Here is a 72,089-nt window from a genome sequence, read left to right on the forward strand (position 1 = left end):
GACATCTTCTGTGCTAGAACTTTCAGAAGTTTTTATGCATAAAGCAAGTCCCCTTAAGGAGAAGAGGAGCTACCTTTGCTGGTAAAGGAATTCCAGGGTAATTTAAAGTTCACAAGATAATTTGTCTATTCAAATGCCCTGTCTCATATCTCAGAGTCATATTTCTTTCAAATCAATGGCCTTATTTAGTATAAGATATCTGCAGTGTTTATAATCAAGACTTGGACTTACATCTCAAGTCATAACTATCCTGAGAAACCGGCTAATATACCGGTGTTCTAATTTTTACCCACCTATATAATGAGTTGGTATTTAAGACCTTTAATTTTTCATTTTCTTTGTATGTGCTTTTGTCATCACAGCAATGAAGGGCCATAGGGTTTCACTCTGTGTTACATAACATTTAACCACCAATGTTAAGCTGGGTAATTGTGAATCTTTTGCATATACCCTTTTACTAGGGCAAGAAAGTAATTCATGTTCTCCTTAAACAAATGAGTAAGGCAATACTGGAGTCCCATTTCCTAGTAGCACATTGGTACAAATTACAACTCAATTGAAATAAGAAAGCAGTGGCTTCATCAATATTTGAGTCTAATAAAAATATTTTTTTAAGATTTTATTTATTTATTTGACAGAGAGAGACACAGAGAGAGGGAACACAAGCAGGGGGAGCAGGAGAGGGAGAAGCAGGCTTCCTGCTGAGCAGAGAGCCCAATGTGGGCCTTGATCCCAGGACCCTGGGATCATGACCTGAGCCAAAGGCAGCTGCCTAACAACTGAGCCACCCAGGTGCCCTTAATAAAAATATTTTTAAATAATTAAACAGGATTAAGGGAAGCCAGTAGTCATAAACAAGTATCCCTTTTATGCCTAAAGGAGTAAAAGAAGTGAGATGGAGAAATTAGGTACTGTAACCCAGAGGGAAAATCTCTAGTTGTATGAGAGAGTCACTCAGCAGAAGCTATGGCCTTCATTAGAAGAATGAAGCAGGGCAAGTCAGCAGGGAGGTAGTTGGCTGAATGAGTAATCTGTTCGCTCTTTGATCTCCTGCCAGTATCTCTCATTGGCTGATCTCTACCTGAATCCAGATTTTGCTGAGTGAATCCCGAATTCAAGGAATCCCATTGATGTAATCTATAAATTCAGTCTTCCAGGATTGGTAGAAGAATTAAGATTGAGTCTGGAGAGAAAAATGGAAAACATCTAAGATATACTCCCACTTATTTAAATTTACTCTTTTGCCTTTAAATACTTAAATATCCTACAGAAAGGTCTTATACATCCTTTGTTTACTCTGTCTTCCAGGGTAACACTGATCCATTCTTCAGCCTCCTCTAAGCTGCTATTTATTTTCTGTAGTGTAGTTTCTTTTAATTTCAGTTACTGAATTATTCATTTCTGGTGTTTACATTTTCTGTCTCTTTGTTGAAAGTATCACTGAAATCCTCCACTCTTCAGTAAGTATGATCATTACTTTGAATTATTTTTTAAGAATGTTGCTTATCTCCTTTTATCTGTTGATTTTGTCCCATTCTTTCATTTGGGACATATTCCTCTGTTTCCCCAATTTTTCTAGTTGTTTCTGTATATTAAGAATACAGCTATGTAATAGCTGGAGTGCTATAGCTCTAGTTCACCCGAGCCAAGTGATTCAGGGGTGTCTCCTATGTGAGGTGCATATGGTTTTCTGTTAAGTTTGAGCTGCATTTGCCTTCAGTTCAGTCAGTTGTGATTGCACACTTTGCCTATTGTGGGCACACTAGATAAGGTTTTGCCCCTGTGCTGTTATAGGGCCAGTAAGGGACAGGACAGGCTTATAGTTGGATAGTGTCAGCAGTGAGACCAGAGGCCTACCCTCAGCCCATCTGCCAGGGCTGCAGGAGCACCAACTAGCAGTGCCTTCTCCCTGCCTTGTCCCTTGAGAGGCTCTCATTGGTAGGTGGAGCTTACAGCCAGAACACATGCCTGCTTCCACTCCAGGACTGATTGGCAGGGGATTCTTTCTGCCCTGTTAGCTATAAAGTTCAGCTGCTGGGACTGCAGGTGCACTGGTGTGTGTGTGGTTATTTTCCCCTCTCCCCATAGCAGGACACATTTTGGAGTGGTGCCAGTCTCTCCTGGGGCTGCTTGCAGGATGTGTTGGGCAGGAGCCACTTTGGAGTGATGTTTTTCCAGGGGGCAAGTTGGATGGGACAGATCCTCGGGGGTGGGGCAACAGGGCAAACAAGATAGGTGGAGAGTGTTTGCACTGGTTCCTTCAAGTGTCCTACTATCTGGGATATAGGGGGTGGGGGCAGAGAAGTGGTGCCCACTAGCGCTTATGTTCTTAGAGAAGTCTCCTAATAATCTCCACCCCTCCAGAGCATGTTTTGAAATTAGTAAATCAATCTGCTTCAACCCCGAGCATTTTTCAAACAGCTGCTTTGATGCTATATCTCAGCAGGGTTATTTATTAGCCTGTCTCTTTAGGGATAGGAATTCAGTTTCCTATTTTCTTCAGGCTCTCCCAGAGCTAAGCCTGCTGAGTTTTTAAGTACCAGGAGTTAACCCCCACTGATTGTAAAAACTTCTGAAGTTAAGACCCATTGATTTTCAAAGCTAAATGTTATGGGGACTGTCCTCTCAGTGCAGGGCCCCCATGCCTGGAGTGCCTGGTATGGGGTCTAATTCTCTCACTTCTCATGCTTATGGAGTCCCTTCTATTTGTGGTTCGTCTCCTTCAGGGTCTGATATCCAACCATGTGTGTGGCACTCATACCCTTTTTGATATGGCCACCTCTTTAGAATTAACTCTGGGAAATCTATTCTGCCAGTCTTCAAGTCATTTTCAAGGTACTTGCTCTGATGTGGCAGTCATCTCAGTGTGTCCATGGAACAAAGTGAGTTCAGGATTCTCCCATTTTACCATCTTCCCAGAACTCCCCATGACTTTTTTTTATAACTGGAAGTTGGTTCTTTTGGAACCCCAAATCATATATCTTATGGGGCTAATATCTAAGATATATAAAGTATTCACGTAACTCAATAGCAAAAGAGAGACCAAAAGCATAAAGCAATCCCGCTGAAAAATGAACATAAGATCTGAAAAGATGTTTTTTGAAGAAGACATAAAGATAGCCAACAAAGGTTGGCTAATCATCAGGGAAATTCAAACCAGTATCACAGTGAGACGTCACCTCAGACCTGTTGAATAGCTATTATCAAAAAGACAAAAAAACAAATATTGGCGAGGATGTGGAGAGAAGGAAATCCTTGTGCGCTGTTAGTGAGAATGTAAATTTGAGCAGCTGCTATGGGAAACAGCATGGAGATTTCTCAAAAAATTGAAAATAAAATTACCATCCAATCCAGGAATTCCACTTCTGGGTATTTATTCAAAGGAAATGAAAACCCTAAATTCAAGTGATATATGCATCTTCCCATGTTTACTGTAGCATTATTTACACTAACCAGATATGGAAACTACCTAAGTGCCAAATGAACAGAAAAATGGACATATGTGTACAATGGCGTGTTAGTCAACCATAAAAATAATGGAATCTTGCCAATTGCAGCAATGTGGATGGGCCTAAAGGACATTATGCTAAGTGAAATAAGTCAGAGAAAGAAAAACACCTTATATCTCAGTTATATGTGAAATATTAATTTGAAAAATCTCATAAATACAGAGATGAGATTAGTAGTTGCCAGAAGCAAGGTTTGGGTGGTAGGTACATGAGTGAAAAATACTTCTCCTGTTCAGGAGGTTGCCTTTTCATTTCGTTGATGGTTTCCTTTGCCATGCAGGTTTTTACTGTGATATAGTCTCACTTCTTTATTTTTGCTATTGTTTTGGAGTCAAATCTATAAAGTCTATCATAAGACTAGTGTCAAGGAGCCGACTGTGCTTTCTTCTAGGAATGAAATGGTCTCAGAGCTTAAATTCAAGTGCCTTAATTAATTTCAAGTTAATTTTTGTGTATTGTATAATGTAGTGGTTTCAGTTTCATCCCTTTGCATAGGGCTTTTCAGTTTATAAAAGCCATTTATTGCCAAGATGGTGCTTTCCCCATCGTATATTCTTGGCTCCTTTATCATAAATTAATTGACCATATATGTGTTGGTTTATTTCTGGGCTTTTGTTTCATTGATCTATGTGTCTGTTTTATGATGATGCCATATTTTTTACTACTATAGCTTTGTAATGTAGTTCAAAATCATAGTGTGATGCTTCCACCTTTGTCTTTCTTAAGATTTCTTGGCTATTTGGGGTCCTTTTTGGTTCCATAAAAATTTTAGAACTGTTTATTCTACTTTGTGATGATTGCTATTGGAATTTTTATAGGGATTGCCTTAAATCTTAGATTGCCTTGGGTAATATGGACACTTTAGCAATATTCTTCCACTCCATGAGCACAGATTATTCCATTTATTTGCACCTTTAATTTTTATTTATTTATTTATTTATTTTTAGTGTATGCCTAAAGCTTTCAGTGTATAGATTTTTTTACTCCTTGATTGAATTTCTTCCTAGGTACGTTATTCTTGATAAAATTGTTCATGGGATCATTTCCTTAGTTTCTCTTTCTTATAGTTTAACATAAAAATGCAACTGAATTTTGCATATTCATTTTAGTATCCTGCAAGCTCAAATAATTTATTAATTCTAGCAGTCTTCAGAGTTTTCTTTCTATGCCATTAGTAAATAGTTACAGTTTTACTCCTTCATTTCTATTTTGGATGCCTTTTTTTTTTTTTTAATTGCCTAACATCTCTCACTAGGACTCCAATACAATGTTGAATAAAAATAAGCCTGGGCGTCCTATCTTGTTCCTGATTATAGAGTATGTCTTGTTCCTGACCATAGAGTAGACTCCTGTTGAGTATGATAGGAGCAGTGGGCTTGTCATATTTAACCTTTATTATGTTGGGTTATATTCCCTCCATGCCCACTTTGTTGAGAGTTTTTATCATGATGTTGAATTTCATCACATGCTTTGTATGCATTGAGAGGACCATGGTATTTTTATCCTTCACTCACTTAATGTGTTATATTAATCTGTGAATTTTAAACCATGCTTACATTCATGTAAAAAATCCTACTAGATTATAATGGACGTTTTTATGGATTGTTGAATTAGGGTTGCTAATATTTTATCAAATATTTTTACACCTATGTTCATTAGGTGTATTGGTCTATAATTTTCTTTTCTTGTGGCATTCTTACTTGGTTTACCAAAACCAAATGGGTAATGCTGGCCTCATTGGGTTTGGAAGTATTCCCTTCATTTCTATTTCTGAAGAATTTGAGAAGGATTAGTATTAATTTTTCTTGAATGTTTGGCAGAATTTACTAGTGAGTTGTGGCATATGATGATCATTAGGGGGTTTTTGATTACTGATTTAATCTCCTTGCTAGTAGTCAGTCTGTTCAGATTTTCTATTTCTTCATTACTAAGTCTTGGTAGAGTGTGTTTTCAGAAATCCGTTTGTTCTAGGTTGTCCAGTTTGGTGGCATGTTAGTCTCATGTGATCTTCTACATATAGATTACTCGGGTATAATGTTTTCTCTTTCATTTCCAATATTGAGTCCTCTTTTTTTTTCTTGTTGAATCTACCTAAGTTTTATCAATTTTATTTATCCTTACCAATGACCAGCTCTTAGTTTTATTAATATTTTCTACTATATTTTCTTTATTTTATTTTTGCTCTATCTTTATTATTTCTTTTTTTCTACTGCTTTTGGCTTTATTTTTTTCTACTTCTGCAAGGTATAAAGTCAGCTATTTAAGGTGTTTCTTATTTCTTGAGGTAGGCATTTATCTCCATGAACGTCCCTCTTAAAACTGCTTTTGTTTATTCCATAAGTTGTGCTATGTTGTTTTCTATTATCATTTTTTGTATCACAATATTTTTTGTATCTCATTTGATGTCTTCTTTGACCCATTGGTTGTTCAATAGCATGTTGTTTAATCTCCACATAATTATGAGTTTTCCAGTTTTTTTCGTATAATTTGATGTCTGGTTTCATATCATTGTGGTTGGAAAAAATGCTTGATATGATTTCAGTTTTCTTAAGCTTATCAAGACTTATTTTGTGACCTAAAATATGATCTCTCTTGTAGAAGGTTTCATGTGCAATTGACAAGAATATGCATTTTGTTACTTATGGATGGAATGATCTGTATATGTTCAGTTCAGATGCGTTATTTAAGACTAATGATTTCTTAATGATCTTCTGTCTGGATGATCTATTTATTGATCCAAGTGGAGTATTGAAATCACCTATTATAGCATTGTTACTCTCTTTAGATCTATTGATATTTACTTTATATATTTTGGCGTTATATCATAAGTGCATAAGCATTTACCAATGTTATATTCCTGTTGGATGGCCCCTTTGTTATTATGAAATGACATTCTTTGTCTCTGATTACAGTCTATTTAAATTTATTTTGTCTGAGATCACTCTAGATACATAAGCTATTTGTTAACATTTTAACGGAATATCATCCCTTTTTAGTTTGTCCTTACATCTAAAGTGTATCTCTTATAGGCTCTATACAATTAGTCCTGTTTTTCCATCCATTCAGCCACTCTTTTTTTTTTTTTTTTTTTTTTTTTTTAAGATCTTATTTGTTTGGGGGAGAAAAGATGGTGGGGAAGTAGGAGGAGGCACCGTTTCAACCTGTACCCTAAAGTGAGCTGATTACCTACCAAAGAACTCCGATCACCCATGAAATCAGCCTGAGATCAGAATTATACACGTCTGGATCTCTACAGGGGCAGAAGATGCCAGTGGGCAGGTAAAGCAGAGTGGGAACATCAGACTGATATCAGACGATAAACAAAAGGGGGAGGGAGCCACCAGAGGCGACCAATTGAAAAGTAATACCCCTAATACGAGAGTGCCCTGCCTCTGGGGACCAGCATTAACTTGGAGAATGGTTGAAAGCACTCAAAAAGAGCAAAGGATCTTGGCGGGGGGCTGGAAATTGTGGGAATCGGGGTGGCTAGGGACAGGGGCTTAAGTCCCCAAACCCAGGACAGCCTCCTCTGGCGCTGAGCCAGAGAGAGTGTGGCGGAGAAACCATGTCTTGGTCCCTGAGCCGCCAGCGTGCCCGAGATTGCATGGGGTCCAGCTCCTGTGAGGGGCTGGGAGCCTCGCCAGACAGCAGAACGCCAAGCCCTGCTGCGGAGCCTGAGACTTGCGCACCACCCACCCTCCCCTGAGAGAGGTGCGGGAAGGCCCACCCTTTGCTCTTAGATGCGCGCCATTGGATCACAGCCTGAGATGAGCGCGTGCCCCAAACTCTCCCCTGAGAGAGGTGCGTGAAGGCCCAGCCTGGTGCTCTTGGACTCGTGCCCTGCTGTCAGAGCCTGAGACACGCACGTGACCCACAGCCTTCCCTGAGAGAGGTGCATGCAAGTTGGGCACTCTTAGACCCAGAAAGACCAGGCACTCCAGCACGGGCCAGCGGGAAAATCTCAGTGTGCGATCACTGCTTGGAACCTCTCTGGCGGTCTGGAGCTGCCCAGACAGCCACCACTGCCATGATTTGGGGTACAAACAGAAGATACTGCATCCCCAGGGACCACACTCGGAACCTGCTCTGCCAGCAGCCAAGGGGGAATTTATATGGGCTCTGCAGCACCCACAGGGGACCAGGCTGAGGCTTCTCTCTGAGAGGGAGTTCAGGGTGCAGTTTGCTTTCCTCTAAACCTATAAAAACCATCAAAAGCGGTCAAGGCGAGAAAAAAAGTGAACAAACATAAAAACCTCCAGAGAACAAAAGCCTGAAAAAACCGGTTTCCTCAGAGCCCACCCCCTTGAGGGGGGTGGGAGGACTTAACTCAGGGAACATCATTGACTGAAAACCCACGTGGCAGGCCCCTCCCCCAGAAAACCAACCAGGAAAGGAAAAAAAAAAAAAAAAAAACTACAAGAGAACAACCACCATTACTTCATAGGACAACTTTTACTTTTAACTCGTTCCCACTATTCTGGTTCATTTTTTTTTTTAATATAGATAATTTTTTAAACTATTTACCATCACAGTGAGATGTCCAGTACATCAAATTCCATAATAACCTTCTAACCTGATACATACACCTGTGTTTTTCTTTTGCATTTCTATTTTTAAAATTTTTTTTCTAAATTTTAGTTTAGTCTAGTTTATTCCTTTTTTTATTTTTATTTTCTAATATTCATATAGAGTTAAACTTCAAGGTAATCCCCTTTCCCCAATCAATGCTACCCCTATAGGTAAACCAATTTTTAATCCCCCTTTATCTTAGGAAAGTTGAGTCCTTTAAAAAAGATATCAAGATACATCCAGGAAGAATCAAAACAACCTTCCTCGCCCACACTGAGCATTTATAACCACTCTCCCATCTTTTTCTTCCGCCTGTGTTTCTGCGTTTTTGTGTTTGTCCTGATAGTATATAAATCTTATACTTGGGGTTCTTTTTGAGGAGGTTCTTCCTTTATTTGCATATTTTTTTTTCCTCTGTCATATACTTTTATTAGTCTTTTTGTTTGTCTGTTTTTGTTTGTATATTTCATCAATCTTACCTTGGGGCCTATTTAGGCTGAACCTTCTCTTTTATCTTCCCTTCTTTTCCTGTCTCTCTCTCTCTCTCTCCCCTTTTTTTTTTTTTTCTTTTCTTTTTTCTCTCATTTGGGTGGGGAACCCTGATTGCTCAGAAGCGTTCCAGGGTGCACCTTGACTGCACCACAGTCAATACATCCAGCTACATCCATTCAGCCATCTCTTACCAAAATGACTAGGAGGAGGAATGCCCAGCAGAAGAAAAATACAGAGGATGGGCCTTCTGCAACAGAGCTAACGGCTATCAACATAGACAATATGTCGGAAAGAGAATTCAGGCTAACAATTATCCAGGCAATAGCTAGGTTGGAGAAAGCCATGGATGACCAAATGGAATTGATTAGGGCAGAACTGAAAACGACCAGGGATGATGTTCACAAAGTTAGGGCAGAGCTGAAAGCTACCAGGGATGAGGTTCACAATGCTCTCAATGAGTTCCAATCTAATCTAAATTCTCTAAAAGCTAGGGTAACTGGAACAGAAGAGAGAATTAGTGATCTGGAGGACAAACAGAGAGGAAGGATCAGGAGGAAGCCTGGAACAAACAGCTTAGAAGCCATGAAAACAGAATCAGGGAAATAAATGATGCCATGAAACGTTCCAACGTCAGAATTATTGGAATCCCTGAAGGGGAGGAGAATGAAAGAAGTCTAGAAGATATAGTGGAATGAGTTCTTTATGAAAATTTTCCCAATCTCGTGAATGGAACCAGCGTTCATGTACTAGAGGCCGAACGGTCTCCACCCAAGATTATAGATCCCCCAAAAAATCAAGGCACCTGAAAGTCAAATTGAGGAATCATAATTGTAGATACAATCTCTTGAAAGCCACTAGGACAAAGAGGCTCCTTACTTACAGAGGAAAGCCCATCAGAATAACGCCAGAGACCTTGCAAGCCAGAAAGGGCTGGCAAGATACGTTCAGGGCACTAAATGAGAAGAACATGCAGCCAGGAATTCTTTATCCAGCAAGACTGACATTCAAAATGGATGGAGCGATAAAGAGTTTCCAAGACCGGCAAGGCTTAAAAGACTATGCAACCACCAAGCCAACACTGCAGGAAATATTAAGGGAGGGTTCTATAAAAGAGGAAAAATCCTAAGAATAGCATTGAACAGAAATATAGAGACAATCTACAGAAAGAAAGACTTCAAAGGTAACACGATGTCAATAAAAACATATCTCTCAATAATCACTCAGTGTGAATGGCCTAAATGCGCCCATAAAACAACACAGGATTGCAGAGTAGATAAAACGACAGGACCCATCCATATGTTGTCTACAAGAGACCCATTTTGAACCTAAAGATACACCCAGGTTGAAAGTGAAGGGATGGAGAAGCATCTTTCATACCAATGGGCCTCAAAAGAAGGCCGGGGTAGCGATTCTCATATCAGATAAATTAGATTTTAAACTAAAGACTGTAGCCAGAGACACAGAAGGACGCTACATCATTCTCAAAGGGACTATCCACCAAGATGATCTAACAATTGTAAATATCTATGCCCCCAATATGGGAGCAGCCAATTACATAAGAAAACTGTTAATCAAGATAAAGAGTCATATTGATATGAATACATTAATGGTAGGAGATCTTAACACGCCTCTCTCAGAAATAGATCATCGAAGCAGAAAATCGATAAAGAAACAGCATTGAATAACACATTGGACCAGAGGGACCTCATAGATATATACAGAACATTCCACCCTAAAACAACAGAATACTCATTCTTCCCAAGTGCACATGGAACCTTCTCCCGAATAGACCACATACTGGGTCACAAATCAGGACTCAACCGATACCAAAAGACTGAGATTATTCCCTGCATATTCTCAGATCACAATGCTTTGAAACTGGAGCTCAATCACAAGGAAAAGTTCGGAAGGAACTCAAACACATGGAAGCTAAAGACCACCATGCTTAAGAATGCTTGGATCAACCAGGAGATCAAAGAAGAACTTAAACAATTCATGGAAACCAATGAGAATGAAGACACTTTGGTCCAAAACCTATGGGATACAGCAAAGGCAGTCCTAAGGGGGAAATACATAGCCATCCAAGCCTCCCTCAAAAAAACTGAAATATCCAGAATACACCAGCTGTCTCTACACCTTAAAGAACTGGAGAATCAACAACAAATCAAACCAACTCCACACATAAGAAGGGAAATAATCAAGATTAGAGCAGAGATCAATGAGGTAGAAACCAGAGATACAGTAGAACATATCAATGAAACTAAAAGCTGGTTTTTGAAAGAGTCAGTAACATCGATAAACCATTGGCCGCACTAATCCAAAAGAAAAGAGAGAAAGCCCAAATTAATAAAATTATGAATGAAAAGGGAGAGATCACAACTAACACCAAGGAAGTAGAAACAATCATCAGAAGTTATTATCAACAGTTATATGCCAAAAAGCTAAGCAACCTGGATGAAATGGATGCATTCCTGGAAAACTATAAACTCCCAAAATTGAACCAGGAAGAAATTGACAACCTGAACAGACCGATATCTAGTAACAAGTTTGAAGCAGTGATCAAAAAACCTCCCAAAAAACAAGAGCCCCGGACCTGATGGATTCCCTGGGGAATTCTACCAAACTTTCAAAGAAGAAATAACACCTATTCTCCTGAAGCTGTTTCAAAAAATTGAGGCAGAAGGAAAACTTCCAGAGTCTTTCTATGAAGCCAGCATTACCCTGATCCCCAAACCAGGCAAAGACCCTACCAAAAAGGAGAATTTCCGACCAATATGACTGATGAATATGGATGCTAAGATTCTCAACAAGATCCTAGCAAACAGGATCCAACAGCACATTAAAAAGATTATCCACCATGACCAGGGGGATTCATCCCTGGGCTACAAGGATGGTTCAACATTCGCAAATCAATCAATCAATGTGATAAAACAAATTAATAAGAGAAGAGAGAAGAACCACATGGTCCTCTCAATTGATGCAGAAAAAGCATTTGACAAAATCCAGCATCCGTTCCTGATTAAAATGCTTCAAAGTATGGGGATAGAGGGAACATTCCTGAACTTCATAAAATCTATCTATGAAAGACCCACAGCAAATATCATCCTCAATGGGAAAAAGCTTGCAGCCTTCCTGTTGAGATCAGGAACACGACAAGGATGCCCACTCTCACCACTCTTGTTCAACATAGTATTAGAAGTCCTAGCAACAGCAATCAGACAGCAAAGAGAAATAAAAGGTATCCAAATTGGCAATGAATAAGTCAAACTCTCTCTCTTCACAGACGACATGATTCTTTATATGGAAAACCCAAAAGACTCCACCCCCAAACTACTAGAACTCATACGGCAATTCAGCAACGTGGCAGGATACAAAGTCAATGTACAGAAATCAGTGGCTTTCTTATACACTAACAATGAAAATACAGAAAGGGAAATTAGAGAATCGATTCCATTTACTAGAGCACCAAGAAACATAAGATACCTGGGAATAAACCTAACCAAAGAGGTAAAGGAACTGTACTCGAGGAACTACAGAACACTCATGAAAGAAATTGAAGACGACACAAAAAGATGGAAGACCATTCCACGCTCTTGGATTGGAAGAATAAGCATTGTTAAAATGTCTATACTGCCTAAAGCAATCTATACTTTTAATGCCATTCCGATCAAAATTCCATTGGTATTTTTCAAAGAACTGGAGCAAATAATACTAAAATTTGTATGGAATCAGAATTGACCCCAAAACGCTAAGGAAATGTTGAAAAACAAAAATAAAACTGAGGGCATCACGTTACCTGATTTCAAGCTTTACTACAAAGCTGTGATCACCAAGACAGCATGGTACTGGCATAAAAACAGACACATAGGCCAGTGGAACAGAGTAGAGAGCCCAGATATGGACCCTCAGCTCTATGGTCAGTTAATCTTCGGCAAAACAGGAAAAAATATACAGTGGAAAAAAGACAGTCTCTTCAATAAATGGTGCTGGGAAAACTGGACAGCTATATGTAGAAGAATGAAACTCGACCATTCTCTTACACCGTACGCAAAGATAAACTCAAAATGGATAAAAGACCTCAACGTGAGACAGGAATCCATCAGAATCCTAGAGGAGAACATAGGCAGCAACCTCTTTGATATCAGCCACAGCAACTTCTTTCACGATATGTCTCCAAAGGCAAAGGAAACAAAAGCGAAGATGAATTTTTGGGACTTCATCAAGATCTAAAGCTTCTGCACAGCAAAGGAAACAGTCAACAAAACAAAGAGGCAACCCACGGAATGGGAGAAGATATTTGCAAATGACAGTACAGACAAAAGGTTGATATCCAGGAACTATAAGAATTCCTCAAACTCAACACACACAAAACAGACAATCATATCAAAAAATGGGCAGAAGATATGAACAGACACTTCTCCAATGAAGACATACAAATGGCTATCGGACACATGAAAAAATGTTCATCATCACTAGCCATCAGGGAGATTCAAATTAAAACCACATTGAGATACCACCTTACACCAATTAGAATGGCCAAAATTGGCAAGACCGGAAACAACATGTGTTGGAGAGGATGTGGAGAAAGGGGAACCCTCTTACACTGTTGGTGGGAATGCAAGTTGGTGCAGCCACTTTGGAAAACAGTGTGGAGATTCCTCAAGAAGTTAAAAATAGAGCTTCCCCATGACCCTGACATTGCACTAGTGGGTATTTACAGATGTAGTGAAAAGAAGGGCCATCTGTACCCCAATGTTCATAGCAGCAATGGCCACGGTCGCCAAACTATGGAAGGAACCAAGATGCCCTTCAACAGATGAATGGATAAGGAAGATGTGGTCCATATTCACTATGGAGTATTATGCCTCCATCAGAAAGGATGAATACCCAACTTTTGTAGCAACATGGACGGGACTGGAAGAGATTATGCTGAGTGAAGTAAGTCCAGCAGAGAGAGTCAATTATCATACGGTTTCACTTATTTGTGGAGCATAACAAATAGCATGGAGGACAAGGGGAGATGGAGAGGAGAAGGGAGTTGAGGGAAATTGGAAGGGGAGGTGAACCATGAGAGACTACAGACTCTGAAAAACAATCTGAGGGGTTTGAAGCGGCGGTGGGGTGGGAGGTTGGGGGAACCAGGTGGTAGGTATTAGAGACGGCACGGATTGCATGGAGCACTGGGTGTGGTGAAAAACAATGAATACTGTTACACTGAAAAGAAATTTAAAAAAATTTTTTACATGAAAGGAAAGGAATACTACAGATAAAATAAAAACCCCTTCGCTGTCTTTTAAAAAACATTTATTTATTTTTTTGACAGAGAGATCACAAGTAGGCAGAGAGGTAGGTGGGGGTGATGGAGGGGGGAGGCTCACTGCTGAGCAGAGAGCCTGATGCAGGGCTCAGTCCCAGGACCCTGGGATCATTACCTGAGCTGAAGGCAGAGGCTTTAACCCAGTGAGCCACCCAGGCGCCCCAGCCACTCTATCTCTTAAATTGGAGAATTAAGCCACTTAAATTTAATGTAATTATTGATAAGAATGTACTTCTTGCCATTTTGTTCATTGTTAGCTTGCTGATTTGTAGTTCCTCTTTCTTCCTTTCTTGTCTCTTCCTGTGTGTTATGATGACTTTCTTTAATGGCGTACTTAGAGATCTTTTGCTTTTGCGTATTGGTTTTTGCTTTTCGTTTGGGTTGATAACTATATAAGTTTGAACACATTCTAAAGCTGTATATGTTTACTCTTCTCTACATTTTAGGTTTTTGAGGTCACATTTTGTATCTTTATCTTGTGCATCCCTCAAATTATTACTATAAAGTTATTTTTACTTGTCTTTTAACCCTCCCTTACCAGCTTTTTAAATTGTTAATTCCTTACTTTTACTATATATTTACCTTTTCCATGTGAGATTATACATTCATAGGTTTTCCTATTACTCATTAGCACACATTCTTTCAACTTAGAAGGTTGTTTAAAATTCATTGTAAGTGCAGTTTAATGTTGATGAATACCTTCACTTTTTACTTACCTATAAAGATCTTTATAGTTCCTTGAATTATGAATGATAATCTTGCTGTATAATGTATTCTTAGTTAAAATTTTTTTCTTTGAGCACTTTGAATATACCTTGCCACTTTCTTCTGGTCTGCAAAATTTCTGCTATAAAATCTACTAATGATTTTACAGAGCTTCCCTTGGATGTAACAAGCTGTTTATCCATTTTTTTTTTTAAGATTCTCTTAATCTTCTGACATTTTAATTATATTGTGTGTTGGCATGGGTTTCTTTGGGTATCTCTTACTTGAAACCCTCTGGGATTTCTGAATCTAGATATCTGTTTTCTACAGGTTAGTGAAGTTTTCAGTCTTTATTTCTTCAAATTTTCTTTTGCCCTTTCCCTGTGTCTTCTCAGTCCCCTATAATGTGAGTGCTAGCCCAATGGATGTCTTAGTCCTTTAAGCTCTCATTAATTTTTTTTCTCCCCATTCTGATTGGGAGACTTCCACTGCCTTGAATTTGAGGTCAATAACTTCTTTTTCATCTAGTCTTTTGTCAGATCACTTTACTATATTTTTCAGTTCCATTATTTTATTCTTCAATTCTGTAAATTCTATTTGGTTCACTATATGATGTTATTTTGTCTTTTTGTTGAAGTTCTCATTGTGCTTATCTGTTTTTTGCCGAAGTTCAGCAAATCTTTTAACCATGACTTTGAACTCTGTATCGGGTAAATTATTATATTTATTTCATTAATTTTTCTGAGGTTTTATATATATATATATATATATATATATATATATATATATACATATATATGTATATGTATATAATATGAACATATCCCTCTCTTTTTTTATGCTTTTATTTTTTTTATTTCTTTTAGTGTAACAGAATTCATTGTTTATACACCACACCCAGTGCTCCATGCAGTATGTGCCCTCTATAATACCTACCACCTGGCTCCCCCGACCTCCCATCCCCCGTCCCTTCAAAACCCTCAGATTGTTTTTCAGAGTCCATAGTCTCTCATGGTTCATCTCCCCTTCCAATTTCCCTCAACTCCCTTCTCCTCTCCATCTCCCCATGTCCTCCATGTTATTTGTTATGCTCCACAAATAAGTGAAACCATTTGATAATTGACTCTCTCTGCTTGACTTATTTCACTCAGCATAATCTCTTCCAGTCCCATCCATGTTGCCACAAAAGTTGGGTATTCATCCTTTCTGATGGAGGCATAATAATCCATAGTGTATGAACATATTCCTCTCTTTCTTCATTTTGCTTGACTCTTCAGTCTCTGTGCATTAAATGAAACAGACAGTTTTTCCAGTCTTGAAAGAATTTGTCTGGTGTCAAAAATAAAACTTGTTTTTTAACCTTGCCCTAGCACTGGTTGTCATTTAAACAATCTGTTTGTCCAAGTGGCCTGTTTATTTTGGTTTATTCCAATATAATTATCATACAGTATTATACTAGTTTCAGTTGTAAAACATAGTGATTCAGATATTTTATGCATTACTCATTGCTCATCACAATAAACCTATTCTTAATCCCCTTCACCTATTTCACCCATCCCCCAACCCACCACACCTCTGGTAACCACTAGTTCTCTATATTTAAGAGTCTGTCTCTTTTTTTCTTTTGTTTCTTAAATTACACATATGACTGAAGTCATATGCTATTTGTCTTTCTCTGACTTATTTCACTTAACACTATACCCTCTTTGTCCATCCATATCATTGCAAACAGCAAGATTTCATTCTTTTTTATAGCTGAGTTATATTTCATTGTGTGTATATGCACACACGGATGCACACACACGTGTGTGTGTGTGTGTGTGTGTGTGTGCGTCCCAATTTATCCATTCATCTCCATGACATCCATGTCATCTTCCATGACAGTTGAGTTGCCTCCATAGTTTGGCTATTATAAATAATGCTGCTATAAACATAGGGATGCATATATCTTACATATTTTCAAATTACTATTTTTGTATTCTTTGGGTAAATACTCAGTACTAAAATTACTGGAACATATGGTAATTTTATTTTTAATTTTTTGAAGAACATCTGTACTGCTTTCCAGGTTGTATTCCCACCAACAGTGCATGAGTGTTCCTTTTTTTCTGCATTCCTGCCAACAATTGTTATTTTCTTGTGTTTTTAATTTTAACCTTCTGACAGGTGTGAGTTGATATCTCCTTGTGGCTTTGATTTGAATTTCCCTGATGATTCATGATATTGAGCAACTTTTCTTTTGTCTGTTGGCCATCTATATGTGTGTGTTCATGTTCTCTGATGATTTTTTAATTGAATTATTTGGGTTTTGTTTGTTTTTGGTGTTGAGTTGTGTAAGTTTTTTATATTTTTTCTATACTAACCCCTTATCAGATAAATTATTTACAAATATCTTCTCCCATTCAATAGGTTATCTATTTCCTTTGTTGTGCAGAAGTTTTATATTTCAACGTAATCCCAATAGTTTAATTTTAATTGTTTTTCCCTTTATTGGTAGACCTATCTAGAAAAATATTGTTATGGCCGAAGTCAGAGGAGTTACTGTCTATGCACTCTCCTAGGATTTTATGGTTTAATGTCTCACATTTAGGCCCATATTTCATTTTGAGTTTATTTTTGTGTATAGAATGAGAACGTGATCTAGTTTCATTATTTTGCATGTAGCTGTCCAGCTTTCCCAGCACTATTTGTTGATGAGATTTTCTTTCCCAGTTAATATTCTTTCTTCCTTTGTCAAAGATTATTCGACCATATAATTGTGAGTTTATTTCTGAGGTCTCTATTCTGTTCCACTGATCTGTGTGTATATTTTTTGTGCTAGTACTTTGTGCTAGTACTTTTGTGCTAGTACTTAACTACTACAGCTTTGAAATACAGCTTTGAAAACTGGGATTGTGATCCCTCCAGTTTTGGCCTTCTTTTTCAAGATTGCTTGAATTAATCAGGATCTTTTTTGATTCCATACAAATTTTAGGATTTTTTTTTCTAGTTTTATGAACATTGATGTTGGTGTTTTGATAGGGATTGCATTCAGTTTGTAAATTGCTTTGGGTAGCATAAACATTTTAACAATATTCTTCCAGTTCACAGACATGGAATATCTTTGTGTTATCTTCAATTTCTTTTATCAGTATTTTATAGTTTTCAGAGTGTGTCTTTCCCCCCCTTGGTTGAGTTTATTCCTAGGTACAATTTTTGGTACAATTTAAATGGAATTTTTTGGTATGAATTGTAAATGATACAATTTGGTACAATTTTTTTGGTACAATCATAAATGTAATTCTCTTTTCTGCTACTTGATTATTAGTGTATAAAGATGGAACAAATTTCTATATATTGATTTTTTTTATCCTACGGCTTTCCTGAATTCATTTATCAGTTTTAAAAGCTTTTCTGTTGACTTCTTAGAAAATTCAACAGAAAACTTTTGCAATCACCTGTAAATACTAAAGGTTTTACTTCCTAACCAATTTGGATTCTTTTTACTACTTTTTGTGTGATTGCTGTGGCTAGGACTTCTAGTGTTCTGTTGAATAAAAGTGGTGAGAGTGGACATCTTTGTGTTGTTTCTGATCTTGGAGAAAAATCATACTCTTTCCTTTCCAACTGACTAAAGCTTTGTCAATTTTGTTGATCTTTTCAATGAACCAACTTCTGCTTTCATTGACATGTTTTACTGGTTTGGTTTGGTTTCTATTTCATTTTTTTCTTCTCTAATCTTTATTATTTCTTTCCTTCTACTATTTTGGTGTTTTGTTTGTTCTTCCTTTTCTAGCTCCTTTAGATGTAAGGTTAGGTTGTTCATTTGAGATTTTTTTTTGCTTTTTGAGGTAAGCCTATATTGCTATAAACCTCCCTCTTAGAACCACTTCTGCTACATCTCAAAGATTTTGGACCATTGTGTTTTCATTGTCACTTATATCCATGTATTCTGTACTTCCTCTTTGATTTCTTGTTTGACTTATTCCTTGTTTAGTAGCATGGTATTTAACCTCCTTGTTAATCTTAATTAATGTTAATTAATGTTAATGTATTGTGTTTTTTCTAGATTTTTTTCTTGCAGTTGATTTCTAGTTTCATAGCATTGTGATCAAAAAAGCTGCATTGTATGACTTTGATCTTCTGGAATTTGTTGAGGCCTGTTTTGTGGGTTAATATATAATCCATTCTGGCAAATATTCCATGTGTCCTTGAAAAGAATGTGTATTCAGTTTTAAGATGGAATATTCTGAATATATTTGTTAGATTCATCTGGTAAAATATGTCACTCAAAGCAATGTCTCCTTTTTTATTTTCTGTGTGGAATATCTATCCTTTGATGTAAGTGGGGGGTTAAAGTGTCCTATTATTTATCACTGTTAATTACTTCGTTTATCTTATTTAATGGCTGCTTCATATATCTGGGTGCTCTCATACTGAATGGATAAATTTTTACAATTGCTATTATCTTTCAACTGGATTGTTTCTTTATGATTATATAATGTCCTTCTTTATCTCTTGATACAGTCTTTGTTTTAAAGTCTATTTTGCCATATATAAGTATTGCTACCCTGGCTTCCTTTTCACTCCACAGGCATGATAAATGCTTTACCATCCCTCCATTTTCTTTCTTTCTTTTTTTTTTATTTAAGATTTTATTTACTTATTTGACAGACAGAGATCACAAGTAGGCAGAGAGGCAGGCGGGGGGGCAGAGAGCCAGATGCGGTGCTCAATCCCAGGATCCTGAGATCATAACCTGAGCTGAAGGCAGAGGCTTAACCCACTGAGCCATCCAGGCACACCCACCACTCCATTTTCAATCTTCATGTGTCTTTCGGTTTGAAATAAATCTTTTGTAGACAGCATAAATGGGGCTTGGTTTTTTGTTTTTTGTTTTTTTTTTAATCTATCCCTTCTTCCTATGTCTTTTGATTGGAGCAGTAGTTCATTTACATTCAGATTATTGATGGGAATGTACTTATTGCCATTTTGTTATTAGTTTTATTATTGTTTTTGTAGTTCTATTTCTTCTCTTGCTCCCTCCTTTCATGAATTGCTGTCTTTCATTACTGATATACTTGGATTTCTATTTTTTTGCATATCTGTTACCAGTTTTTTATTTGTGGTTGCCATTAGGTTAATAAATAACATCTTATACATACAGCAGTCTATATCATTTGGTCATTTAAGTCTGGACCCATTCTAAAGGCACTATATTTTTATTTCTCTCCCTCATCCCACATTTTAAGTATATTTAGTCATACTTTGTGTCTTTAATTTTGTAAATCCCTTTACTGATTTTTATAGATATACTCAATTTTACTGCTTTTACACTTCCAGTTTTTCTAATTCCTCCAACTTTTGTTTGTTTGTGAAACTCTTTAACTCTTGTTCTAGTCTGGATGATAACCATGTTGGAAAGAGTATTCTTGGTTTCAGGTTTTTCCCTTTCAGCCCTTTGAATATATCCTGCCACTCTCTTCTGGCCTGCAAAGTTTCTGCTGAAAAATCAGCTGACAGGATTTTGGTGTTTTAGGGTTTCCCTTGTATGTAACTGTTTTCTCTTACTATTTTGCAAATTCTCTTTATCACTAGTTTTTGCCCTTTCAATTAATATGTGTCTTGGAGGGAACCTCCTTGGGTTGATTTTGTTGGGGGTTTTATGTGCATCCTGGATCTGGATATCTTTTTCCTTCCTCAGATTGAGGACATTTTCACCTATTATTTCTTTAGGTATATTTTCTTCCCTCTTTTCTCTTTTGGGATCCCTGTAATGTGAATGTTATTACTGAGATTCCTTACGTCCATTCTCATTTTTTAATTTTTTTTCTCCTGTTCTGCTTGATTGTTTTTTATTTACTGTCAGGTTGCTGATCTGTTTTTCTATATTCTGTAGGCTATTTTTTATTCTATTTATAGTATTTCTACTAAAGGTTTTATTTATTCATTTCAGAGACAGACAGTGCGAGCAGAGAGGGTCAGGAGAGGGGAAAAAGAATCCAAAGCAGACTCTGCACAGAGCTCAGAGCCTTACTCAGAGCTTAATCTTACAACTGTGAGATCACCACATGAGTTTTACTGACTGAGCCCCCAAGATGCCCCTATAGCATTTGTAATTTCAAGTACTGAGTTCTTGATCATTAGTTCTTTCTTTTTTTTTACATTTTTCTCTCTTTGTTTAGGGTTTTACTGGGGTCCTCCCCTCTTTCCTCCAGTTGAGTATCTTTATAACCATTACATTAATTTTTTTTCCCTCAGCATATTACTTATCTCTGTTTTGTTTCTCTCTCTTGCTGTAATTTTGTCCTGTTCTTTTGTTTGGGACACAGTCCTCTGTCTCATTTTGTCAGTGAAGGATCTCAGCACTTAGATTCAGGCTGATGTAAGCCAGGCCTGAGGTACCAGCTTATAAAGTATGCAAATATATATATAATCCTTTGGGACTGTAAGCATAAGCCCCACTGGCCACCAGAGCCAGGTGTTCTGGAGTTGTCCCTTGTGAATCAGTCATGAAAATTGGGGCTTGAGGGAATTGCTCCTCAGATTGAAGATTCCAAGTAAGAAAACAGGCCTATTTCACAAAAAATCTACATGGGTGGGGCACCTGGGTGGCTCAGTGGGTTAAAGCCTCTGCCTTTGGCACAGGTCATGATCCCAGGGTCCTGGGATCAAGTCCCACATCAGGCTCTCTGCTCAGCAGGGAGCCTGCTTCCCTCTCTCTCTGCCTGCCTCTCTACCTACTTGTGATCTGTCTCTCTGTCAAATAAATAAGTAAAATCTTAAAAAAAAAAAAGTCTACATGGGTGTTTTATCCTGCTATCTGTGCAATGCCTTGATGACAGCCTGTCAAGAACTGTCTCTCCAATTAGTTAGTCTCTCCAATTAGTTACAGTCTCTAGGACTCAGAAATGCAACTCCTGTTGGTCTCTAACTCCAGGCAATCATTGGGTATCTCCTGAGCTGCAGCTCCAAAAACCAGAGCATTAGACATAAAACCAGGGCACCTCTGGGAGATAGTGGTACTATGGAGCATGGCACGGGGAGAGAGACAGTGTTCAGATGGCAGATGTTGTTTGGAGCAAGGCAGTGGGGGAGCATAAAGATAGCACTCTGGAGTAAGGGTTGAGGGTAAAGCCTAGGATTTGGGGAAAGAAGATGGTTTGCATAGAAGGTGCCTACTAGGCTTTGTCTCTGGAGATTTTCCCAGAAGACCCCTAGATCCTAATTTAGATGCTTGCCCATCTGGTTGATGCTTTATAATTAGAAATGAGCTTCTTTTCCAAAGTGTGGGCATGATCAGCTGCTTCTGAACTGGCTCTGGGATGAGTGACTCCAAATGTGTGGGTGTCTTTTAAGAGCCATTTCTCACGGGGCGCCTGGGTGGCTCAGTGGGTTAAAGCCTCTGCCTTTGGCTCAGGTCATGATCCCAGATCCCTGGGATCAAGCCCCACATCGGGATCTCTGCTCCGTGGGGAGCCTGCTTTCTCCTCTCTCTCTGCCTGCCTCTCTGCCTACTTGTGATCTCTGTCTGTCAAATAAATAAATAAAATCTTTAAAAAAAAAAAAAAGCCATTTCTCAGATCACTGTGCCCTTCGGCATCACTGAAGTAAGCCATGTTTCTTTACAAAGCTAGATGTTTGGGGAGCTTTCAGGTAAGGTTCTTAAAAATTGGAGTTCCTGATGTGGGGTTCAGAGCCTTCATTCCATGGGAGAAGCTCTGAGTTTTTAGTTCCCTCCTGTACTATAGATAGGCATTGGAACACCTGGGTGGCTTAGTTGGCTAAGCCTCTAACTCTTGATTTTGACTCACATCATGACCTCAGGGTCATGAAATTGAGGCCTGCATCAGGCTCCATACTCAACATGGAGTCTGCTTAAGATTGTCTCCCTTTCCCTCCACCCCCCCACCCCATTCTCTCTCTGTCTCTCTCCAAAAAAAAAAAAAAAAAAAAGTGGGTTTATGGTGGGATTGTATCACAGTTTCTTTGATATATATTTTTTTAATAGTATGCCCAATGTATAATTGTTGCTTTCATAGTTTTAGGTTTTTTCAGAGGGACTTCTTCCACATAGCTATAGATTCAACAGTTGGGGAGAAGGTGAATTCATGATCTTTCTATGTTGCCATCTTGAATTGACAACATCAGTGCTTTGATATCTTATGTGATTAACTTACTAAATTCTCTTATTAGCTGTAATCATTTATAGAATTTTCTTCACCTTAACCATCAAGACAAATTTCCATCTATAAATTTTTTACTGATTTCACTATCCATGTTTCCCCCCCCCTTTTTTTTTGTTTTTCACAACCTCTTTATTCAAAATGAGCTACCCAAAATTATTTGACTTTTATGGAATAAATTAAGTTTTTGCAGCAGGCTGCTTTTTTTCTGTGATGGGTCTTTTCTGCTGGCATCTTTCCAGTTGCTAGTTTCTTGGCAACTGCAACCCTTTTTCCCACCAAAGAGTTATTCTGCTTGTTAACACCTATAACCTTCTTCTATTTCTTCCCTACCAGTGGTTACTTGCCTAGAACCCCTTCTCATCTGATTTGGCTTCTAGTGCTGCCACAACTTTATCCACCCAGAGATTGTAATTTTTGGCCTGGTGAAGAGTGCTGTTCTGGTTTACAGTCTTTGAATATGAGTTTAGCTTCAAACATCATTCTCAGATTTTTCAGTGGATTCTTCTTTAAGACTCTATGATGAAATTTTTGTGTTGTTCTAAGAGGGATCTTTGGATCTTTGTGATTTTTGAGATTCTGTTAAGGTCTGTTTTGAAAATTGTGTGGATAGAAGATTGTATTTACTCTTGAGGGTAAATCATCTATCTTAGAGAAAGCACTTTTAGTCCAAATGTAGAAACATTCCACATGCTCACCAGGAGTAATTTTCTAAATGTTCAGTTTGTTTACATTAAGCAGAGTAATTCTCAAGATGTTTCTGAAAATCTTGATGACACTTGCCTTTAGTGATGATTCAGAGCTCTGCATACAATGACCACTTCTCATTTTGCTTTTGCAGCTTCTATTTGCTGAAACACATAGAAGTTTACAATATCATTCTAGGCCTTAAGTTTCTTAAGAGGCAAAGTAGACTCCATAGTCATCTCTTAGCTTTCAACTTTACTTTCAGGCACCAGAGGAAATTCAGGAACTTCCTCAGTATGATGACTTTAAATGCAACCAGGACTGGTAAGGCCAAAGCAGCCAGGGCAGAGCAGAAGACATAACACCTCTGTGTTGTGTTCATTCTGTTTCCAATGGTGCAAGGTTTTGGTTGGTGGAAACATTGGGTTTCACAACACTTATCTCCAAAAGCACTCTGGATGGAACTGTGAGTCACACCATCTTGAATTCTGGGAATTCAAGGCACACTCTCTTCATACCCCAACACTGAGCACTGGTTTGATGCTCTGCCAATTGACTTACAACATAGTACTGTTTTTGTTGCACAAGCTGAACAAAGTTCACAATATCTGGTCAAATGGAAGCCTTGAACACAGCAGGCAGTTACATTTTTGCCAGATAACCTCCCCTCTTTGGAATAAACTGATAGCAGTTGTTGCCCCACACCATAGTGGGGGAACCACTACACTCCTCTCAACCCAGTAATTTCCACAGGAAAAGCTGTCCCCTATCCTACTGGGCTAGCTAGAACCTTTTTTTTTTTTATTTTAAGATTTTGTTTATTTGAGAGAGAGAGAGAGAGAGAGAGAGAGAGAGAAGCAGGCTCCCTATTGAGCAGAGAGCCTGACATGGGGCTCTATCCCAGGACTCCAGGATCATGACCTGAGCCAAAGGAAGATCCTTAACCAACTGGCCACCCAGGCACCCCTGGCTAGAACGTCTTAAATATATATTAAAAACAAGTGATATCAGGATTCCTCATTTTATTTTCTATTTAAATTGAGCATTTTAATATTTCATTATTGTATCTGAGGAATACTGTAAGTTTTTATAAAACATTTTATCAGGTATCTAATTTATCTATTGTGGTATAACAAGTTACTTTAAAAATTAGTTCCTTAATATTATTGCCACCTCCTTTTTCTGCCACTTCTGGTGCTGTTTCTGTGCTCCTTTGGTGCAGAGCTGGTACCTCTTTATAAAGCAGCAGCTGAGGACCCTCTAGCACATGCCATGGCCTACAAAAAAGCAAAGGAAGGAGTCCAGACTGAGAATAGTGATCATATTGATTTGAAGGTGGTAGGGCAGGATGGTTCTGTGGTGTAGTTTAAAATTAAGAGAATATACTACTTAGTAAACTAATGAAAGCCTGTTGTAAATGACAGCATTTGTCCATGAGGCTGATCAGATTTCAATTTGATGAGCAGCCAGTCTATGAAACAGGCACACCTGCACTGTTGGAAATGGAAAATGGAGATAGAATTGATGTGTTCCTGCATCAGATAGGAAGTGTCTACTAAAAAAGAACCCTGCTACTTCAAAACCCCTTCCTCCAGACCAAAAAATATTCTCAATGAGAAAACCACAAGTTGGTTCCACCACATTCTGACTTACTACAATGTAGTTTTCTCTATTCTTTCATTTTTCCCTTTCCCCATTCATTTATTGTACATAAGGTAACTGTGTATGTGCACAAGTATATTACATTTTGTAAAAGTAAATGGCCAATCATATATTTTGATTAACATCAAAAGGAGAAGGAATGACCTAAAAATACTGGTTCTGTGAAAATACCCTCTTTCTCCATTAGTGCTATGCTCATTCAGCTCTTATCTTTATATTCTAGTAAGTTATTTTGCTCTCAGTGTTTAACAACAGTAACAAAAAGTACAACATCAAAATCCTTGCCTATCTTGTTCATTTGGAGTATTTTAATGTTTTTCATTTATCATTATAAAACCAAAGATGATTTTATAACTTTATTATACATATCTATTACATGTAGGGCAATCTGTCTTCAAGGATAAATTACTCTAAAAGAAATGAATTCCAGGTAGTTTTCCCTTCATGTCAAGCATTTTATTTAAATAATCTTCCTATTTAAAATGAAAAAAAAAACTCTCAAAGCAACAATAAAGTATATTATCTCATATTACTTATGGGGTATGAATCTTGGAGCACCTTAGCTGTATGATTATGGCTTCTCATAAAGATGTATTCAAAATATCAACCATGAATATGGTCAAAGTGTCAATCAGGGCTCTAAGCACCTAGATTGGAGTTGGAGTATCAGCTTCCAAAATGGCCAATTCATATGGCTGGCAAGTTGGCGCTTGTTAGATGGAAACTTTAGATCCTTTCCACATAGACTTCTCTGTAAGATTGCTTGAATGCCCTTATGATGTAACAGCTGGCTGCCATTAGAGTGAGCAATCTAAGAGATAGCAAAGCAGGAGACAAAATGTTTTTATGACAGCCTTCCAATCATATAATGTTATTTCCACAATATCTTATTGCAGCCCAATACATTGTAAGAAGTAATTATATAAGTGCATGAATACCAAAAGGTAGGGATCAGGGATGTCTGGTCCGGGTGGCTCAGTCATTTGAACATCTGCTTTCAGCTCCAGTACTGATCCTGGGGTCCTGGGATTGAACCCTGCATCAGGCTCGCTGTTCAGTGAGAAGCCTGCTTTTCCCTCTCCCTCTGCCTGCTGCTCCCTGTGCTGTGTTCTCTCCAAATAAATAAATTAAATGAATGAATGAATAAATAAATAATTCTTTTTTAAAAAAAGGGATTATGGGGGACCATTTTAGACTAACTGCTATATCAAATTAGTATCTATATTCTATGAATAGTTTTGTCCTATTTTATCAAATTCTTTATCAGCATTTGAAGTGATCATGAGATTTTCTTTAATATGTAAATATAATTAATTACTTTAGATGATTAATAATCAACCAATCTTATATTTTAGATATATCCCAAAATCGTATGATATAAAATACATATTTGGAATTACTTTTGAGTATTTGCTAGAACTAACAAAGCCATCTGGGCCAGTTATTTCTTTTATAGGTAAATATTACTATTTTTTTAATACTAAGAATTCTGTTCAGGTTTTCAATTTCTTTTTTCTTAAAATTTTAAGTTGTCCATTGTAGTCTCATAAAGTTGATGTTATTCGTATTACTTTTCACTCTCTATACCATGCAATATATCCCTTTTTTCATTCTAGATACTCTCTATAATTTTTCTCTTTCTCTCTTGATCAGTCCTTCCAGAAGATAATCTGTTTTTCATTAGTTTCAAAGACACAACCTTTGACATTGCTGATCCTCTATTTCATTTTCCCTCCCAAATTTCCAAATCTATTTCATATTTGATCTTCATAATTTACTTATAATTTTGGTCACATATGCTTTTTCTATGCATAAATAAGTATATATTCTTGACACCTGTAGTTTCCATAATTTGTAATTCAGAGTCACAAAATTATCTTTTATCTATTTAATTGACCATTTGCTGAAGGAGATTTTCCACTATAATAGGGAATCATATCTCATATTTTATTTTTTAAAAATATATTTGAAGCTATATTAACTGACATATTCTAATTAATAACCATTATAGTTTTGCAAAATTAAACTTGTCGTTATTGTTTAAAACCATTTAAGCCTAGACTCAAATGTGAAACATGCTCTTTTCAGACGTGAAAAGACAGAAAGTTTGCCTCTTAGTGTCTCTTCTAAGGAAATTACTTGAGGTTGTTCAGCATCAGAATAATAAAGTAATCCAAGAGAAGGAAGTCCCAGGATCTAAAAACCATGGATCCACCTAGATAAACAGTAAAGGGAAGACCAGGAATGAGATCTCTATTAAAAAACAAAAACAAAAACAAAAAAACAGCTGGAGTACCTAGGTGGCTCAGTGGGTTAAGCCTCTGTCTTTGGCTCAGGTCATGATCTCAGGGTCCTGGGATTGAGCCCTACATTGGGCTCTCTGCTCAGCGGGGAGCCTGCTTCCCCTTCCCTCTCTGCCTGCTTGTGATCTCTGTCTATCAAATAAATAAATAAAAAATCTTTAAAAAAAAAAAGGAATCAAAAGATTACTATTGAAGATACAGAGGTTTATATGTTTTTACATTCAAAATAGAAAGGATAAAATATGTAAAATGTAAATATGAAAAAGTGAGGAGAAACTATTTGTGAGCTCCATACTCTTCTTTCATATCTTGATCTCAAAAAAAATTTCTACAGTTAATCAAAGAGTGATGTATTTTCTGGAATTATGAAAATACTCATTTACTTCTGAAAGGCTGATTAAATTATTCAAGACATTCCATGTGTTTGTAGTTAGATGCAACATCTCACATTGAGGTTAAGAGCTAAGTATTCCCTATCCTATAAATAAAAGGGTGGGTGACTTTGAAACTTTGTGGCATCCTTTATGTTATCATTCTAAGACATATCAAAAATGTCCCTTTTCAAAGTAAGATCTGAATGGGCTGACTAAATGTTGGTTGTAGTGGAATTTGCTAGGCCATGCTCTTCTGAAGGAGAGTGAGTTTCTTGGCAATTTCAAGACAGAATGCTTGCCAGCTGTTGGGGGGAAAGTTGCCAACACTTGAACCAAAACAATAAATGAAAATTTCCTCAAATTTGGGGAACTGGACCAATAAGCAGACAAAAAGACAAGTTGGAAGTTAGCATGTCCTGTAATGACTGCCTGAAGCGCAGAGGAGTTTTGATGCCTTGCCTTTATGGGACAGTTGCTGCTTGCTATTAGTATTGGGCTGGCATGAAAGTATAGCAGCAACTAGAACCCTGGCTTTTGTAGTCTATAAACCCATGGTTTACTAGTGAGCAGGATGGTGATGGAGTCTGATGATAATTTTCAGCTCATGGTAGGGGTGGGGGGATTAATCCTTTATGATAATATAAATCCAACCACCATGAGTTGAGTATAGCTTTGAAGGAAATTCTTCAGGTGAAGTATTATAGCATCTTGGTGATATCCAAAAAGAAATTCACTGAAAAGCTAAGCAAACAGGCATTTATTTGGGCAATTAAAATTGCAGTTTGGGAGACACATAATCAGGTAGAAACTTAATTTGTGTTCTAAGGAAGACAGAGATTGAACAACGTTAAAAAGTCAAAGGTTCTAAATGCAGTTCTCATTTAGGTCTTCTATGCAAAACAAGGATTAAAACTAAATTAACTGGGATTACTGTAGTTAATATGCAAATGGTGGATCAAAACTTGTTAAACTACATTGGCTCCTTTCAAAGAGAAAAATATGAATGATTCAGGTGTCATGATGAGAAGAAAGTTAAGTTCAGGCTGAAGACTGTGTCTGACAAAAAGTTGGTAATTCCTCCTTCTTAAGGCCTCCTGACCCTATTTTAAAAGAGATTCTCTTAGCTAGGCTTGATTGTTCAATTTTGAAACCTCCTATACATTTCCTTTTTTGATCGAGATCTTTCTTAATAAGAAAGCATCAAAATCAGTCTTTTGGTTTTGGTTCCATTGCATTGCCAGAGTGGTTAGTACCTGCTCTGGGTCTATCATGTCCCTCAGAATGGGGACTCTCATATTCTTATATATCTCTAAGCCTATTGTCTGCAAGTCCTAGGATTATATTTGAGAAAGAAGGAGGAGGCCTTTTAGGGAGAGGGTCTTGAGGCTATGGTCAATTAAGGTTTAATTTTTTGTTGTCAAAGTGTAGGTCTGATTAACACTTTTTAAGATTCAACCATTCTTTTGGCATTTTGAGTAGAAGAACTACGTGACAAAATGCACATTACAAAGAGCTTAAATATAATAATTAAGATACAAGTTATGATAATGACTAATAGTACAACCTGTAAAACCAAACACAAAAGAGCTCCAAGCCCCAAGAGAGCGAACTAAAAATACTAGAAAATGTAAAAAGCCATCCTGGGGAAAATTTCAAACATATCTTTAGGGAACTGACCAATGTAAATAGCTTAATAGTTTTTAGTTTTACCTTTTTTAGGGGGTTGATCTATACCCAGCAAGCACTGTTTTCTGTTGTATAGGCTCCTACTTGGGCAGCTAGAAGGTTATCTGAAACTATTCTGTTGACTAGTGTGACTCAGTGTAGGGAGTCTAGGGGCCTCTGTTGGGCTCTAATGGTTCTAGAAATGGACAAGACAGTTCTGTTTACAGTTTGAGTGAGATTTCCCATCATAACTTAGAGAGCACTGCCCCCTCATCGCCTTGCCTATGTCTGCCCAAGAGAAAAGGTTTGCCTTTGACTCCATAAAACAAAGCTGGGAGGACAACCTTGACTCTAACTGTAAGAACCATCCTGGTATTCTGAGAGATCTGTATATGGGTAATAGAATGCTGAGGGCCCTCTTTTTTGAGCTATGAGTACCTCAAGATTGTTTTGTAACCAATTTCAGGACCTGAAAAAGGGTAGCCTAAAAAGCAAGTAAAACCAAGTTCCCACTAGTTGTCAAGGGGTGTATAGGCCCAAGGCTAATGATCATAGCCACAAACAAAAATATATCCTTTAGGGGCACCAGATTGGTTTTAGAAATTGAGAGATTGGTTAGTAGGTACAGGAGCTGTAATATTAAAAGAATGGTAGAGGTAGGATATAGTGTGTTGATCATTGAAAATGGTGATGGTGGTAGAAGTATAAATACAGGCCTGGTCCTGAGTCTGGGGAAAGCAGTCTACTCAGATGTCCTCTGCTTCTCATCCTCATTAATTTGATTCAGAGATATCCAGTGTCTGTAAAGGACCACATTTCAGGTGGAGCCTTCTTTAGCTGTGAGATGTTTTCCCAAGCCTCAATACTTTTTTTAGTTTTACAGCATTGTTAGTGGTCTGGAGCATTTAGTAAGGTCCTTCCAACAGGGCTCAAGGGCTGTCTTTCTCTGATAACATCTCCGGAATACCCAGTCACCAGGACCCATATTGTAACCAACAGGATCCTTTGAATTGGGATCCTGAAAGGCTTTTTTAACCTATTGGTGATAGGCTTGAGCATATGACATTAGAGACTTTCACTAGCAGGTCATACTACCATAAGACAATAAAGGATCAGCAGAAGTTTATATTCTGATAGAATTCCAAGAAGTTTACAGAGTTTCTGTTAAGGCTTGTATCATTTGCCCAGTGAAGTGGGTGCCTCAATTATTGGAAGTTATGGAAGGTATGCCCCAAGGGGGAAATATTTTATAACAGTTTTTGTTCCATTGTGAGGGCATCAGCCTTGCAGCAGGGAAAAGTTTCAATCCATCTGGAAAACATACAAATAAGAACATATTGGTAGCCCATACTAAGTAGTAGTTGAATGAAGTCCCACTACAGCTATTCAAAATGTCGAAAAAGAGGTCTGAAGGCTCTGGGAGCAAAAATGGTTTTTCTGGGATTAGAGACCTAAGAGATTAAATAAACATTGCTGGTAGACTGTTTTTGCAATGTTGTAGAAGTCTCACTTACCAATGTCTATATTTATAATTTGAACCATTTAAAATGTACTGTAGTGTGTGAAGGAACAGAAAAACTAAAAAAAAAAAAAAAAAAAAAATGGGGTTAATTAGGAAGCCAGGAAGAACCAAGCAGCTCTCTTGGGTTTCCCATAGCCCTGACTGTTCTTTACTTTATAGTCATTATCCATCCATCTTAATTTCTGATTTAGGGGTACACTATTGCCATGTTACAAAGACATCAGGATAGCAGAAGTCTGATAAAAAGAGACCATATTTCACAGAAGCAGAAAGGGCTTGATGCATATGTGCCAGTCATATAAATACAACATAAAGTAGTCTCAGAGTTACTTTGATAGTGCTTTCCATGTAATTTATATATCAAATAAGCCTAATTAGTTTAATAAATCCTTTCGAATATTCCAGAGCAGAAAGACTTCATTTAGATTTGAAGAAGTTTGTCAAAAATATCTTTTAAAGATTTTATAGTATTTGTCTAAATAGGATCACAGGTCATTATGAAACTTATTATGTAGCAGTTAAAGAAACTTTCATAATCTTATCAGAAGTAGACAAAAACTCCAAGAAAACTTTGTCCCTTTAATAGAAAACCAAATTCTAATTTTGTATCAGCTTATGAAATTAAAGTTCATTTTAAAATAACTTCTTTTAATTCTTAGCCAGCTTGATCACACATTAAAATTCCTTTTTAAAGATTAATTTTATGCAATCCTTCTACAAACTTTTTCCCCTACATTCTGATTTTATCCTGTTTTTTTGTTGTTGTTGCTGCTGCTATAGTTGTTGTTTCTTTAAACAACCAAACTCACTTTAGGAAAACATTACTTTCAACAAAAAAAAATCTCAAAACACACACACACACACACACACACACACCTGCCACATCTCCATTTCTCATACCTTCTCTTATTGAAAACATATCCTACATTGCTGGGATTTTGAGATTTCTTTTATTATTCCTAGTAGATTTAGTTCCATATATCAGAATTCTTAACCCTTAGAAACCTTAATCTGTAGAGAAAACTAAGGAATAAGCATTGTGAACTGGGCTAAAAACAGAATTTCACCAAATAAATGTGATGATCTAATTGGCTTTATTAAATGATTAATGAATTGGACAGCACATCATCTAGCAAGTAGAGAAGCAGTCCAAGTTGTATAAAATAGAATGTTTTATAGGAAGAAGGGTACAAGGAGGTTATTAGCAAAAGAAAAAGACTGTTCCAGGCAAGGTAATTCCCCTTTCAAGTAAAGGACAGAGCATCTTATCATACAGACTATTTCCTCTTCCTGTGGCAGGGGGAGGGGGGTGTGATGGAGAGTACTCATGTGACTAATAGTGTCGCTGGTGCTGACCAGAAAATTCCTAACTGACCAGCAGAGAGGTTGAAACTGCAATTTGGGTATTAGACCCCTTTTTGAGAACTCTAAGTGCCAGTTTTCTTTCTTATCAACTCCCCCCTTTCGATTACACTCTGAGAGATGTAATCAAATTGTAAGGCATTAGAACCACTTACAGATACCACTCTGCAGTTAACATTTTGTTTATTTATTTTTTTATGTTTTATTTCCAGTAAAAGTAACTTACAGTGTTATATTAGATTTAGGTGTTCAATATAGTGATTCAACAGTTCTCTACCTTACTCAGTGCTCATCATGGTAAGTGTATGATGATTAATCTTCATTTTTTTCACCTGTCACTTCACCCATTTCTGGTAATGATCAGTTCTCTGTAGTTGTGTGTTGTTTTGGTTTATCTCTTTTTTCTTCATTTTCTGTCTTAACACATATGAGTGAAATCATATGGTATTTGTCTTTCTCTGACTGACTTTTTCCACTTATCATTATACCATCTAGAATTATCCATGTTGTTGCAAATGGAAAGATTTCATTCTTTTATGGCTGAGTAATATTCTATTGGGTATATATGCTCTGTGTGTATGTATACTATATACACACATCTTCTTTATCTGTTGACTTATCCAATGAAATTTAGATTGCTACCATAATTTGACTATTGTAAACAATGCTGCTATAAACGTAAGGTTGCATGTATCTTTCTGAATTAATGTTTTTTGCATTCTTTGAATAAATAACAGGTAATGGAATTACTGGATCGTGTGGTAATTCTGTTTTTAATTTTTTGAGAAACATCTGTATTGTTTTTCAGTGGCTCCACCAGTTTGCAGTCCCACCAGCAATATACAAGTGTTCCTTTTTCTCCACATCTTCTCCAACACTTGTTTTTGTTTCATTTTAGCCATTCTGATAGGTGTGAGGTGATATTACATTGTGATTTTGAATTGCATTTTTCTGATGATTAGTGCTATTGAACATCGTGTGTGTATGTGTGTGTGTTAATAATCTATGTCTTTTTTGGAGAAATTTCTGTTCATGTCTTCAGTCCATTTTTTTTAAATTGAATTATTTTTTGCGTGTTGTAGAAGTTCTTTGTATTTTTTAGATACAAACACTTTATTGGATAGATCATTTGCAAATATTTTCTTTTACTCAATAGGTTGTCTTTTAGTTTTGTTGACTGTTTTATTTGCTGTGTAGAAGCTTCTTATTTTGATATAACCCCAATAGTTTATTTTTGTTTTTATTTCCCTTGCCTGAGGAGACATATCTAGGAAAATGTTGCTACAGCTGATGTCAGGGAAGTTGCTGCCAGTGCTCTCTTCTAGGATTTTTATAATTTCAGATCTCACTTCTGGATCCTTAATCTATTCTGAATTTATTTTTGTGTATGATATAAGAAAGTGGTCCAGTTTTATTCTTTAACATGTAGCTGTCCTGTTTTCCCAATACCATTTGTTCAAGAGATGGCCTTTTTCCCACTGCATATTCTTGCCTCCATTGCCAAAAATTAATTGATCATATAATTGTGGGTTTATTTCTGGTCTCTCTATTCTGCTCCATTGATTGATGGGTCTGTTTTTGTGCCAGTACCATAGTGTTTTGCTTACTACAGCTTTGTGGTATATCTCAAATTCTGGGATTGTGATAGCTCCAATTTCGTTCTATTCTCAAGATTGCTTTGATTACTCAGAGACTTTTGTGATTTCATACAAATTTTAGGATGACTTGTTCTAATTCTAGAAAAAATACTGTTAGTTTTGGGGCACCTGGGTGGCTTAGTTGGTTAAGCATCTGCCTTCCACTCTGATTATGGGTCCTCAGGGTCCAGGGATCGAGTCCCATGTCAGGCTCCTTGCTCAGTGGGGAGCCTGCTTCTCCCTCTGCCTCTTCCCTCTGTTTGTGCCTGCTCTCTCTCTCTCAAACAAATAAAAATCTTTAAAAAAAAATTTTTTTTTTGAAGTGCTGTTAGTATTTTGATAGGGTTTATATTAAATAGGTAGATTGCTTTGGGTAGTATGCACATCTTAACATATTTTCCCAATCCGTGAGCTTGACCTATCTTTCCATTTGTTTGTGTTACCTTCAATTTCTTTCATAAATATTTTATAGCTTTCAGAGTACAGGTCTTTCATCTCCATGATTAAATTTATTCCTAGGTATTTTATTCTTTTTGGTGCATTTGTAAATAGGATTGGTTTCCTAATTTCTTTTTCTGCTGCTTCATTATTAGTGTATAAAAATCCAATGGATCTCTGTACATTTATTTTGTATCCTGTGATTTTGCTAAATTCATTGATCAGTTCTAGAAGTTTTTGGTGGATTCTTTAGGGTTTTCAGTAAATAGTATCATGTCATCTGCTTATACTGAAACTTTTACATCTTCCTTACCCATTTGAATGCCTTTTGTTTCTCTTCTGTGATTGCTGTGGCTAGGACTTCTAATATTATGTTGAATAACAGTGGCATGAGTGAGCATTTTTGTCTTGTTCCTGAACTCAGGGGAAATGTCTGGTTTTCACCCTTGAATATGATGTTCACTGTGGGTTTTTCATATATGGCTTTTATTTAACATTAATGTATTCCCTCTAATTTTGTTTAGGATTTTTATCATGAATGGATGTTTTACTTTGTTTTGTCACATGCTTCTTCTGCATCTACTGAAATGATCATATGGTTTTATCCTTCCTCTTATTGATGAGATATATGATGCTGATTGATTTGCAGATGTCGAACCAGGCTTGCATCCCAGGAATAAATCCCATTTGATTATAGTGAATAATTTTTTAATGTATTGTTAAATTTCATTTGCTAATATTTTGATATTTTGTTGAGGATTTTTGCCTCTATGCTTATCAGAGATATCGGCCTGCAGTACTTTTTTTTTCTTTCTTTCTTTCTTTTTTTTTTTTTTTTTTTTTGGTAGTTCCTGTGGTTTCGGTATCAGGGTAATGCTTATCTTACAGAATGAATTTGGAAGCTTTCCTAACTATTCTGTGTTTCAGAATAGTTTGAGAAGAATAGGCATTGACTTTTCTTCAAATGTTTTGTTGAATTCATGTGTGAAATGTCTGGTCCTTGACCTTTGTTTTTTAGGAATATTTTGATTACTGATTCAATTTCTTTGCAGGTTATCACTCTGTTCAAATTTTCTATTTCTTCCTGATTAAGTTTTGGGAGGTTATGTTTCTATGAATTTATCTATTTCTCCTAGGTTGTCCAAATTGTTGGAGTATGATTTTTCAGATTATTCTCTTATAACCCTTTGTATTTCTATGGTGTCAGTAGTCTTTCTCCTCTTTCATTTCTGATTTTGAGTCCTTTCTCTCTCTCTCTCTCTCTCCTTCTTTCTCTATTTTTGTTTTTTGATGAGTCTAGCTAAAGGTTTATCAATTTAGTTGAACCTTTCAAGAATCAGCTCTAAGTTTCATTGATTTTGTTTGTTTGTTTCTAGTTTGTTTATTCCTGCCATAGTCTTTATTATTTCCTTCCTCCTACTAGTTTTGGGTTTTGTTTGCTCTTTTTCTAGCTCCTTTAGGTAGAATGTAGGTTGTTTATTTGAAATTTTTATTCTTGAGGTAAACCTGCATTGCTATACACTTTCCTCTAACAGCTTTTGCTGCATCACAAAGATTTTGGACCATGTGTTTTCATTTTCATTTGTCTCTATGTAGATTTGATTTCTTCTTTGATTTCTTGTTTGATCCATTTATTGTTTAGTAGCATACTATTTAACCTCTATGTGTTTGTGTTTTTTCTAGATTTTTTTTGTTGCATTTTCATTTTCATTTGTCTCTATGTATTTTAAATTTCTTCTTTGATTTCTTCATTGAATCATTTATTGTTTAGTAACATGTTATTTAACCTCTATGTATTTTTATTCTTTCCAGATTTTTTCTTGTTGTCGATTTCTAGTTTCATAGTGTTATGTTTAAAAAAGATGCATGGTGTGACTGCAATCTGTTGAATTTGTTTAGACTTGTTTGTGCTCTAACATGTGCTGTATTTTGGAGATGTTCCATATGCACCTGAAAAGAATGTGTATTCTGTTTTAGAATAGAATGTCCTGAAAATATCTATTAGATCCATCTGGTCCAATGTGTCATTCAAAGCCACTGTTTTCTTGTTGATTTTCTGTTTGGATGGTCTAGCCATTGATTGTACTGGGATGTTAAAGTCTTCTACTATTATTATATTATTGTTGATTACTCCCTTTATGTTTCTTAATAGTTGTTTTATATATTTCAGTTCTCCTATGTTGGGTGCATAAATATTTACAATTGTTAAATATTCATGTTAGGTTTTCCCTTTATGTCATTTTTATAATGTTTTCTATTAAAGCCTTTGTTTTAAAGTCTATTTTGTCTGATTAAGTACTGCAACCCAGCTTTCTTTTCACTTCCATTTGAATGAAAAACGTTTTTCCATCCATTCATTTTCAATCTGCATGTGTCTTTAGATCTGAAATTCATCCTTTGTAGGCAGTATATTGAAGAGTCTTGGTTTTTTTTTATCCATTCCAGCACACTACATCTTTTGGAGCATTTAATCCCTTTACATTCAAACTAATTTTTTTTTTTTTCAAAGTAACCATTGGTAGTTACGTAATTATTGCCATTTTGTTACTTATTTTATGGGTTTTGTTATTCTTCTCTTATCCCCTTTTTCCCTTGCTCTCTTCTCTCACTATAAGTTAGTTTGGATTCCTTACTCTTTAGTTTTTGCATATATATTACTTATTTTTGATTTTTGGTTACTCTTAGGTTTGTATATAACACATTCTGCAGATAGCAGTCTATGTTGACTATCACCTAAATTTGTACCCATTCTTTACTAGTTACCTCCAAGCTTTAGATATATGTTGTCATACTTTACATCCTTCTATTTTGTTAATCCCTTGACTGATTTTAATAGATACACTTAATTTTAGTGCTTTTGTGCTTCCTAATTTTCTTCTACTTGTGATATTCCTTTTTGCTCAGAGTCCCCCTTTAACATTTCTTGTAGTGTTGGTTTAGTTTTCATAAACTTCTTTGACTTTGGTTTGGGAAGCTCTTTATCTTATATTGTGAATGATAGTCCTGCTATATAAAGTATTCTTGGCTGCAGGTGTTTTTTTGTTGGTTTTTTTTTTTTTTTTCTTCTTCTTCTTCAGTAATTAGAGTATATCATGCCAGTTTCTTCTGGCCTAAAAAGTTTCTGCTGAAAAATCAACTGATGGCTTTATGGGGTTCTCCTTGCATGTAACTGTCTTTTTTTCTCTTACTTTTAAAAAATTCTTTATCACTACTTTTTGCCATTTAAATTACTATGTGATTTGGTGTGGACTTCCCTGGTGTGATTTTATTTGGGGTTCTCTATGTATCTTCAATCAGGATTTCTGTTTCCTTCCCCAGACTTGGGAATTTTTCAGCTATGATTTCTTCAAATTTTCTGCATCCTTTTCTCCCTCTTCTCCTTTTAGTGTCCCTATAATGCAAACCTAAGTATGGTTGATGTTTTCTCTGAGTTTCCTCAACCTATTTTCATTTATTATTATTTTCTCTTTCCTGATGAGCTTATCTTGCATTATTCTGGCCTCCAAGTCACTGATCTGCTCTTCTGCTTTTTGTAACCTACCGTGTATTCCATCTACTGTATTTTTAATTTAAGTTATTGAGATCTTTATCTGATTAGTACTTTATGTTTTCTCTCTTTAATAAATGCCTCAGTGAGGTCCTCCACTCTTTTCTCAAGGCCAGTGAGTATTTTTATGACCATTACTTTAAATTCTCTCTCATGCATATTACTTCTCTGTTATCTTTAGCTCTTGTGTAGTGATTTTGTCCCTGTTCTTTCATTTGGGAAATATTCCTTGGTCTCTTCATTTTGTATAACACGGTGTCCATTTCTGTGTGTTAGAAAAGTCAACTACATCTCCTACTCTTGAAAGTAGTGGCATGTAGAGGAAGGGGTCTTATAGTCCCCTACAGTGTAATATCCCTATTCATCTGTAGTGGCAACTATGTGTGTTATGCATGCCCTACTATTGTGACTGAACCACTTTTGCCTTCAGTCCAGTCATTTGCAGTGGCTCTCATTGTCTGCTGTGGGCAAGATTTTGTCCCTGTGTTGTTAGTAGACCAGTGTGGGGCTACTTTGGTTGAGTAGGATGAGGCATTTGCCAGAGATGCAGTAGTACCAAATTGCAGGGCACTTCCCTTTGCTTTCCCCAGAGAATATTCCATTGGTGGGCAGGTTCTGTAGTTAAACCAAGGTTATTTCCCCAGCCTGCTATTAGGGTCACAGTCAGATTGTTGTGCATGGTTGTCTTACCCTCTTTCCAGATCAAGAGTCGCTTTGGATTGGTGCTATACCTTACTGGGTCTCCTTACACATTGCCTGGCTTGTAGCACCATCATGGATGGACCCCAGAGTGTGTAGTGGAGGAGGCAGGTCTGCAGAAAATGTAGGGGTGAAGTCAATGCTGTTAGCAAGGTTTGCACAGATCTGCTATGGGGAGGGGACCTGGAGCTCCTTTAGTAAACTCCTACCACAGGGCTGGAGGAGATGAATCCATAGGAATATAGGGCCAAGACACATAGTGCCAGCAGGTTCCTTGGTGTCTGATACAGGAAGGACCTATAACTACCCAAAACTGCAGATCCCAGCTGGACTGGAGTGGGCAGATCTGCAGAAGCATGAAGGGCTGGAGAATGCTGTTAGCAAGCTAGGTGGAAATTATTCCAGCTATACTAGTTCCTACAGGTGTCCATGGGTCTTTGCTTGGGGGCTGGGGAGGGAAAAGACAACTGCCAGCTCTTCTCTTGAACAAGTCTCCCAACGATCCCTTCCCCACTACCCCCCCCCCGTCATATACTCTGAGATTAGTAAACAAATCTCCCTCCTTTATACCTCTGGCATTTTTCAAACTGCTGCTTCTATATTGTACCTTTGTGGGTGTGCTTATTGTGCTGTTTCTTCAAGGGTGGAGACCCAGTTTCCTATTGCCCTATAGGTACTACCAGAGCTGAGCCCACTGATTTTTAAATGTCCAGGTGTTAATGGTAGGAACTCATGAAATTAGGTTCCTCTGGTCTTCAAAGCCAAATATTATGGGAATTCATCTTCCCCATGTGGAGTCCCTCTCCCTGGGGTGCCTAGTATGAGGCTCTGTTTATCTCTATTCCCCATGCCCATGGTATCCCTCCCTCTTAGGGACAGTCCTGAGAGTCTATTTAGCTCCTCACCAGTCTCTGACCTTCCTCCCCTCATCAGTGTGGCCTCCTTATTTTTAGCTTTGGAGAATCTGTTCTGCCAGTCTTCAGGACATTTTCTGTGTTTTTTTTTTTTTAAACATTGATATAGGTGTTACCTAGGTATATCTGTGAAACAAAGTGAGTTTAGGATCCTCCTACTCCCTCATATTCCCCACGAGTACAGTTCAGTTTTTGTAGCTCCTTTGGTATCTATATGTCCTGATTGATTGATTGATTGATTGATTTTTGCTTCTGTGATAGTCCTAGGTCATGGCTTCCCATTCACAATGTTTAAGTTGGTTATTTACCTCATTCCTTAGATGCCTCAGTCTTAGGAAGATCATTTGATGGTTAATTTGGTGGTTAATGCCTAGAAACAGGAATTTAAAACTTTTGAGAGACTATAGTGTACCCAGGGAGATGATTAAGATTACTATAAGCAGGATAATTCCCAATATATTTGGAGTATACTTTGGAATCCTTGTCTCCAAGACCTAAACCAATGAAAATCAAATAAGTCAAAGACCAAACTCATGTAGGGAGTTACTTTTTTTTTTTTTTTTTTTTTTTTTAAGCCAAGTGACTTATTCTTATGTTAACTGAGTTTTAACTTACCCAGAAGGGTTAATCCAGGCATAGCAGGTAGTGTTAGACACAGAACAGATACCTTGCTCATCTCAATGATAATCAAGAGCTATTCTATTAATAAGGAGAGTGACCAATGAGATGTCTTATTTTTTTTTAAGATTTTATTTATTTATTTGACAGAAAAAGATCACAAGCAGGCAGAGAGGCAGGCAGAGAGAGAGAAGGGGAAAAGCAGGCTCACCGCCAAGCAGAGAGCCCGATGCGGGGCTCAATCCCAAAACACTGGGATCATGACCTGAGCCGAAGGCAGAGGCTTTAATCCACTGAGCCACCCAGGCGCCCCAAGATGTCTTATTTTTTTTCTTGTGAAAAGTCAGACACAGCGTTTTTTTTGGTACCCTGAAATAAAAGAGACTGCCTTACTGTAGCAGTGGCCTGGGAGATACTAATGAGGTTGCCATCCTTTTAGGCCAATGCCAGAGGAAAGAAAAGGAAGAGAGAAAGGATTTTATATTTTGTTGAAGTATGAAGTCTTGATCTGGTGTCTTGGGTTGAAGGAGTGCACACCTTGATGTTAGTTAATTCTCCTCCTTGTCAATTTGATTTAGAGGTCTCTAGCATCTTTTAGTGAGTGTCACTGGTCACAAGCACTTGGTAAGGTTGCTTCTAACGGTACATGGGCTTTCTCTGATGTTTTAATATACCAAGTTACAAGGACCAAGATGGACAGGCTTTTTTGAATTAGAATTTAGAAAGGCTTTTTTTTCTTTAAAGATTTTTTTATTTATTTGACAGGGAGAGAGAGATCACAGGTAGGCAGAGAGGCAGGCAGAGAGAGAGGGGGGAGGAAGCAGGCTCCCCGCGGAGCAGAGAGCCCGACACAGGGCTCCATCCCAGGACCCTGGGATCATGACCTGAGCCGAAGGCAAAGGCCCCAACCCACTGAGCCACCCAGGCATCCCTAGAAAGGCTTTTTTAACCAGCTGATGACAGGCCTGAGAATAAAACATTAGAGATTTAACAGTAGCAAATCATACTAACATAAGACAACAATGTATACTGATAGAATTTCAAGAATTTTGTAAGGTTTTTATTAAGATATCTTTAATTTGTCCAATGAAGTGGGTGTCTTGATCACTGAACATAATGGAGAGTACATGCTAACTGGGAAACTTTATTTTTTTTTTAACAATTGGGTTCTGTTTTACTGCAAGGGCATAAGCTTTGTAACAAAGTCTGTAACCCATCCAGAATTCATACATTTAGTAACAAGAACATATTGATAACTCACACTAAATGACAGCTTAATAAGGCCCAGTTTCAGGTTTTAAAATTTTATAGAAGTCTGTACACCAGTGTCTATTCATAATTTGAGTCATTTTAAATGTACTATTGTGGGTGAAGGTATGTAAAAACTGAAAAGTGGGGTTTGTCAGGGAGCTAGAAAGAACCAAGTGGCTGTATTGGGCATCTGGTAGGCCTGTTTATTGAATTTATAGCCATTCGTTATATATATTGATCTGTTTTCAGAAGCAGTCTATTGGCATGTCACAAGAACATTAGAATGGCAAAAATCTGATGAGGGGACATTTCTGCAGAAATAGAATGGATATTATCTACATATGCCACAATCTTACAAATACAATTTAAAGAACACTTAGTATTATTTATTTGGCAGTATTTTCTATGTATTTTGCATATTAAGTAAGCCTAATTAACAGATCTTTTGGAATATTCCAGGAATGTGTTTTCCATTTATTTTAATCTTAGTTCTAACCACTTATAAAATTCTTTTCTAAAGATACTTTTTTTCACAAATTTTTTACAATTTTCTTTTTCATTTATATTTCACCTTAGGTTTTCCTTCACTATACCCACACCCAGTCTCATTTTAGGACAAAATTACTTTCTTTTCCTTCCATAAAAATGGATTCCCATTTCTTATATCTTCTTTAACAAAAAGACATCTCTTAGTTCTCTTGAATACAGAGTTGCTTCCCTTAGTATTTCCAATAGATTTAATTATATTTATTAAACTTCTTAATGCTTAGAAACTTTAATTTCTGGTAAAACCTGGTGGGAAACAAAGGCAGAAGAAAAATTATTAAATTTCCTTACTACCTACAGCCCATTGACAAGTCCTTATAAAAGGCAGAGTGACATTCCTCTAGGGACTCAACTGCCTCAATGTTAGTATTTTTGCTAGGGCAGAAGGCAGTCCTAGACTGACTCGCCCCCTCCCACCTCACCCCATCCTGTAAATCTACTTTAACGTATAAAAATTCTTTTGGAAACTTCCTTTCTCTAAATCCCTCCAAGATAATGTTGATAATCATGCCCCAAGAATATGGCCCACTGATACACATCTGAAGGGTCTCATGACTAAAGTTTTATTAAATGGTAATAAATGACCTTTTCCCAACAGTAACTAGCCCCTTCAAGGTCCTAGAAACCTTGCTTCCAAAGTTCCTTACAGACTTACACTATCCTTAACCCCCTCCCAACTTGAAAGTGTATAATGAGCCCTTCCTCATGACCCCTGTGCTGTTCTTTCTACCTGTGGGTTCTGTCCCCATGCTTTAATAAAATCACAATAGATTTCTGCACCAAAGATGTCTCAAGAATTCTTTTTTGGCTGTGAGCCTCAAACCATAACATTCTTTCCTACATCAAAAACTAAGTAGTAGACAGTTGTGAATAGACTGTCCTATCAGCATTTTTTTTAATTTGCAAATTTGTGAATAAGAATTTTTAGAAGTGTGCTTTTTTGTAGTATGATCATTCAGTAAAGCATAAAACATGTTTACTAACAGACCTAAATTTATCTATAGTTTTTCTGTGATAAGACACAGGTACATAAACCTGTATTTAATAATCAATATTTTAGCAATTTATCTTATTTGGAATAAAAACAGATATCCAATTAATTCAACACAGCTTAATCATTTAATCTAGCAAAACTGCACATTTTTAGATTACCAAATATTTTGGAACTATTTAAAAGCTTATCTACAAACATTTAATTTATTCAGCATATTTGTTCTTAAGAATTACCCATGAAAACTTCATGAGACAGATAATATCAACCATCATTTTAAGTCACTTTTGCTGAAATTGCAACAGATAAAACATGAATTTAATAAATTTAAGTAAAATAAAAGTTGGTTATTTGTATTATATTTGATATTAATAACTCCAAGAGACATGCCTATATTAATTAATCTAATGGAGGATACTCAGAAGAGAGGCAAGCAGGGGCAAGCCTCCCCTATCCTGAGATGATACTACCCTTAAAAAGAAAAAGACCTTCTACTTCACCCTGGAAGGAGCCCTCCACCAAGCTTTCTTACATGAACAACTACCTAATAGGTAGATGAACACGTGGACAAAAACCTGATTGGGTGACAGGCATATGGAGGGTTAATCAGATTAAAACAGCCCACCAACATTCTTCATAAGTACCCTAGACTTAGAAACTCTGGGGGTAACCCTCTTCAGTCCCCTCCTCCTTTGGGAGGTTTTGTACTCTCACTCAATAAACTTTGCTTTGTTGCCTACCACTCTTTGTCTGGTCCACCTCTTCCTTCTTTCAACCTGTGTGACCAAGTGACGTGGGAAATAGGCAGAAGGAAATGTAGATAAAATTACACATCCATAGAACCCACAGCCCACTGACAAATACTTGAGACAGTCATGGTATAATGTTCCTACAGGAAGCTCTAGTCTTAATGTTAATGCCTGGCATCAGTTCCCCCTCACAGCCCTGGGCAGCAAGGGAGCCAGCTGGGAGAAGCACGCAGGGGTGGCAGCAACTCTTTCTACCCATGGATCCTGTCTCTGTGCTTTAATAAAACCACTATTTTGCACCAAAGAGGTCTCAAGAATTCTTTCTTGGTCATGGGCCCCAGGCCTCACCTAAATCCCAAAACTTCATCATAAGAACTGTGGGCACTAAAGAAAAAGAAATCCTGAAACAAAACCATCAATCCCAAACTAGCTTTTATATCAAATATATATATTATATTTATCTATATATCATCTATCTATATTTTAGGTCCTGCGAACTTTAAAAGCATTTGTTTTTATCTTTCTGTGTTTCAGAATGCCCAATCTTTATAAATTCTTACCTTCAAACCAACTAAATATTATTTTACAAATCAATTTTAGCTATACCATTGGGAGGTAGAAACACATTTTATAATACAAATATAAACATGTGTCAACATTACAGACAGATGCAGATCTTACAGCTTCTGTTTTAAAATTACTGCCATCAAATAGGTACAAAATTTACTACTTATAAAAGCTGGATCTGATCTTTAATATTTGTGGGGAATATATTTCAGGTTTTTATTTGTCCTTGACAGGTTAACTTTTAAAAGGCCTTTACCCCTTGTTTTCACTTGATAAGAACTACCTCCCTGAAATTTGCATTTTAAAGAGATGGGTGAGATTAGAATTCCTGCACAAGACCAAGCAGAACACTGTATATTAAAGGCACAGGGGAAAATGCAAGCACTTTCTAGAAAGACTTTTGTTCTCCTAAGGCCAGAATTTTTACATTTAATTTATTGGCTGTCCCAAAGATAGCCAAATAAGGAACCGACAGCTTGCATGTTACAGGCAGGCAGAAAGCCAATCATGTTCTTAGGATGTAAAACAAGACTAGCAAGAAGGAAATAGTTATTGCTATATATAGTGCTAGAAAAAGGATTAATACCAATGGGTCTGGATTTGGAAAGGAATGGATAACATGTGATGAGGTTTTAGAATATAGTTGACATTAGGGGGGTGGTACTGGAGCAACAGCCAAGAAAATTCCCGAGATGTGTTCGGTGCAAAATGGTGCTTTTTTTTTTTTTTTTTTTTTTTTTTTAAAGATTTTTTTTTTATTTATTTATTTGATAGAGAGATCACAAGCAGGCAGAGAGGCAGGCAGAGAGAGAGGAGGAAGCAGGCTCCCTGCCGAGCAGAGAGCCCGATGCGGGGCTCGATCCCAGGACTCCGAGATCATGACCCGAGCCGAAGGCAGCGGCTTAACCCACTGAGCCACCCAGGCGCCCCCAAAATGGTGCTTTTATTAAAAGCACAGGGACAGGACCCATGGGCAGAAAGAACTGCTGTTGTAAGGTTGTGAGGGGTGGCTGATTATATATTTGGGAGTAGGGAGAGGTAAGGGAAAAGGAGGTTTTCAGAAGAGTATGCTAAAGAGTACCTACAAGATACTGGAGGCTTGCATTGTCAAGTTGTTTGTTTTTCCCTCTAGCAAGGCATTAACTTTAAGATAGTTGGAAATTTCCTGGAGAAGTGTCCCTCATATCCCACCCAGGAGTGGGGGGTTGGGGGTGGGGGTGAAGGTTGCAGGATGTCAGCTTGTGCTTTGCCACCAGCTAGCCTTCTGTTCCCTCATCAGCATGATTTTTTTTTTTTTTTATGATTTGATTTATTTGAGACAGAGAGACAGCATGAGTGGGGGAGGGGAGTAAAGAGAGACAGAGGAGCAGACTCTTTGAGCAGGGAGTTTGATCCCAGGACCCCAAGATCATTACCCAAGCCCAAGGCAGTCACATAACCGACTAACACCTAGGTGCCCCAGGATAACATGAATTTTTATTTTGCCCTCTCAACTGTGCTCAGGAAGTAACCTATTTTTTTAAAATGCACAACTTTTTAGGATTCTCCCTGGTTTAAAGATTTTGTTTTGTTTTGTTTTTTCTTTTCTATAGCCCTTAGTCTTTAACCAAAGAGTGAAATATCTGAGGAGGATCGCTTGTAAATTCAGGTGGTTTTGTTTAAAATGTAATTGCCTCTTCAGAGTGGAAAGACAGTTGAGACAAAATATTAGTAGATGGAGTACTCAGGCAAAGAAGGATAGAAGTAGGAGTCACCTCAGTTTTAGAGATTTTTGTCTTAGGTAGCGTGTGCGCACGCGCGTGCACGTGTGCCTTTGTAATGAAACTTTTAATAAGACTATTTTGGAATCTTCAAGCCTTTTTTGGAAACTTCACTATGCCAGTTAAAATAGACATCCCATTTTGTTTAATTTGGGAACACTTAATTTTAAGTGCACTTCTTAAATGAACAATCTTGTCTAATTGGAACATTCCCCATAATGGCCACTGTAATTTTAGGGGTTTTTTGTTTGTTTGTTTGTCAGTTGGTTTTTTTTTGGTTGTTGTTGTTTTTTAAATTTCTTCTTGCTAGATAACTGCAATTTCTGAAACTATAATTCTTAGATAAGATAAGCAGGTGTGTAGGAAGGTAGTGTGCTTGACTCTTTATAATTCAAATGTCTCATTGGCTAAGACTTTGGTTTTCTTGGAGCCAAGAAATCCAGTAGTCTGGAAAAGGAATGTGTGCAGGTTTGGGGATTGTGCATGTTACACAGTTACACAGTGTACCTTATTGCCCACTTTTCCTGAAGTTGGCAGATGATCTAGTGTCAGTCTAACCTGTTCTGTAACTTAACTTATTATAGGAGTCTTTTTGAGTGGCAAGCACTGTAATATCCTTTAAATACTTAACCTGTGCCCATCAGTTTTTGCAGCTTTTTGGGTTCCTAAATGCCCACTAGCAATAGTCTTTATTTACACAAGATAAGACATACATTGGCCTTAATGTATTAGAAGTACTGCACTCTGCCCTTAAGGAGGTCCTATGAACACCACCACAATTCCTGTGAAAACTTACTTTTTTCACCCAGGCATCATGGACTGGAAAGCTAGGGGTTTGGGTCTAGGAAAAAATATGGGCTCTGCTGGGCTCTGGATGTAATTGTCCACCAGCTCAAGCTGACCAGCCCTGTAGAGGAAAGCCAATTAGATCAGGACCTCAAATGTGAAATAGAACAGAACTCAGACTGAGAGGAATTTATACATAGCCCTCTGAAATGGCAAGAAAGACAGTGATCTCAAAGGGTTCCCAGATACCATGCCTGTAGTTCTTGTTCTCTCCAGATGCTGCTGTTAAGTTCACTTTGGATCTCACCACTCCCACCAAATCTGTTATAAATAAATAAATAAAACGCAACCAAGTAAATTTGGAAACCTAATTGGCTTTATTAAATGATGCATGAACCAGGCAGTACCTCACGTAGGAACTAAAGAGGCAGAGCTCTGAGGAGTACAAAATGGAAGGTTTTTGTAAGAAGGAGGGTGGGGCGGGGAAGTTATGAGCAGAAGAAAAGACTCTTTCAGGCTAGGTCACTTTCCTTTAATGCAATCCCTATCAAAACACCACTGATATTTTTCACAGAGCTGGAACAAACAATCCTAAAATTTGTATGGAACCAAAAAAGACCCTGAATCACCAAGGGAATGTTGAAAAAGGAAAACAAAGCTGGGGGCATCATGTTGCTTGATTTCAAGCTATAGTACAAAGCTGTGATCATCAAGACAGCATAGTATTGGCACAAAAACAGACACATAGATCAATGGAACAGAATAGAGAGCCCAGGAATGGACCCTCAACTCTATGGTCAACTAATCTTTGACAAAGCAGGAAAGAATATCCAAAGGAAAAAAGACAGTCTCTTCAACAAATGGTGTTGGGAAAATTGACAGCAACATACAGAAAAATAAAACTGGATAATTCTCATAAACCATACACAAAGATAAACTCAAAATAGGGGAAAGACCTAATGTGAGACAGAAATCCATTGACATCCAAGAGGAGAGTACAGGCAGCAACCTCCTCTACCTTGGCAACAACAACTTCTTGCAAGACACATCTCTAAAGGCATGGGAAACAAAAGCAAAAATGAACTATTGGGACTTCATCAAAATAAAAAGCTTCTGCACAGCAAAGGAAACAGTCAATAAAAGTAAAGGCAACCTATAGGATGAGAGAAGATATTTGCAAGTGACAACAGATAAAGGGCTGGCACCCAAGGTCTATTAAGAACTTATCAAACTCAACACTCAAAAAACAAAAAGTTCAATGAAGAAGACATGAACAGACACCTGATGAACTTCTATCGTTTTACCCACTCTCCTTTGTACATGAGATTTATTCCTCAACTCCATGAGGCAAGAACTTAGCTCTCCCATTTCAACACCATTTTGGGCTATGGTTTTCCTTTTTTTTTTTTTTTTTTTTTTTTTTTTTTTTTTTTTTTTTTTTTTTACTGTTATACCAGCATTTAGATTTGCAAGTTTATGAACACATTTCATAATTTCTAGAATCATATGCCTTTTGAAATCTTCTAATGTAGGATAATATTTCCAAATGTGTTTTGGTTTCTAATAAGAAACCAAAAGTAGACAAACCTATGTTTAGTAATTACTGTTGTAGTAATTTGTCCTGTTTAGAAAATGATCCAGATAATTAGTGAGGTTCCATTGTCTAATTTAACTTAGCAAAACTTAAAGGTTTTAAGTTACTAAAAAGATTTGGGAGACTTTTTAAAAGTTAAAAATTTTAAATTTTATTTATATCTATTTAATTTACTTGTTCTTTATACAATTTTAGATTAGTCATGAAAATTTTAAGACACTAAATAGCCAACCATCATCTTTACATTATTTTTGCTGACAGATCACAAAAGAAAAAACATATAATTAGTAAATTCAGGCAAAATAAAAGTTTAAGTACATTATATTTGATGTTGATAACTCTAAACACATGCCTGTTTTAATTAAAACAACAAATTAAAACTAGCTTTTATATTGAATATTTTTCCAGATTATGTGAACCTAAAAAATGTTTGGGTTAGTTTCCATCTTCCTGAGAGTTTTAGAATGCCCAATTTTTAAGGCACTTGCTTTTAAACCAACTAAATAAAGCTCTTTACTATTAACAATGCTATCCAGAGGTATAAAAAAATCTCACATTTGCAATATGTGTGTGTGCGTGTGTACCCACGCATATATATATTTAATGCATATACACAGACCAATGTAAACATCTTACAGTTACTAATATTTGTGGAGAAGATTTTTAAGATTTCTATTTGTCCCTAGAATTAATCTTCAGGATGCCGTGCTAGAATTCAGGCCCAAGAAACCTTTTAGCAGTGTGTGTTTTTAAAAAGCCTCTTTTCCGTTTTTTCCCTCCTTCCGTCTCAGGTGATTGTTGGCTGTGTTTATATTTTAAAGACATGATAAGATGGATAACTTTAAGGGATAGAGAAAGAAATGTAAGTTCCTGGAAAAAGGACTTTGTTTTCCCAAGGCCAATAATTTACAAGACTTTTAAGATAAACAATGGAAGTTCTGGATTGGTAAAGAAATATATGAACTTTGAATTGCTTCTAGAGCTACATTTCTAGTTTTATAATGATTTGTAAGACAGGGGCAGTTACTTCCGGTTTCTCAAAGCACAGGCCTGTAACTTAAATGATATCATAGGTTTATCCATTTATCTAACTACATTACCTTCAATTTGCTTCTTTCCTTCTGGGTACATAGTTCAAATTTTAACTTAAAAGAGGTCTTTCAAAAAAAAAAAAAAAAAAGATTCCCATCAGGCTTTGAATATCAGTTTCCAATCTGGCTGACTTTTGACTGTAGAGCTATTTAAAAAATTCTATTTCGTTTTCACCCAGGAACAGTAAATATTTCTGCCCGTATTAAAGACCCATCCCTTTGGTATAAGATGGGTTCCCGAAGAAAGTACAGAGGATACTACCTTCCTGATATTCAGAGTGATTCCCAAAGATAACCAAAAGAAGCCACTGTTTCTGGATTTCTTTTCTTTTAGCGCCTGCAATTCTTAGTCACAATGCTTTGAAGAATGAAGAGAGACCAAAAGAAGAGTGGTAGGCAGCAAAGCAGAGTTTATTTAGCAATAATACAAAACTCCCCAAGAGGGAGGGGACCCAAGATGGTTGCCCCCAGAGTTTCTAAGTCCAGGGGTTTTGATGAGAATGTTGGCAGGGCGTTTTAATCTGATTAACCCTCCATGTGCCTATCACCCAATCACGTTTTTAGTCCACGCTCTCACCTACCTATCAGGTAGTTGTTCATGGGGCAAGCATGGGGCACTCCTCCCAGGGTGCTGTAAAATCCTTTTAGGGTGGGGCCCTTTGTCCCTGCTTGCCTTTCTTCTGACTATCCCTCATTACCACAACCTGTATGTCTCAGGCAGGAAGACAAAATGAGAAAACAGGTAGGAGATAGCTATTTCTTTGAGCCTGCAGGGCCTTCCTTGCCTTCAACTCAAAATAGTCCATATGCCAAGGTGGCATGTATTGGGGTAAACTTGCTCTGAACCCCTTCAGTCCTGCCTTAGAAACTTTAAAGAAAATTCACAATCTAGAAGCTAAAATGATTTTTTTTTAAATGACCTGTTTTGCTAAGGCTATATGGAGTTGGTGGATAGGAAGGGGAGGGAACAGCATGGGGAGAGAGAACAGGATGAAAGTGTTGAGAGGCTTAGGGGAAGGAATGGTGGGTAGGGCAAAGGGAGGGGGAGGAGGAGGCGTTTGTGAGGCTTCAGCTCATATACCTAATTTGAAAGCTTCTCAAAAGATCAATAAGCTTTTAAACATTTTGAGTTGACTCCTTGAAAGGAAGCAAACTTTTTAGTATTTCTTTTGGAGGCCTCCAGATGCCAATTAAAATAAACTTCCCACTCATTTGCTCTGATTTTCATAATCTTTCTTTTTCCAATTTTGCACACATTAACACAGGGATATCAAAAGATGGGGATATTCCATCTTAGCCAATGAAGTTTTAAATTATCCTGGGTAATGTAAGTCTAATAGGGCAAGGATTTATAACATGAAGGACCATATTCTTTAAACATAAATCCAATGGTGGTTTACAAAGAAGGTTGGTCATTTAGGGCTGTTATAGAGGAAATCTTTCCCGATGAATAAGATAGAATTTAACTTGAAAGAAAATGTGGCCACTTGAAAATAAGTTGAACACTTACTGGTAAATATCTTGTAACCCAAATCCTCCCCCATTTAAGGGGAGAAGGACATTCTCTCCTTGAAAGAGTGAGGATAGAACAAGTTACTTTGCTCAAAAAAAGTCTGGCCTGAACCTTGAATAAAAAAGGAAGGAGGCTCAGATCCAGGACAACTCACAGCCAGAACTCTGAGCCTCACCCATTGGAAATGCACAGAGAACCATGATCTCCCAGAGCCACCATCCACCTGTCTACACAGGCAACCAGGATCCAGTATCCATTCTTTTGGATCCTGCCAACTGTGCCAAGAAACATTACCTACTAAAGAATTCACTAAAAATTTAGGCAAACAAGCATTTTTTTAGGCAATTGGAATTAAAATTTGGGAAACCTATTCAAGTAGAAACCTGAAGCCTGTTCTAGAGAAGACCGAAAAAGGGGAAGGGGTATAAAGGTAAATGGTCATATGGACAGTTCTCATTTATGTCCTCTAGGCAAAACAGGGATTGAAACCAGGTTAATTGGACTTGCTTGGGTTAATATGCAAATGAGGGATTGAAATTTGGCAAATGACATTGACTTGTCTATAAGTGAAGAATGCAAACAATTCAGATGTCATAGTGAGGAAGAAATTAAGTCCAGGCTGAGGCCTTGTAGCTGGCAAAAAGTTCACAGTTCCCCCTCCTGAGGTCATGCATAAATTCTTCACCCCTTAGGGCCTCCTGACCCTGTTTTAAAGGAGATTCTCCAGCGAGGCTGGCTTGCTCCATTTTCAATCTTTTACAGTGACGATGAGCAGGATGCAATATTTGATGGGAGCCACATTGCTGTTGCATTAAAGCATCCACAATTATTTTGAAAAGCATGACTTTCTTATTTTTTAATATATTATTACAATAAGTCACTTTATAGCATGTACCAATATACTATCCTGCTCTATTGGTCTTGAATTTTATATGTGTGAATGTCTTCCCTAAAATATCCACAATAATACATTTTTTCTTCCCAGCCCTTAGGGAACAGTGTGCTTTAATTAACACACACATTACACAAGTATCTGCTCATCTTAGTCTTCTGCCTGAAAGGGATTGAAATTTGTTTCACCAAAGAAGCAAAATCAACACACTTGGAGCCTGGGTGGAGGTATATTAACATTTCAGAGGCTCAAGTGTCATAACTGGTTTAACTAAACAAAGCCATAATGTACATTTCAGAAAACTGCTGGGAAGGAAAATCAATTCTGTATTTCAATTGAATTCAAATAAATCCACCACCATGTATCTGCAATCTGCATATTCCTGCTAGGATTTCTATGAATTATTTGCCATCAAAGTTTTACTTAAGCTTGTTTGAAAAGAGTACAAATTTACCATTTTTCTTAAACTGAAAGGTTTGTCCTCAACAGATTTGTGGATCTTTTGTATCCTTAAAAGTGACTAATGTTGACCTGTTTTTTTTTTCAATTTATTACTGCATTTAATTATTAAAATTTTAAACTTTAATTATAAATTTACTCATTATGTTTGGCAGATGGACTAAGTGAATTCATAGTGGTATGTAATGCTTAGAGTCAGATTGATCAATGTTAGTGAAAAAAAATATACCAAATATTAAGTCATGTGTACATTCACTGTTTCTATAAATTGATACGAGACTGGCCCTTTAAGGGAAGTCTAGGAAGCTAATGGATTGTTGGATTACTCTTTAGTACTTAAAAGTTATTTTCTTTCTTTCTTTTTTTTTTTTTCTGACTCTTCGGATAAGACAAGATGCCAGTAGGGTGTCATAATATTTGAAAGATATGCTGCAGATGAAAAGCTGACAAACTTAAGGTCTTATACTTATGGTCTATCTATTTAAAGAATAGATCAATACAATATAGTTTTTGAGGTTAAAAAAAATAAGCTTATAGGACTTTTTTTTTTTTTTTGCTTCAAGCTTATGTTTATTTGGTGCTCTAGCTTTGGTGTAAAACATTCTTTTGGGGGTGGGGGGGACAGAGGGAGAGGTAGAATTTTAAGCAGGCTCTACACTCAGCACTGAGCCCTAGGCAGGGCTTGATTGTAGAACCCTGAAGACCATGACCTTAGCCAAAATCAAGAGTCAGAGGCTTAACTGACTGAGCCATCGTAGCACCCCCAAGTCTCAACTTTCAACTAAATTTATTTCACTTATTTCATGATTAACTGGCACCAAACCTTGGTCTAGTGACACTTCTTATCCTTCACTTTTAGCACCTGTCAGTTCATAATTGGTATTATATTTATGAAGTTATCTTTCTCTTCCAGTATGTGGTATTCCCCTCGGAAAAAATAAAAGGTTTTTCTTATTTGTCTTTTGCATCATACCCAGTCAGCCCCTAGTATATGTCTTTTTACTCAGCATCTAAGTTACTAAAGGTTGTGCCACCTCAGTAGAACAGTCATTTTGTTGTTTATGCAGTGAACTTAGATTGACCCTTCCCCCCAGAGGAACTCACTTAGAAACAGGTTTGGGACACCAGTAAAATATGGCCGACCAGCCACTGATAAAAGAGTCCATATACCAGGACATGTCAGCTCAGGGAGAGATAAAAGAGCCCAGAATGCAAGGATGAGTCAGGCCAGGTGGAGACATCCAATCAGTAAAGCACACTACCAAAGAATGTGGACCCCGCCTTTTGGGCGCCTTTTGGACATCAATTCTGACCAAGGTGATAGGCTGGTTCAAATAGCTACTATAGGGTGAATTGTAATTCAATTGGCCACCCATGTGTGACCTAGCATGACTGTGCAGCTTTCTCTGTGTGTTGCAATCTCATTGGCCACTTGTGTGTGGCCAGGCTCAACCACATGGCCTTTGCTCTATAAAAGTTAGTCTGTAAGGCAGGGAGGGGTCGCCTTCTCTGTAAAAGGCGGCCCCAGCTTGTTGGTTTGGTTCTCAATGCTTGGCGAGAAATAAAGCTTTGCTTTACCTTCACTTTGTATTGGTCTCGTCCTTTTGTCCATGGACCCTTCATTAATTATTAAGATAAGAGTGGGAAATATGTAAGAATAAAATTTGAGCAAACCAGTGCTTTTTACCTTTAATGTTTACATCTTACTGTAGAGACTACCAAGTAGCTCAACAATGATAAAGACACTTAAAGTCTTATTTCGCCAATTATCTTTTCTTTATGAAACCCATGATTACCTGAGGAGTATTTTGAGGGCCATCCCTAATGACTTAATTTTCATTTTTAAAGTCGTCACTATTTTTCTAGCTTTAACAATTTCAATACCTCTAGGGTAGACAATAATAAGGTCTTACTAAATAAATTATAGGCTAAAAGCATTGTTGAGCCATTTGCTTAATTTTAAGACTCATTTACTGACTCATCCTGGGTGATGATTTCAGGTCTCATATTTAGGTCTTTAATCCATTTTGAGTTTATTTTTGTGTATGCTATAAGGAGTGGTCCAGTTTCATTCTTTTGCATGTTGCTATCCAGTTCCCCCAACATTATTTGTTGAAGAAACTCTTTTTTTCACTCGGCTATTCTTTCCTGCTTCATTGAATATTACTTGACCACACAGTCGTGGGTCCATTTCTGGGTTTTCTAGTCTGTTACATTGATCTGTGTATCTATTTTTGTGTCAGTACCTACCTTAGTGTTTTGATTACTACAGTTTTGTATTATAATTTGAAATCCAGACTTGTGATACCTGCAGCTTTGTTTTTCTTTTTCAAGATTGCTTTGGCTATTGGAGGTCTTTTGTGGTTCCATACAAATTTTAGGATTATTCTAGTTCTGTGAAAAACGTTGTTGGTATTTTGATAGGGATTGCATTCAGTGTAAAACATTCTTTATTTAAAATACAAAATACTACAATTTATGTTACAAAATACTAAAATTAGAGGCAATTACTCCAAACCATCAAACTACGGAGACCATCGGGGCTGAAGCATTACACAACTGCAGGTAGAACTACACAGAAAATACTGAGAATAGCAACCCTCTTTTGCTACTGTATGTGAATGGAGCTCTTTGGGGCCAGGCAATGCCCTACAGCCTACTTGAAGGCTATAAATGTTTCTTATCTTTTGTACCGAGTATCCAAATAGGAGCACTTGAGATTCTACTTGTTCTCTTCTCTCTCCCTCCCTCCCCTAAGGACAACCTTTTAAACCACCAGAGTATTTTCTCCATTTGTTTCCGAGTGATTAGCCTCGCTGGCTTGATCTCTTGTTCTGTCCAAGGGAAGATACAGTACGGGCCATTAAAAGGGACTATCCCTTATTCTGTTAAAGATAAAAGAATGGGAACAATAATTTTTAGGATTTGTCAGTGGCCATGGAGCATGGCTCCATGTTCATGCTTAAAATCATGGATAAATCTATATGAAGATCTTAGTTTGCAATCTGGGATGAATAGCAAACATCGACTAGGCTGTGGGATTGCCTGTTAGTTAAAAGATTAATCCCCTGAGTACTCACAGATTTATTCTGGTGGATTTGTTATAACTTACTGATGGAATCATCTCTCAAAGTACCTAACTGCAATGTAAAATGAGAATAATAATATATTCTTGCCTAATGTAGTAATATGCAATATATTAGCTCTTGAGTAGTTTCAGATCTCCTCTTGTTTGACTTAAAATTTAGATTCCGTGAGAAAATGTATACACACACACATATGCATATATGTGTGTGTGTGTGTGTGTGTGTGTATACATAACACACATACAAATGTATTCTCAACTTTGCAGTCACGAACAAAACTTTCAAAAGTTGCTTTTTATTGCAATGGTTATGGATTCTTTCCATTTATGATATAATAATCAGTGAAGAAAGGTTTTTCTCCATTTTTTTACTCTATTTCATTTTTTTCTGCAGCTTTTTGCCTTTTCATATCTGCTCTTTTAATTATATGTTTCCTAGATACTATTTTGTTGTATATAAATATAGTTACATTAAGAAGGTGTTAATGGGAGGTGTGTAGGTAAGGGGTCTGGTGATAGAGAACAAAGGGGGTAGGTACTTAGTATTCTATTTTAAGGAATCTATACAGAATAATATCTGTACAGAACATATTTATTAGGGGTGAGTGGCTACATGTAAGTCCTTAGACTGCTTCCCTTGTGCCTTTAAATATATTGCAAATCAATAATGTTTGATACAGAGATATTTGGAGAAATGAGAAATAAATTGAAGCTGTATTTTTAAGAACCAAAACAACAACAACAAATGAGGCTCAAGTGGTTATTCATTCCTGAAATGAAAAACAAACCCATGGAAAACAGACATATCTAAATATACTCAGGGCTTTTCAAAAACAAAATTCTGATTGGCTGTGTATTAAGTTTTTTTGGAATTACATTCAGCAGTTTTTAAACTTAAAGGAAAACACAGCAAAAGGTAGCATCTGTTAGATACAGTGTGAACTATTAGCTTGAGGTAGTTCATATTTCAACATTAGATTAGCACTACATTTCTTTCTATGAGGTCACATCTTTATGAAGCTGGGTTTTCACTGATGTGATATAAATGAATAGTGAATGAAAATCAATATGGAATAGAAAAGAGGGTGGCAGCATCCAATCTAATTCCAAGGTTTAAGTTCCAGGAGCACAAATCTACTTTATATGTTATAAGAGTTATTTAAAAATGAAAAAAAAAAATTTTCATTCAATTTGTGTATTTTTTTTTTCTGGAAGTTTACTAAGTGGTTAAGCCATAAATTATTAGGTTATCTGGATCTTACTATTTTATAAACAGAATAATTTTGTATTACTTTTGACCTGTTGACCATGGTGGAGTAATTACTGAGACACTAAGGGCCCTGTAAATCAAGGAAGTCTGGGAAGCTCTGAACTACACAATAGCAGTGTTTCACACTGTTGAGCAGTTTGAATCTCTTGACTTTTCTATGAATAAATAACAAAGACCAAGTGACACTGTAATAAGTTTTTCAGTGTTGTTGCTTTGGGGCTTTTTTGGGTTTTTGGAGTATGTATGTGTGTCTGTATAGTCTCTAGACTATGGCTAAATATTCCCTAGGTTCCCTGTCTCTAACTACCAATGAATTGAGGTGGAGTTTTCTTAATTAGGTATCTGAGTAGCATGTTCTTCTTTCCACAACTCCCATTTGTTGTGTGAGATTGATAAGTTGCTGTATGATAGACATGGGATATAAACTCATTAGTAGGGAGTCTTCCAGTGATTTGGTTGAGAAGGAGGGTCTTAAGGAGTTGTAAGGGCAGAACCATTTTACACGGCATTATAAAGGAATTGATGCATCTCAGTTTGGGCTGATTTGTTCTTGGGCCAATTCAAAAATGTGAAAATTATTCTTACCCTGGTCCTCATTCTAAGGAATGTAAAAGTTTGATCTCTGGATTAGCAATGTGGTGGCAATTAGGAGTCCTCTTTCTTCTACTCCATCAGAAAGCTCAGGGGCACTTGGGTGGCTCAGTCATTAAGGCATGATCCCAGAGCCCTGGGATCAAGCGCCATATCAGGATCCCTGGTCAGCGGGAAGCCTGATTCTCCTCTTCCCACTCCCCCTGCTTGTGTTCCCTCTCTCGCTGTCTCTCTCTATCAAATAAATAAATAAATAAATAAATCTATCTTTTAAAAAAAAAGCTTAAATTCCAGTTTCTTCCTAAGCCCCTCCTTAATCTCCCATATGAAATTAGTCAAGATTTCCTTGTGCTCCCATTCATATCCGTGTTCCTTACTGTTTGTATGTATTTCCTCTAGTTTATAAATTCATAAAAAATAAGAACATATTCAGGAAGCCTTCATCAAATTTTTCTAATAAGCCTCATAATCTTAGCAGTAGCCAAATAAGTTTTTTATTATTATGCTTTTTTGAAAAACAAATAATAACCAATGATTGTTGTTCATTGCAGGACTTCTTAACCTTATGGCATTCATGTAAAATAATAATTCTATAACATGTCAGGATAAATGGATGAGGTCATGACTGAGCTCTTGAGAGGGGTTCTAATAATCCCCAAGGTAGAGAGGAACTGCTCTCTCAACACACCTGTGACCCATGGGTAATATGCATGTGCACTTGGTATATTGATTGGTAACCTGGGTTTTACTGTACTTTGGTTACAATAACATCTTGGCATAAACTTCTCAGAAGATAACATAAGTGTTATAATAAATATAAATATAAATATAATATATAATATATATATAATCATAAAATTTATGAAATTCCCACAAAATCTGTGTCAAAATCTTTGAGATTGCTATTTAATGTTGTTATTGAAGAACTATGCAGAGTTTGCCCATAAACCCATCTCTTCTTGAGGCTTCTGTCCACAGAGGAATTTTTTGAGGCAGAGTCATTGAACACTGGTCTTACAAGATTCTGCTACCATAATCATCTCTCATTCATGGAGTATTTACTATACTGAAATTGATAGTATAGGCCAGGTAAGTAACAGATGAAGGGGCCTGGTCGATCTGGGTAAGGAGTATAGGAAGTCATGAGACCATGGTAGTGGTCTGCATCACAGCATGTTACTACACTGTTTAAAACCCTCCTGGGGCTGCCCATGGATTAGAATAATATCCAAATTCCTCACAACGGCTTCCATAGTTGTGAGCTATATATTGCTTGTGTCTCTAGCCTCATCTGTTCTTTCTACAAATATTTATTGAATACCTATGATATTCCACATATTTGGGATACATATAGAAAGAAAATTAAGATCCTTGCCCTCATGTTGTTAGTATATTAATGTAAGGGAAAAATGCAATAAGCTATAAAATAACTATGTGTAGTAAATAGAATTTTAGACATGGTAGGGCTATGGCAAAAAGAAAAAGTTGGGGAATAAAGAGGATTTTAAATGCCCACAGGAATGGGGTTAGCATTTTTTTTAATAAAGGGCCAGAAAATATTTTAGTTTTTGCAGGCCATAGGGTCTCTGTGGCAACTACTCAACCCTGCTCTTCTAGAACAAAGACAGCCATAGATAAGACAATAGGCATGGCTGTGTTCCAATAAAACTTTCCAAAAACAAGAAGTTGGCCTGTTTTGGATGTTGGGCCATATATAATTTGAGGAATCCTGGATTATAGTATGAAATCATCATTGGAAAATGTTCTATGAAGAAGGTAGGATTCGAGCTAAATTACTTTCTTTCTTAATGTCTTTTATAAATTCAATCATAACATTTATCACGGTGTTGACATGTTTTATTTGCACATTTGTCAACTTTGTTTCTGTCACACCCTCTGAATATGTAAGTGCAATGAGGGCTGTGAGCTTGTCCCTTAATGCTCAATATCTAGAGTAGTATCTGGCACACAGTAGAAATTGGCTAAATATTTTTTAAGTGATGAGTAGAGAGTGTTATTTCTAGAGTGTACTCAGTACTCAGTTCCAGCAAATTATGAACATGAAAGATTGAGACATTTGTTACCAGATCTTCTAGGTTTTGAAGAGAAGCTAGAAATTCAAATTTTGCATAAAATCTCTCCATTTTAAATGACTGCAACTAATAAAAAAAAATCTCTGTACATTTCTGGATGACTTTCTGTTTTAATGACTTGGATTTGGATAATATCTAGTTGAAAATAGGATGGGTGAGCTGAGGGTCTTCCTATTCTACCATCTACCCAAGTTCTCTCACCAACTTCATTTCTTATCTTTTTTTATTACAGTCATTTTAACAGCTATGAGGTGATATCTCGTCATTCTTTTGATTTGCATTCCCCTGATAATTAGTGATGATGAGTATCTTTTCATGTACCTATTGTCCATCTCTGACTTCTTTGAAAAAATGTCTATTAGAGATCCTCTGCTCATTTTAATCAGATTTCTCTTTGCTTTTGTTGTATTAGTTCCTTATGTATTTTGGATATTAACCCCTTATCAGATATATGGTTTGCAAATATTTTCTTCCATTTGGTAATTTACCTTTTCATTTTGTTGATAGTTTCTTTTGCTGCACAGAAACTTTTTGGTTTCATGTAGTCCTACCACTTTATTTTTCTCTTTGCTGCCTTTGCTTTTGGTGTCAGTTCTAAAACACCATTTTTATATATTTTACTAGTTGTAGTCTTTTAAAATGGAGAGATTTTATGCAAAAAATTTCCCCTTGCCTGAGGAAACCTGTCTAAGAAAATCTTGAGAAGGCCAATATCCATGAGTTTGCTTCCTGTTTTTCTTCAGGAGATTTAAGGTTTGGGGTCTTATATTCAGGTCTTTGATTTATTTTGAGTTTGTGTATGGCTTAAGAAAGTTGGCTAGTTTCATTCTTTTGCATGTGGTTGTCCAGTTATCCCAACACCATTTATGAAAGAGATTGTTTTTCCTCCGTTGTATATTCTCACCACCTTTATTGAAGGTCAATTGATCATTCAAGTAAGGATTTATTTCTGGGTTCTCTATTTTGCTCCATTGATCTATGTTCCTGTTTTCATGTCAGTACAATACTGTTTTAATTACTGTGATGTAATATAGTTTTGCTTTGTAATATAGCTTTGTAATATGTTTTGTAATATAGTTAAGTTTTGTAATATAGTTTTAAATCTGGGGCTGTGATATCTACAGCTTTGTTCTTCTTTCTCAGGATTGCTTTGTTTATTTGGGGTCTTTAATGGTTTCATAAAACTTTTGGAGTTTTGTTTTATGTATGTGAGAAAACTTTATTTTGATAAAGATTGCTTTTGTAGAATGCTTTTTGTAGTATGTGCATTTTAATAATGTTGATTCTTTCAACCCATGAGCATGGAATATCTTCCCATTTATTTCTGTCCTCTTTGATTTTTGTCATCATTGTCTTACTGTTTTTAGAGTATGGGTCTTTCACCTTCTGGATTAAATTTATTTACTGTATGTTTTATTATTTTTATGTCATTATAAATGAGTTTATTATCTTAATTTCCCTTTCCACACAACAGATTTTGGCAAGTTGATTTTGTCCTTCAGCTTAACTGAGTATGTTTATTACTCTTAGTAGGTTTCTTTTGTGTGTGTGTGTGTGTGTAGTCTTTAGGGTTTTCTACATGTTATCTGCAAGTAGTTTTAGTTCTTTCTTACCTATGTAGATATCTTTTATTTTTTCTGCTTGTCTGAATGCTTTGACTACTACTTTCAGTATTATGTTGAATAAAAGTGAGAGTGGAAATCCTTGTCTTATTCCTGATGCAAACTAAGAGAAAGGTTTTCAGCTTTTCCCCCAATTTACTTTTCCTTTCCTTCTCCTGATGTCTTCTGTGTTATTCCTTATGCTCCATAAGTAAGTGAAACCATATGATAGTTGACTCTCTCTGCTTGATTTATTTCACTCAGCATAATCACTTCCAGTCCTGTCCATGTTGATACAAAAGTTGGGTATTCATCCTTTCTGATGGAGACATAATACTCCATTGTATATATGGACCATACTTTCTTTATCCATTCATCCATTGAAGGTCATCTTGGTTCCTTCCACAGTTTTGATGCCCGTGGCCATTGCTGCTATGAACAGTGGGGTACAGATGCCCCTTCTTTTGACTGCATCTGTATCTTTGGGTAAATACCCAGTAGTGCAATTCCAGGGTCATAGGGTAGCTCTATTTTTAACTTCTTAAGGAATCTCCACACTGTTTTCAGAAGTGGCTGTACCAACTTGCATTCCCACCAATAGTATAAGAGGATTCCCCTTTCTCCACATCCTCTCCAACACTTGCTGTTTCTTATCTTGTTAATTTTGGCCATTTTAACTGGTGTAAGGTGGTATATCAATGTGGTTTTGATTTGAATCTCCCTGATAGCTAATGATGATGAACATTTTTTTCACATGTCTGTTAGCCATTTGTATGTCTTCTTTGGAGAAGTGTCTGTTCATGTCCTCTGCCCATTTTTTGATGTGATTATCTGTTTTGTGTGTGTTGAGTTTGAGTTCTTTATAGATCTTGGATATCAGCCCTTTGTAGTATCATTTGTGAATATCTTCTTCCATTCATTCTGTGGGTTGCCTCTTTGTTTTGTTGACTATTTCCTTTGCTGTGCAGAAGCTTTTGATATTGATGAAGTCCCAAAAGTTCATTTTTGCTTTTGTTTCCTTTGCCTTTGGAGACCTGTCTTGAAAGAAGTTGCTGTGGCCGTTGTGGAAGAGGTTACTATCTATGTTCTCCTCTAGGACTCTGATGGATTCCTGCCTTACGTTGAGGTCTTTTATCCATTTTGAGTTCATCTTTGTGTATGGTGTGAGAGAATGGTCGAGTTTCATTCTTCTACACATAGCTGTCCAATTTTCCCAGCACCATTTATTGAAGAGATTGAAGAGACTGTCTTTTTTCCACTGTATATTTTTTCACTTTGTCGAAGATTATTTGACCATAGAGTTGCAGGTCCACATCTGGGCTCTCTAATCTGTTCCACTTGTCTATGTGTTTGCTTTTGTGCCAGTACCATGCTGTCCTGGTGATCACAGTTTTGTAGTAAACCTTGAAATCTAGCAACGTGATGCCCCCAGTTGTTTTTTTTTTTTTTTTTTTTTTCAACATTTCCTTAGCAATTCGGGGTTTTTTCTGATTCCATACAAATTTTAGGATTGTTTGCTCGAGCTCTTTGAAAAATGCCAGTGGAATGTAGATTGAGATGGGTTTGAAAGTATAGATGGCTCTAGGCAGTATAACATTTTAATAATGTTTATTCTTCCAATCCATGAGCATGGAATGGTCTTCCATCTTTTTGTGTCTTTGATTTCTTTCATGAGTGTTCTGTAGTTCCTTGAGTACAGATCCCTTACCTCTTTGGTTAGGTTTATTCCCAGGTATCTAATGGTTCTGGGGCAATAGTAAATGGAATCGATTCTCTAATTTCCCTTTCTATATTTTCATTGTTAGTGTATAAGAAAGCAACTGATTTCTATACATTGATTTTGTATCCTGCCACATTACTGAATTGCTGTATGATTAAAACATTCTAGTAGTTTGGGGAATGCAGTCTTTTGGGTTTTCCATATAAAGTATCATGTCATATGCAAAGAGAAAGTTTGAGTTCTTCTTTGCCAATTTGAATGCCATTTATTTATTTCTGTTTTCTGATTGGTGTTGCTAGGACTTCTTGTACTGTGTTGAACAAGAGTGGCAAGAGTGGGCATCCTTGTTTTGTTCCTGATCTCAAAGGGAAGGCTGTAAGCTTTTTCTCATTGAGGATGATATTTGCTGTGGGTTTTTCATAGATATACTTTATGAAATTGAGGAATGTTCCCTCTATCCCTATACTTTGATAGGGATATCAAGTAATCAGGAATGGTTGCTGTTTTTTGTTTTTTTGTTTTTTTGTCAAATGCTTTTTCTGCATCAATTGAGAGGATCATGTTGTTCTCTTTTCTCTTATTGGTTTGTTCTATCACATTGATTGATTTGTGAATGTTGAAGCACCCTTGCATCCCAGGGATAAGTCCCTGGTCATGGTGGATAATCTTTTTAATGTACTGTTCTGTCCTATTAGCTAGGATCTTGTTGAGAATCTTGGCATCCTTATTCATCAGGGATATTGGTCTGAAATTCGCCTTTTTGGTGGTGTTTGCTTGGTTTGGGCATCAGGGTAATGCTGGCTTTATAGAAAGACTGTGAAAGTTTTCCTTCTGTTTCTATTTTTTGAAACAGCTTTAGGAGAATAGGTATCATTTCTTCTTTGAACATTTGGTAGATTTCTCCAAGGAATCTGTCAGGTCCTGGGCTCTTGTTTTTTGGGAGGTTTTTGACCACTGCTTCAATCTCATTACTAGATATTGGACTATTCAGGTTGTCAATTTCTTCCTGATTCAATCTTGGAAGTTTATAGGTTTCCAGGAATGCATCCATTTCTTCTAGGTTGCTTAACTTATTGGCATATAACTGTTGATAATAAATTCTGAAGATTGTTTCTATTTCCTTGGTGTTAGTCATGATCGCTCCCTTTTAATTCTTAATTTTATCAATTTGGGTCTTCTCTCTTTTCTTTTGGATTAATTTGGCCCGTGATTTCTCGATTTTATTGATTCTTTCAAAGAACCAGCTTCTAGTTTTGTTGATGTTTTCTACTGTATCTCTAGTTTCTATCTCATTGATCTCTGCTCTAACCTTGATTATTTCCCTTCTTGTGCGTGAGGTTGGCTTAATTTGTTGTTGATTTTCCAGTTCTTTAAGGTGTAAAGAGAGCTGGTATATTCTGGATTTCTCAATTTTTTGAGTGAGGCTTGGATGGCTATGTATTTTCCCCTTAGGACCACCTTTGCTGTATCCCATAGGTTTTGGAATCATGTGTCTTCATTTTCATTTCCATGAATTGTTTAAGTTCTTCTTTGATTTCCTGGTTGATTAAAACATTCTTTTTTTTTATTTTTAAAGATTTTATTTATTTATTTGACAGACAGAGATCACAAGTAAGCAGGGAGACAGGCAGAGAGGGGGAAGCAGGCCCCCTGCCGAGCAAAGAGCCTGATGCGGGGCTTGATTCCAGGACCCTGGAATCATGACCTGAGCTGAAGACAGAAGCTTTAACCCACTGAGCCACCCAGACACCCCTGATTAAAACATTCTTAAGCAGAGTGTTCTTTAGTTTCCAAATGTTTGAATTCATTCTGTACTTTTTCTTGTGGTTGAGTTCCAGTTTCAAAGCATTGTATCTGAGAATATGCAAGGAATAATCTCAATTTTTTGGAATCGGTTGAGCTCTGATTTGTGACCCAGCATGTGGTCTATTCTGGAGAAAGTTCTGTGTGCACTCAAGGAAAATGAGTATTCTGTTGTTTTAGGGTGGAATGTTCTGTATATATCTATGAAGTCCATCTGGTTCAATGTGTCATTCAATGCTCTTGTTCCTTTATTGATTTTCTGCTTGGATGATCTCCCATATTGAGAGTGGCATATTAAGATCCCCTACTATTAATGTATTCATTTTAATATGACTCTTTATCTTGATTAACAGTTGTCTTATGTAATTGGCTGCTCCTGTATTGGCAGCATAAATATTTACAATTGTTAGATCTTCTTGGTGGATAGACCCTTTAAGAATGATGTAGTGTCCTTCTTTATCTCTGACTACAGTCTTTAGTTTAAAATCTAATTTATTTGATATGAGAATTGCTACCCCAGCTTTCTTTTAAGGCCCATTGGCATGAAAGGTGCTTCTCTATCCCTTCACTTTCAGTCTGGATTTATCCTTAGGTTCCAAATGGGTCTCTTGTAGACAACATATGGACAGGTCCTGTCATTTTATCCAATCTGCAACCCTGTGCCATTTTATGGGAGCATTTAGGCTGTTCACTTTGAGAGTGATTATTGAAAGGTAACTTTTTATTGACATCATGTTGCCTGTGAAGTCCTTGTTTCTATAGATTTTCTCTGTAAATTTCTGTTCTATGTCACTCTTGTGTTCTTTCTTCTTTTAGAGAACCCCCTTAATATTTCTTGTAGTGTCGGCTTGGTGGTCACATACTCTTTTAAATCTTGCCAATCTTTGAAGCTCTTTATCTCTCCATCCTTTTTGAATGTCATCGTTGTTGGATAAAGAATTCTTGGCTGCAGGTTCTTCTCATTTAGTGCCCTGAATATGTCTTGCCAGCCCTTTCTGGCCTGCCAGGTTTCTGTGGACATGTCTGATGTTATTCTGACTGACCTTCCTCTGTATGTAAGGAATCTCTGCCCCCTAGCTGCCCTCAGAAGCTCTTGTCTAAAATTATGATTCCTGAGTTTCACAGTCAAGTGCCTTGAGGTCTTTCCAGATTCGTTTATCTCGGTGGGTGTCCTTTCTACCTCTAGGACATGAACGCTTATTCCATTCCCCAGATTGGGGAAATTTTCATCCAGATTTTGTTGAACTATATATCCTAGTCTTTTCTCTTTCTCACCCCTCCCCCCCCCAAACAGGGATCCCAATAATTCTGATGTTGGAATGTTTCATGGCATCATTTATTTCCCTAATTCTGTTTTCATGGCTTCTAAGCAGTTTGCTCCAGGCTTCCTCCTGATCCTTTTTCTCTATCCATTTGTCCTCTAGATCACTAGTTCTATCTTCTCCTTCAGTTACCCTAGCTGTTAGAGTATTTAGATTAGATTGGATCTCATTGATAGCATTTTTAATTTCTGCCAGGTTGGCTCTCACTTCCACCCTTACAGATTCTATGTTGTCACTAATGATTTTCTCCAACCTAGCCATTGCCTGGATAATTGTTACCCTGAATTCCCTTTCCAACATACTGTTTATGTCTATATTCAGTAGTTCTGATGGAGAGGGCACAGTCTCTGAATTTTTCCTCTCTTGAGTGTTCCTTCTCGTTGTCATTTTGGTGAGAGGTGGCTGAGGGGATGTATAGCTGAATATGTCAACCATGATCCAAACAAGTTGCACCCTGGAATGTTTTGGAGTAATTGGAAGTTACCATGAAAAAGAAAGAAAGAAATAAAAAAAGAGATAGAAAAAGAGAGAGAGAAAACCCAGCCAAAATGAGGCCCAAGAGTAAGATATATAAGGTATATCAACAAAAACAGACAAACAAAAAGACTGACAAAAGTAAGTTACAAGAAAAAAAAAAAAAAGAACCCAGCCAAAATGAACCCCAAGAATAAGATTTATATAATGCCAAAACAAAAACAAATACACAGAAACACTGTGAAAAGAAAAAGATGGGATGGTGTTTATAAATCCTCGATGTGGGCGAGGAAGGTTATTTTGGGCCTTCCTGGGTATACCTTGATATCTTTGTTAAAGGAGTCAACTTTCCAGAGATAAAGAGAGATTAAAACTGATTTATATATAGGGGTAGTATTGAATCGGGAAAAAGGATTATCTTGAAGCTCATATCTATATGTATATTTAAAAAAAGAAAAAAAAACATAGGTATATGTATGAAAAATGTTGAAGTTAAAAATGGTAAGGAAGTTAAAAAATTAAAAGAACAAGAATCCTGGGAACGAATTAAAAAAAAGTCATATCTATGAAATATACAGGTTTAGGGCAATATTGGGAGCTTAATATATTGTTTTCCCCTGATGTTGGGATTTTACAGTTTTATGGGGACCCTGTAGTGGTTGTTCTTTCATTCTTTTGGCTTGCCTTCTGGGGGAGGGCCTGCCATGTTGTTTTTCAGTCAGTCTTGCTTGGGTTGAGTCATCCTGCCCCCTATCAAGGGGGCAGAAGTGTATAATCTTACACCCCAGGCTGATTTCCTGGGTGTTCAGAGTGTTCTGGTAGATATTTAGCTCACTTTAGGGGACCGGTTGAAACAGGGTCTCCTACTTCTCTGCCATCTTGCCCATTCTATTTCCCCACACCATGTCTTCTTTATCCATTTGTCAATTGATGAATATTTGGGCTCTATTTATAACTTAGCTATTGTTGTTAATGCCGCCAAAAACATGAGGGTCCATATATCTTTTTGATTCTGTACTTTTGTATTCTTTGGGTAAATACCTAGTAGTACAATTGCTGGACCATAGGACAGTTCAATTTTTAAATTTTTGAGGAACCTCCATAATGTTTTACAGAGTGACTGGATCAGTTTGCATTCCCACTAAAAGTGCAAAAGTGTTTCCCTTTCTCCACATCCTTGCCAACACCTATCGTTTCCTGTGTTGTTAATTTTAACTATTCTGCCGAGTGTGAGCTGATATCTCATTGTGGTTTTGATTTGAGTTTCTCTGATGATGAGTGATGCTGAGCATCTTTGCATGTGTCTTTTCACCATCTGGATGTCTTCCTTGGAAAAATGTTTATTCATGGTTTTTTGCCCATTTTTAAACTGGATTATTTGTTTTTTGAGTTTTGAGTTTGATAAGTTCCTTATATAATTTGGGTAATTACCCTTTATCAGAGATGTCATTTGCAAATATCTTCTCCCTTTTTGAAGGTTGCCTTTAGTTTTATTGATTATTTTCTTCATTGTGCAGAAGCTTTTTATCTTGTTGAAGTCATTTATTTTTGCTTTTGTTTCCCTTGCCTCAGGAGACATATCTAGTAAGAGGTTGCTATGGCCAATGTCAAAGAGGTTACTGCCTGTGCTTTCCTCATGTGAGGTGGTTTCCTGTTTCACATTTCATCCATTTTGAATTTATTTTTGTGACTAGTGTAAGAAAGTGGTCCCCTTTCATTATTATGCATATTTCTGTCCAGTTTTCCCAACACCATTTATTGAAAAGACTGTATTTTTTCCATTGGATAATCTTTCCTACTTTGTCATAGTTTACTTGACCATAGAGTTGTACATTCATTTCTGGGTTTTCCATTCTGTTCCAGTAATCTGTGTCTGTTTTTCTGTCAGTTCTATACTTTTCTTGATCACTATAGCTTTATAATACAACTTGAATTCCTTAATTGTGAAGTCTCCAGCTTTTTCTTTTTCAAGTTGGCTTTGGCTATTTGGGGTCTATTGTGACTCCATATAAATTTTAGGATTGTTTGTCCTAGCTCAGTGAAAAGTGTTGGTGGTATTTTGATAGGGGTTTCATTAAATCTAAAGATTGCTTTCATTAGTATAGACATTTTAGCAATATTTTTTCAATCCATGAACAGGGAATGTTTTTCCATTTCTTTGTGTCCTCTTCCATTTCTTTCATCGATGTTTTACAGTTTCCAATATATGGATTTTTTTACATCTTTGGTTAATTTATTCCTAGTTATCTTATGGGTTTTGGTATAGTTGTACATGGGATCAATTTGTGATTTCTCTTTCTGCTATTTTAGTACTGGTATATAGAAATATGGTAAGTTTCTCTACATCAGTTTTATATCTTGCAACTATACTGAATTCATGTATCATTTGTAGCAATTCTTTGTAGATTCTTTCAAGTTTTCTACATAGAGTATCATGTCATCTGCAAATAGTGAAAGTTTGATTCTTTGCTGGTTTAGATTCTTATTTCTTTTTGTTGTCTGATAGTGAGACTAGGACTTCCAGTACCATGTTGAATAACAGTGGTGAGACTGGTCATCCCAGTCCTGACCATAGAGGAAAAGCTTTTCCATTTTTCCCAATTGAGGATGATATAAGCTGTGGGTTTTTCATTTGTGGCCTTTATTATGTTGAGGTATATTATCTCTTTCCCTACTTTGTTAGGGGTTTTATCAAGAAAGAATGTTGCATTTTGTCAAATGCTTTCTGTGCATCCATTGAGAGGATCATATGGACCTTACCCTTTCTTTTATTAATTTGGTTTATCACAATGATTGATTTGTGAATATTGAGCCACACTTGTAGCCCAGGAAGAAATCCTACTTGATCATGGTGAATGATCCTTTTAATGTATTGTTGAATTCAATCTGCTAGTATTTTGTTGAGAATTTTTGCATCCATGTTCATCAAGGATACTGGCCTGTAGTTCTCTTTGTTTTTTAGTGGAATCTTTGTCTGGTTTTGAAAGTACAGTAATGCTGGCCTCATAGAATGAGTTTAGAAGTTTTACTTTCATTTCTGTATTTTGGAATAGTTTGAGAATAGATATTCTTCTTTAAATGTTTAGTAGAATTTCCCTGTGAAGCCATCTGGCTCTGGACTTTTATTTGTTGGGAGATATTTGATTACTGATTCAGTTTCTTTGCTGGTTATTCATCTGTTTAACTTTTCTATTCCTATTTCAGTTTTGGAAGTTTATATGTTTCTAGGAATTTATCTGTTTCTTATAGGTTGTGCAATTTGTTAGCATATAGTTTTCATAATATTTTCTTAGACTTATTTGTTTTTCTATGGTATTGGTTGCTATTTCTCCTCTCTCATTTTGATTCTACTTATTTGTGTTCTTTCTCTTTTTAAAAAGAGAACATTGAGCTAAGAGTTTATTTTTTTCAAAGCACCAGCTCTTAGTTTCATTGATCTATTGGGTTTTCTCATTTATTTCTATAGCATTTATTTCTTCCCTAATCTTTATTATTTTCCTTCTGCTGCTGCCTTTAGGTCTTGCTTGTTGTTTTTTTCTAGCTCCTTTGGGTATAAGGTTAGGTTGTTTCAGATTTATCTTACTTCTTGAGGTAGGCCTGTATTACTATATATTTCCCTCTAATGACCACTTTCACTGCATTCCAAAGGTTTTAGACTGTCATGCTTTGTATACATGTGTTTCCATGAATTTTTTTTAAAAATTCTTTAATTTTCTGGTTGACCCATTCATTCTTTAGTAGCATGTTCATTAACTTTGCATTATTTCTGTATTTGTATATGTGGTCTTTCCAATTTTTTTTTTAAGATTTCATTTATTTGAGCGATCACATGAGAGAGAGAGAGAGCATGAGAGGGGAGCAGGGTAAGGAGAGTGAGAAGCAGCCTCCCTTCTGAGCAGTGGAGCCTGATGTGGGACTTGGGTCTCAGGACCCTGAGGTCATGACCTGAACTAAAGGCCAATGCTTAACCCAGGCACCCCTCCAATTTTTTTCTTATGGTTGACTTCAAGTTTCATAATGTTTTGTTCAGAAAATATGCATGGTATGGTCCCAATGTTTTTATACTTGTTCAGGCCTTATTTGTGACCTAGTAGTGACTAGACCTAGTTCTAGAGAATGTCCCATGTGCACTTTAAAAGAATGTACATTCTTCTGCTTTAGGATGAAATCTTCTGAATATATATAAGTCTATCTGGTACAATGGGTTATTCAAAGCCATTGTTTCCTTTTTTATTTTCTTTTTAGGTAATCTCTCCATTGATGTAAGTGGGTGTTAAAGGCCCCTACTATTATTTTATTATCTTTAAGTTTCTTTATGTTTGTTACTGATTGTTTTATAGACTTGGGTGCTCCTAAGTTGGAGCATAAGTATTTAAAATTGTTAGATCTTGTTAGATAGTCCCCTTTATTATGATGTAGTGCTCTTCTTCATCTCTTGTTAGAGTTCTTGGCTTAAAATCTGGTTTGTCTGATGTTAAGTATTGCTACTCCAGCTCCCCTTTGATGACCATTTGCACGATAATTGTTTTTCCATCCCCTCACTTTCAAACTGCAGGATTCTTGAGGTCTAAAAGGGGTCTTTTATAGGCAGCATATAGATGAGTCTTGTTTTTTTTTTTAATCCATTCTGACACTCTATGTCTTTTGATTGGAAAATTTAGTTCATTTACATTCAGAGAAATTGTTATGAGTAGTGTCGTCACTGTTGTTATTATCGTCATCATCTTCATCATCATCATTATCATTGTAGGCTCCATGATGGGTGTGGAGCCCAACATGGGGCTTCAACTCATGACCCTGAGATTAAGAGTTGGACTTTCAACCAACTGAGCCATTCAGGTACCCCCAGAGTAATTATTGATAGAGATGTATTTAGTGCCATTTTATTACTTGTTTAGTTATTTCTGGAAATTTTCTCTATCCCATTCTAGTCTTTGTCATGTTTTGTCTTTCCTTCCCACTCAAAGAGTGTCCTTTAATATTTCTCAGCCAGTTTAGTGGTAATAAACTCCTCTAGTTTTGTTTATTTGGGAAACTCTTTATTTCTCCTATTCTGAATGATAGGCTTGCTGAATAGAGTATTCTTGGCTAAAGATTTTTCCCATTTAGCACATTAAATATATCATGCCATCCCCTTTGTGGCTTGCCAAGCTTGTGTGGAGAGATCTGCTCCTAACCCTTTGAGGCTTCCCCTATAAGTTGTCTTGCCATTTTTAAGATTTTTTTATCACTATATTTTGCAAACTTAAGTACAATAGTTCTTAATGTTAGCCTGCTTTTGTTGATTTTGATAGGAGTTCTCTCTGCCTCCTGGATTCAGATATCTGTTTCCTTCCCCAGTTTAGGAAAGTTTTTGGCTATAATTTCCTCTAGTAAACCTACTCCCCCCTTTTCTCTCTTTCTTTCTGGGAATCCTGTGAAACAAAATTTATTACGTTTGATAGACTGAGTTCCTTAAGTCTACTCTCTTGATGCAAAATTTTCTTTCTTTTGTTCATCTTCATTATTTCCATAATTCTTTCTATATCACTTATTCATTCCTGTGCTTCTTCCACCCTTGTGGTCATTACCTACAATCAGTTTCTAATCTCAATTATTTCATTTTTCATTTTGGCCTGATTGTTTTTTCGGTCTTTTATCCCCGTGGTAAAGTCTCCCTGATCTCCTCCATTCTATGCCTAAGCCCAGCCAGTATCCTTGTGATTGTTGCTTTAAATTCTGAATCTAGCATATTATTTATATCTGT

General features: G+C 36.8%; 2 pseudogenes; one reads left to right on the forward strand and one right to left on the reverse strand.

The window, feature by feature from the left end:
• Nucleotides 1-22,913: 22,913 nt before the first annotated feature.
• On the reverse strand, nucleotides 22,914-24,156 carry LOC116866794 (annotated as a pseudogene).
• Nucleotides 24,157-24,716: 560 nt separating this feature from the next.
• LOC116866946 lies at nucleotides 24,717-25,003 on the forward strand (annotated as a pseudogene).
• Nucleotides 25,004-72,089: the final 47,086 nt, after the last annotated feature.

The sequence above is a fragment of the Lontra canadensis genome, unplaced genomic scaffold (genome assembly GCF_010015895.1).
Source record: "Lontra canadensis isolate GAN:19392208 unplaced genomic scaffold, GSC_riverotter_1.0 scaffold11, whole genome shotgun sequence".
In the NCBI taxonomy this organism is placed as follows: domain Eukaryota; kingdom Metazoa; phylum Chordata; class Mammalia; order Carnivora; family Mustelidae; genus Lontra; species Lontra canadensis.